Source organism: Amborella trichopoda, chromosome 3 (assembly GCF_054954075.1).
Source record: "Amborella trichopoda isolate Santa Cruz 75 chromosome 3, AtrichopodaSantaCruz75HAP2 v2.0, whole genome shotgun sequence".
Lineage (NCBI taxonomy): Eukaryota > Viridiplantae > Streptophyta > Magnoliopsida > Amborellales > Amborellaceae > Amborella > Amborella trichopoda.
The window spans coordinates 55,164,718-55,221,355 of record NC_142338.1 but is presented as its reverse complement, the minus strand read 5'-3'; the positions used below and the strand labels follow the sequence as shown (position 1 = coordinate 55,221,355).

Here is a 56,638-nt window from a genome sequence, read left to right as displayed (position 1 = left end):
GCAGGAAAGCAATAAAGCTACGCTATCATGCAAAACAAAGCAGTTTGAGGTGGCTGAGGGCCAATGGAGAGGGCAAGTATGTCAACGACAGTAACAATGGCGCCAATGTCAGGACTACTGGAAGCCAGAATGCCCTTCTGCCACTTCAGACGAAATGGAAACATGGAACAAGGGAGAAAAGGGCTGGCGACAGTGCCACTAGGTCAGCTGACCATGTGTTGCGTATATCTAATACAACACCTGTTGAAGGTGAGAGTTAGTTCAAATGGAAAGCTAAAAAAGGACATGAGGTAGACCCAAAAAGACAATTGGATGTTTGAGAGCTTTTAAAAACCATATTATCCCCACCGTCCATCCCACCAAAATAAAATTGGTAGTGGAAATTAAAAAATCTCACAAATAGGAGGTTACAATTGCTCCTAGCCATTAGCTATTAGACTTTTAGTAAAAATATCAACTATTGCATTTTCAATTACTTATTTTGGGTATGGTATACTATGAGACGATCTATCTTTGTTACAAGGAGGTTACAATTGCCCCTAACCATTAGACTTCAATTAACATGGTTTGGGTTGTGTCACAAAGTTTGAGATTATTATTTTTGAAGTTCAAGTCTGGTCCATGAGACACTCACAATCGCTCAACTTAAAATCGCATGGACAAAGGTGATTGCGACATGTTAGTCTTTTTTTCTTTTAAAAAAAAAGCTAAAATAATTTTACAAATTTAAGAATTAATTAAAAATTTAACTAGTCTACAAATTAAACCTCATCCGAGTTTACCTTAGACCTCGGGTCCTGGTTGAGGACGAACAATTTGACCAATCTCAAGGTCAAAGAATTTGAACATTTCTAAATGGGTGCGGTTTGCATACATATGCATCCGTGGGTGTAGAGCTACGGTGCACCTTCAAATTTCATTATGGCATATAGTTTTGATGTAAAATGTTATTAGGATCATCTTAAAATATATTTTTATACCGAATTATAAAATTTTAAATTTAACAAATAGTTAAAATCAAGTAGAACTATAAACATATGAAAATTTTGAAAATGAGCGGTGTAGATAATATGTTATAAAATATACTATTTTTGAGACTTAAAATATTTTTTTTTTTCATGGTCATATATCTCGATGTCGAGATGATCAATCAAAGAGTTTTTCAACATTAAAACTACTTTTTCCGATGGATTTTTGAGGTGATTCGTAGCTCTACAGTATGAAGTTACAGCCGTATATAAACTTTTTTCTTTCTAAATTGTGCAGCAATTCTTAGGTGACTCTCTCTCTCTCTCTCTCTCTCTCAAAAACAAAGGATTCCAAACCCTTAAACCAGCAGCTTCTTTGCAAGTTCACAGAATAACAATGAGAACACTACACGAGCCATTTGCCGCCTTCAAGAGGAATCTTAACCCAAATAGGATTTCTTCCTCGCTGGCGCTTGGCACATACGCAATAGGAGTCAACTTTTAAAATAGTCAATTATAAAACAACATTCAAGAAAGGTTTGAATTAAAAAATAGGATCGTATACCATAATACTAATAATTACTTATAGGAAGAAGTTTACATATGGGTGGGGCCCTAAACAATCAAATTATGGCTGTGCTTCAAAAATTTTATTAAAAAAGGTTATTCAATGTTGACCTCAATATGCATGGACAAGAGAAAAATTGAATTTCAAGCTTTGAAAATAGTGCATCTTGTAATGTATTTTCGGACCGTTAATTTTTAAAATTTTAAAATATTCATAGATATATTCAATTTATACTATTTTTAAAATTTTAAATTTTATAATTAAAAAAAGATAAATTTTCAAGTCATCACAAAAATTTTCAATATTGAAACATCTTTCAATACTATTTGAAGGAAGGTGCACTTATTACTTTGATTGTTTAGGGCCTCGCCTTATGCAAGTATTTGAATCGTCTTCGGATACTATTTGAAGGTGCGGTCGTACTTTAATTGTTTAGGGCCTCGGCCTTATACAAGCCACAACCGTACTTATAACTATACGACGTTATCACAAAGGTTGAAAAAATTCCTTTTAAAGTTTTAGCTAAAATGATCTATTATTTTTTTTAAAAGATTTAAAGTAGTAAAATGTATGTAAATTGTAGTATAAAACGAGGACAAGCTTTCTATGTTTCCCCTGCTGCATGGAAGTTCTATCTTCTCCCTTATCCAACCGTCCATTTAAATGGAGGGCTAAGATTGTCTCAATTACAATGTCACGTCTCTATATTATTTTATTTTTATTTTTTTCTATAAACTATTTTGACACCAAATTTTGGTTTGGTTGTCCATTCCTCTATTAAACTCATACCAGCTAAAATATAAAAAAATTATTTTTAATAAAATAAAATGGCTAAAATACCTTTAAAAATTTCAAATGGTATTTTGATCATTATATTTTATCGAAAAATTATTTTTAATATTTTTTATAGGTGCGTCTAATGAGAAGATTGCACGTACCAAATTTTATATTCATACAATTTGTATAAAAACAATTAAAAAAAATATTTTGAAAGTAAGATCTAATATCAAATAGTGATCGGCTCTCGTGGTCACAATTGGATAGCTCAAACAGTGATCGGCTCTCGTTATCAAAATTGGATGGCAGGATGTGGTTTGGGGGAGGATAGAACTTTTATGCACCGGGGGAAGCATAGAAACCTTTCCCATAAAACGGGCCAATCCAACTTAGATTGGTTTTACAAGAGGGGCTTATAGAGCATTAGCACCAGGCATTCTCAGAACTTCGCACTGTTCATTGCCCCCCTCTCTCTCTCTCTCTCACACACACACACACACAACACAAAAGAGCCGATCCAACTTAGATAGGGGCTTATAGAGCAATAGCACCAGGCATTCTCAGACCGTCGTACTGTTCATTGCCCCTCTCTCTCTCTCACACACACACACAACACAAAAGAGACAAAAGAATGGGTGTGTTTTTCTCATCAAGCCGTGCCCCTGCCGAAGAAGAAGGCACGTCTCTTGTTCTCACCTTCCACAATTCCTCAGACTGGAGATCCCATTTCGAGGCTAACAAGTCATCTAAACAACTGGTACTCTCTCTCTCTCTCTCTCTCTCGATGAATCACTATCTGAATCACAGAATCTGATTTCATTTTCTAATTTTTTGTGTGGATTTCTAAACTCCTATGATGCCCCTAATCTTCTGATAACCAAGGGCCAAAGACCCATATATCATAGCAAACAATACGTTGTTTGAGAGAGAGAGGAATTTTTTGTTGGTCTTTCTCGATTTTTTACTTTTTATTTTTCTGGTTATATTAGAGAAGGCTGTGAATTTGTCATTTAAGCTCGTTCACACAAATCAAGAGATTCACCTCTGCACAAAGATGGATTCAGCTTTTGTGCTTTTTACTGTGAATCAATTGGGTGTTTCCATATATTTTGCTTGCAAGAGACCCAATAAAGGGTATCAATTCTAAATGAAAGCTACAGTTCCTATCTCCATGCTGCTCTGTGATTCACTTTTGCTGATGGGCTTGAGTTTCTGAATTTTTTTTTTCGTATAGTTTACATGTATTTGTAGATAAATTATGATTCGCTTTTGGGTACTCTGAAGTTCTGAACATTTGAAAATGGGTGGGGGTGTCTATACGTTTTCAACTTGAAACAATCCAACAATCCAATTAAGGGCGTACCATGGAAGTTTTGTTGGATTTGGTGCTATCCAAAATCACCCACATAAATCCAGATAAATCCCCTATTATGTTTGTTGGATTTGGTGCTATCCAAAATCACCCACATAAATCACATAAATCCCATATTATGTTTGTTATTTGTTGTTTGTTGGATTTGGTGCTATCCAAAATCACCCACATAAATCCCTATCCAACTATCCAATTAAGGCGCACCATAGAAGTTTTGTTCGATTTGTTGGATTTGGTGCCATCCAAAATCACCCACGCGCACCATAGAAGTTTTGTTGGATTTGTTGGATTTGGTGCCATCCAAAATCACCCACATAAATCCCATAGTATGTTTGTTTGTTAGATTGGTGCTATCCAAAATCACCCACATAAATCCCAATCCAACAATCCAATTAAGTTACACCAGGGAAGTTTTGTTGGATTTGTTGGATTTGGTGCCATCCAAAATCACCCACATAAATCCCATATTCATAAATCCCATATTATGTTTGTTGGATTTGGTGCTATCCAAAATTACCCACATAAATCCCATATTATATTTGTTGGATTTGGTTGGATTTGGTGCTATCCAAAATCACCCACATACGGAAATATGGGGGATTGAGATATTCCTATATTACGTGGAATTATGATGTTTAGGTGGGATTGAGATATTCCTATATGATGTGGGATTGAGATATTTACTTATTATGTGAGATTGATATTGATAAGTTTCCAAAAGTAAATAGAAATTAAAAAAGATTAGGACTCTGATATATCTCTTGGTCTTTTGAGATATATGTGTCTTTTCAGATATATGTAACATCAGTAAGAAGTTTCCTATTTAGTGTGGATTCCTAACTTTATATATATGGGATGAAAGTATAGAGAATTTTGTTTCCTATTTGGGTCACTATATGGAAATTGTGGTTCTTCTAGGGAGAGAGGGGACAAAGCCTCCATTGCATGACATGCCAGGTTTCCTCTTAGAGAGAAGAGAGCTTCCTATGGATAGAAACTTTGCGCATAGTTTCTCCTCCAAAAATGACCTCCCCTGTTGGGAAACGCATTAGATATTTACTTAAACTGGTGGGTCATTGAACAAATCCTACGTTTGCCCCAAGACGTCTCTAATTAGAAAAGGAAACGCTTGAGCTTTACTTAAATCGGTCGGTCCTTGAGTAAATCCTACGTTAGCCCCAAGACGTTGGTCTCTAACTAGAAAAGTAAATGCTTGAGCTTGAGAAGCTTCTGGTCCTGTAGGACCGTAAAACTCACTAGGATAAGCCGTATTATTGAACCAGGCGAAACAACAAGCAATGAAACCAAAGACAGATACAGCCCCCAAACTATAAGACAAGTACGCTTCTCCAAACCATACAAATGCGTGGCGAGCCCACGCAAAATGTTAGTTAAGATATGCCAGATTCCACCAAGTATACAATGAAACTTAACCATACATGTGCATCAAGTATACAAATGAAACCTAACCATACATGAGCATCTCTATCTGGTGTTGTTGGAAATAGTTGCCAAAAGTAAAGAAAAAGAAAGGAGAGTAGGTGTTAAATGGTATGCTCGACTTGCTTTTTGTCGAGGTTAGAGAGGTAACTCTGTGTCCCAAAATCTATGATGTAACTATCATTGGTATAGTGGATTTCAGTTTATCGTGCCCGTGGTTGTACCCCTTCTGATATATGCTTTATAACTCGTACTTTATTTTCCAAAATTCAACCCATCAGGTTTAGAGCTTCCATACATAACAATTTTATCATAACATGTAATTTTGGTGTAAAACATTCTTAGGATTATCTCAAATCAATTTTTATCTCTAATTATAAAATTTTAAACTCAAAAAATGGTTAAAATTAAGTAGATCTATAAACATATGAAAATCTTGAGAATGGACAGTCTAGATAATGTATTGCGAGATGCAGTATTTTTGAGACTCAAATTTTTTATTTATTTATTCATATTCATACGTCTTCATGTCGAGATGATCAATTAGAGGGTGCATCATAAAATAACCTTTTCCAATGGATTTTTTAGGTGCTTCTTTAATTCTACAGTTTAAGACCTTATGTAATATTTTTCCTTATTGCTGTTATAGTTTATAATAGATACATATATGGGTTAATCTGAATTCTCTTATCTTGGATTTGGATACTCTGGACTTGTGCAGATAGTGGTTGATTTTAGCGCCTCATGGTGTGGGCCTTGCCGCATCATAGAGCCCTTTGTCAAAGAGCTTGCTAACAAATTCTCTGATGTTAAATTTCTGAAGATCGACGTCGATGAACTTCCAGTATGCCCCCACAATGCTAATTCTTGAAATTAAGTTTTTGATTTTGAAAGTCTCCATTGAAAATTTCCAGAAATAACTTCCACTGCAACCAAATTGATCATGCCTTTGAATTGGCTTTCCACAGGATGTTTCTCAAGAATGGGGTGTACAGGCAATGCCCACATTTGTTCTGATCAAAGAAGGGAAGTTGGTTGACAAGGTGGTGGGTCCGGATAAACGCGAACTCGAAAAGAAGGTCGAAAAGAATAGAGTGTAGGAATTATGTTACAAAAGTGGCTTTCTAATGATCTTAGCTTGAATGTTCATGGAGGTCTGAATAAGGTGGATTCATCTCCATTAGAAAATTGCAAACTTGTTTCTTCTCTTGTGCAAATTGGCTCGAATGGAGGTTGTGAGTTTGTTGTCACATTATGTATGTTGGATTTTCATGAACTGTGAGGAATGCAGAATTTCATCAGGTGGAGTTTCAGTTCTCCCATTGTTGAAATTGTTTTTGTTTATGGCAAATGCATTGATTGGTCTTTTCTCAAGAAAAAATTCTGTCGACACAAATTGTAGGCTCCCCCTGTGAATGAGTGTGTTTGTGACCTATCACTCGACTAATCCTCCGCTGACAGGATTCTTCAACCCCTTTTTCTTTTATATACATTCCTCCTCGTTCTTTAAAGATAAGAATCGTGACTAATCCTCCACAGACGGATTCTTCAATTCCATTTGCTGTTTTATATATATTCCCCCTAGTTCTTTAAAAATAGAAATCTCCCCACTATAGATATGTACCAAATATTGTTGGCACAAACTTTTTGCACTCCATGCAAATGAGTTTAGTTGTGGTCCATCACTCACTGATCCTCCATTGACATGATTCTTCAACTCCATTTGCTTCTACATATATTCTACATACTTCTCCTAAGTCTTAAAGAAAAAAAGAAAATAAAGAAAAGCAAGTATGTGCCCTCTAAAGATATCCCATATGTATTTATTTAGCTTAGGACCTATTAGGAATGGAATTTAAGACATCATCTTGTGGTATCCTACTCAATTGAGCACTTTTGTAGTTGGATTCCTATGTGTAGTTGGATTCCTATGATTCAATATCCGTCTAAAGATGTCCCGTATGTATTTAATTTAGGACCGATTAGGAATGGAATCCAAGACATCATCATGTGGCACTCCTCCCAATTGACCACTTTTGTAGTTGGATTCCTATGATTCAATAGGAACCACCTTTGAAAACACTGGCATATTGCATGTCAAGCTTAGTTTCATCGTTTATTCTTCGCACCGAGCTCTCAGCATTTGTTTCTTTCTAGATATGCACAAGAGGGATATTTTAGCTATTTGTGATGCTATACAAGCTTGTAAATGTTACTTATACCCTAGCAAACATAGACGTCATTCTTCCAACAATAGGGACATCTTATGTAACTCGTTTGCTGTTCTTCTGATTATAATTACCTACTGGATTTATATGATTTAAATGAGAAGGTTATTTGATATATTCATGGCAGTTGTTCCTCACCATGGTTTTCAAATGCAAAGCACATTTTAGATTCTTAATTTCGGGACCCCGAGGTTTGATTGTTGTATTTATCTTCTTATCACACGTAGATCGTATTAAATACCTACCATTGTTGCATGCCTAATTTGAAACACCAGATAAAGACCTAGTTGGATAAGAAACTAGACCAGACATTCTAGTGTTTTCCAATTCAATCCCAACTAGGTTCCGAGAAATCTACTAAAGGACTACCGTAATTGGGACTAAGGCACAAAAGTGGTTTGAAATGGTTCAAAGCAGCCAGCGGTGGCAGGTGTATCCAAAAAATGCAACTTATCTAATTTCTTCTACCGATAAAAACAGCAGAAACAGTTTCATTGGGCTGGTGTACCAAAAATGATATGCAACTTCAAACAATTCTTTTTATTTCTCGTAATGGTAAAACGCAGCTGAAACCATTTCATTTGGTTAAGGCAATTTCTTGAATGGATTTTCTCAAACAAGTCACTATCCAACAATTTTACAGGAACAGCAGGACCTGGACACATACACACGCTAGCGTGCAAGGAGGAATGGAAACGTCATCGCCAAAGATTAACACAACCCGCACTATATTCATCCTGCATGGCTTTTTATAAGAACTCAAAACAACCAACATGCCTAGTAAAAGTACATCTGCAAATACGTACAGCTACTGGCATTAACTGAATCAAAGGAATGCAAGAATCAAACAATTTAATGAAACAACTGATTTGTGGATTGAGCGCTTCTACTCTCAATACTATAAAGAATTAGTGTAGGACACAAAACAACATGTGTTTCAAAAGGCATTGTAGAGGTACACGAAAGAAAATTCAGAAAAGGACACGGTTTCTATGCGACCAGCCTGCATATTGTAGAAATACGGGCTTGACAATAAATATATATTTTAAATATAATTTGATCCTAATTTTTATAGAATATATAATATTTGACATGGAGATCATATATATGAATTTTGTTTTTTTGAAAAGTGGAAATAACATATATTAAAAAAACATTTGGACCATTAGTTGCACTTGTTTTTAAATAGACCACCTATTTGCATCCATCTTTAAGATGGATGTTGTATAATGTAGTCCAGCTCGTATGAAACAATTTTTTTTCACAAAAAAATGACTGTGAAAGTAATAAGAAAAGATAAGAGACTTATGACCTCACTAACAATATGACCCCTAATAGAACAGAATGACAAGCTTACATTTATATTTCCGACCCCAATTACTTGAGAAAAGGCACTAACAATGATGATGAAGCATAATATCCATATTTCTTGGATGATCCTAAGAGTTAATCTAAAAGAATATCACAACCGGCTATCCTTCACTAAGCTTGAAGGACACATAGCGAGCAATACAAGTCATCAAACAATAGTACTGATTTGATGTTCCGATTGTGAATATGACGATCGTTTAATACAAAATCACATACAAAATTTACCAAGCAAATAAATGTAATGGTTTCTATATAGCTAAAAAAACACATAGATCCTCAGGTAAATGCTAAGCAAGATCATTCTTTAATGGGTTCAGTTTGCGCTCTAAACAATCAAAATAAGGCACACTTTCAAATAGTGTCGAAAAATGTGGTTTCAATATTGGAAAGATTTAATATTTATTTTCATCTTTAAAAGCTTAAAAAATAGTGGAGATCCTCTAAACTCAAGATTTAAATAATACATCTCAATTGAAATCAATATCCAGCTTTGCTATTGATATCGCCCACTACACATGCCTGATATCCCTAATCTTGAATGTACATGTTACCCAAGGATGAGTTTGGCTTCAACAGCTGTGTGCAACAAAATATTACGAAACTTGCTGCATGAACATTCAATTAGATAACGAAAGGTTTTTCTCTTATTGTTAAAGGTAATACATGAACATATAATAGATCTAATTGAAGGTCTTCTATAAGGGACATAAAATTCCAAAACCCCTCCTGTATCTCTTCTAATCCCTGTATTGGCGGATTGGTGTGCCATTTTGCTTCTCTAAGAAAATGACAAAATCCAAAATAACCTCCACGCAATTACATCTTTTCCTCTGATTCATCTTATGAGCAACACGAGTTTAGCAGGACTGTGAAGCTTTTCTTGAATTTCTCAAGGGAAAAAACAAAAGGCCTAACCTCCATGTACTTGCAGCTTCACCTCTGAGCAGGACTGCATTGGTTTCAGCTCGAGTCAAACCCTTTATACTCAATGACTTGAGCCACCTGAAGGATTTTCTCTTACTTCACAAGTGATCAAGAAGACAGGAGATCAACCACTCAAATTCTTTTGACGCTCACGAATAAAAGAAAAGGAACTCATTATGTCCAACATAAGCGCATGAACTACGGAGTTTTACAATCCCACTTTTCACATGGGACGATTTTCCAAACAAAAGGGAAGTGTAAGCATATAACAGCACCCAGACAAGGACACCCGCATTAACAATTAGGAAACGGTTTCAGGCATCTATTTCTTCGGATATTTTGGCTCTTCCCATGTACACATATTGCATCTCTTCTTTCCATATCTGCCAAAAATGAAACCACAAATTGATATATGAGTCATCCAATGAACACCATTAGGATTCAAGGTTAGGGTTTGTCATAGATGATACCTGGTGGCGGAAAGCAACTCTCATGAGTGGAACATTTGTCTTTTGGATATCATTTCCTGCAGGTCCTCTCTTGTAATATTTGTTTCCAAGCCAATGAAGCTGCAGTAAATCCAGAATTTGCAGATCAATACAAGATTTGGTAAATGGATTTATTGTGTTCTCTAAATCCTTTTTAAAGTTAAATCTTTCAAGCAATTGATTATCGTTTTGGCAATTTGCACAGATAGAAGCAGGAAGTAATGGCTGATTCATAGTTGATGATGGAATAAACACATAATTTAGTTGATACATGGTCATATAAATAAGACTTTATGACAAATTTGCTTATGCTTAACACCTTTGTTGCATGGCTAAAACCAGACTGATAGACTGAATTCCTTGCAATCTCACAGAGATCACACGAACCGAGCTTCCATACCTGAGAAAAACATATGATATTAGGTGTACATGCAGAGAACAAGAAGAACAACAATAACAACGACAATAATAATACGAAAAGCAAAGTTCCAAACCTGTGCTGCAACACTGTATTCCTCTACAAGAGGTTCTTTGGTTAGATGGATCTGGAGAGGATCATCTGTTGAAAGGGACACATTAAGTCCACGAGCAAAAAACATTGGGAATGGGTTTCGACGATAATCCAAAAATAAGGAATTATTGCTCAAAGGAGACATGGCCAACCCAATCTGCAAAAGGAATTACCATTGTAAGCATTCCCCTCAAATAACAATTTACCTAAAAGAAAGCAATCTAGGACATCCAAGACAATAAACACTTCTAGGAAAAACTTCACACATTCACCTGGGAAAGATAATATAAATACTGTAATGGAGTTGATTTTCTGAGATTATTTCCATGTGCAATGTTGTGTGCTGCAAGGAATGCGGCAGCCAAGTGATCGATATCACCAGCCTATTGAATACATTACTCAGTTACTAACTACTAAACAAAGCAACCAATCAAACAAATGCAAAATGGGAAAGCAAAGTACAGAAAGTATTAAACAGATACCTCTCCGCAGTGAGGTCGAAATTTGATCAGAGACATTCCTTTCGATTCACGAAGCTGTGGGCAAGAAAAGAAACAAACTCTATGAAGCTTACACATAGATCCCACTAACAAGATAGCATTTAGCACCCATGCCCCTTGGACAGTGTTTAGAGGTGTAAAAGACGCTTTGCTTAATACCTTTAACCCATATAAACTATCTAATGATCACACCAAATCAGGCTATGCCTTGTTGATACAAATACAAAGACATGGCAATTACAACTGCACAACTACATTTTCCCTCTTATGTGTCCCTTTTCATGTTGGGACATGTGAGGTCACCAGTAGTAATTTGGAGGGAGCAGTTTGCCTTCACAAGCATTCATCGTGTGGTAGGATAAACACAATCCACGCCAAATCCTTAGTTACGTCGGGTAATAGATACCAACCTTATTAAGAGTATACAGATTTGCATAGCAATAATATGCATAGTATGAAAAGGCAGGATTAAAATTATTGGTCCACTGAGCAGGTGTTGGCATGTGCTTCGTTGGACGCCTCTCAGGTTTGCTTTCATCATCGACAATGTCAAAACCCACAACCTACAACAAAATAAAAGAAAGGTCTCAAACTCGTCTACATGTTCTTCCCACTGTAAATTTATAGAAAAAGATTATGCAAGTCATTGGATGACATGGATAACTAACAAATCAAACACCAATATCTAGTGTGGATAGAGTGATGGACACAAGAAATACGGTCGCCAAAGCAATTTTCTACAATAGTAAATTCTATTGCTCCATAACAATAGAAACAAAGCACAAATTTTGCATCACGATCTTTTCAACACAAATAAGGTCCTTACTGGGTAGAAGATACATGAAAATTCTGGAAGCAGAAATTCAAGCAGATATCAAAATCAAGAATCAGCCAGAATAGTAAACCACAAAGCCAGAATGAGATCATTCCCTAGTCCATATACTTGAAACTAAAAAGCAATAATTCTCCAAGACGACAAAAGATAAATTCAACAGCAAGAAGCTACAGAAGTTGATGCTTGGATATCATAGTGATTGAAACTTGTTATTTTGAATTTACTGTTACCAACATGCATCCAAATAGTTAAATATGATAATCATAACAGCAAGCGAGCGTATCAATTAAGCAAACATGATGGAAATTGGGAGATAGAATGCTTTAAAAGGGCAATGCTGTTGGTGTCGACTTGGAAATGAAGTAACCATCCTCCATATTATAATCCATTGTTGCTGATTGTCCATGCACACATCGTCTCCTTGAGCTACCTCCAAATCCTTGATGTCCATGACCCTAATTTTGTCATGAAAATTCCTAGTGAAATTTTGGTCTGCTGCTAAAGATCCATACACTTCCTTAAGTCGTTTTCAGTAGTGAAGGTGTGAATACTTTCTCTCTCTCTCTCAAAGATATGGGAAAGCGTAAATTGTTGATTTTACACAATTGTACATGTTAGGATCATATTGTCCTTCAACGTTATATCATGCGGATATATGGAATTATGCATTCACATATGAATTTTGGTTCATATGCATAGTTGTAAGATAACTATTAGCAATTTTCCTGAGACACAAGGATATACACATTAATGGCTCCAATATGTGGTTACATGAGAATGAATCCATCTCAATCCATTGATGTTTCTAGACGCGATATCAGAACCCTAATAACAGACCAAGAAAAGGGGATCTGTATTAATCTCTGTCGCACGTGCATGCAAGCACACAACCAAATGTACTTTTGTATGTATGTATGGATGGATGGTGGATGAATGGATGTATATAAACCTTGTTCTTGCTAAGGTTTTGAAATCGTGGAGAACCTATATTGGATAGGTTAACTATACTATTAATTTAATAGGTGGGTCACTGCCCTTCTTTACGATGTCATTTTTACTGAAAGAGAAGAAATTTTGCTCACGAGGGCTGTCATGGTGGGGAGCAAGGGCTTTTCATGTTGCTTTATTGGCTGCATTCTCTTCATTTTACTGATCATAGAATAGAACCTAGTGCCACACAACATCAAGAAAATGTTTGTCCATTTTCATGTAATTTCATGCATAAGAGTGCTTTGCTCATTTTCACACAATTGAGTACTCAAATCTAAACTACATCTAGACATAAAAGAATGTTCACACATTTCTCATGCAATACATAGTAAACATGATATAAAATGACATAAAACTGAGAAGTACATCATCTGATGAACCAACCTGCCTCAAGAACACATGAAGCTCTGGATGCGAGCTGGGATTAACTGTAACTTCAAAAAGAGGGATAAAAACGTTGTCTAAAATATTCTGGAATGATGTTACAATTCCCATGTCCTTGTACACATTATACAAGCGGGGCAGCTGGCAAATGATAAGAGGTCAGCAGATATATCTGGATCGTAACTAGAATGAGGCAAATGCCAACTATTTAATGATACTATAAAATTATGAAAACACAAAGGACACGCAATTCCAAATGAAGAATAACGAATATTCAAATAAGAAAATTGATTAATATTAACTATGAGGAGCAAATGAAGAAAATGGCAACAATGCTTGGACTTCATTAATAGCATAGCATTTTCAAAATAGCCATGCTCCAAACTACCAGTGTGCAAACAATCACCAGGCCTTGGCCCGGATCTGGAGTTGCAGGCCCGGAAAACCCTGCAATTGCCCAGGTCTCCAAAAATTTCATAATTTTTATATTTTGCTTATTAAAAACTGCCCAGTCCACTTGGACTCGCCCATGTATGAACGGACCGTCTCAGGCTTGGACCCTTGGTGAGTAGGATACCAAGTGTGACTTTTGAAACACGGCAAACAGCTAATGCTTAAAACTCAATTTGCTCAACCATGTCCACACAAGGAAAAACATGCACCATTCTTAATCTACAAGTACCTCACACAGACATCAAATAATATGACACCCAACAATCACCCAAAATTCTTTGTGTGACAGATCAAGAACGTTATGAAATCATTGATATAGCCCCAACTGCCAACAATTCCCTTAGCAGCCTTTCATCTATGCTAGCATGAGAAGTCCAACCTGAATTAACCAAATCGCATTTTCACTATAAATTTCATTGTTAACAAACCAGCTGGCCAACTGGTCCCATTCACTTTGTTTCCTTCCATAGATGGATATCCTGTACTCAGCCACCTGCAACATAGAAGGATAGTCCTTTTCAAGTATATGATGAAGACCAGTACATAGCATAGGACTCAAAACCAGGACATATGCAGCAATATAAAGTCACGATCTCTTTTAATTCAGGAATCAGGTATGTCATAAGAAAATGAAAATGGGAAAAATATATTAATATTGGAATTCAATTATAATGTTATATATATGTGAATAGTTCACAATGGATGTAAAATTAAACCTAAAAATATGAAATGCAAGACAAAGACCTGGTAAGAATATAGAAAATTCCTAGACTGGACGTGTCTACAGTAACCCTGATATATTCCTGAGTAGCAAAAATTGGTGTGAATAAATTGCAGCTCAAAATCTCAAGAATGATGGGTCAACAGAAACACCCGAGCATTTCATAGACTCAAAAACATAATGTCTCAGTATGAATCAAGAGTAATCAATATTGTCAATGCCAAATATGCACATAGTGTGAGAATGCCTACTCAAATGAAGAGAGAGAGAGAGAGAGAGAGAGAGAGAGAGAGAGAGAGGACCAATTCTCACAAAGACCCTGGATGTATCATTGACATTCTGGTAAGTTTCATAGCAAAACTCTCCGAGTCACATTAGAAATCAATGAGTCTTATAAAATATGTGAGTTTCATCACATACTAGCCCAAGTCATCCAAGACCCTGGGAGACCTTGGATATCTTAGGTTCCATTTTCATGGTTAACGTTTTAATCTTATTTCTAGGTGCTCAATGGAGCCTGCGCTTTTTCTTTATGCTCTCTTTTCTTAAAGATGTTTCTTAACTACCCAAAAAACAAAAAAAAATATGTTTCTTAATTTTTATGCTGTTTCCCATTTTATTTTTGGAATAAGCTCTTTCAACTTTGTTACAACTTGCCAAGTCCGAGGCTGAATCAGACTGCCAAATGACTTGGCCAAGTACTGAGCAGAATCTAAGAGATTCAATTTGTTTGTTCAAAGTCATTTTTTAGTAATCTACAACTTTGTTTGGTCAAAGCCATTTTTTAGTAATATACAATATTGCCACATATCAACAAGTCAGCATCATCGCAAAAAAGGATTCTGACAACATGACATTCATTTGGAATGCATTTTAGTTCCTTCCAAATAGGAATATCAGTTAAAATAAGATGGACATAATTCTTAAAACCAAGATATTGGCTAACCTGGAATTTACTTGTCTCAAGATCAGATAGAACTTCTTTTGTAACTTCTGCTATAAAGCGACCTGAATCACCATTCAACAATGGTTAACTCAGGAATCCATATCGTAATCACCTCTCTCTCTCTCACATACATATACACACAGAAAGAGAGGGGGGTTGAGATAGAGAGAGAGAGAGAGAGAGAGAGAGAGAGAGAGAGGCAAACCTAACAAAATTTACATCCAATATGCAGAAAAGTACCTTGAATAAGATTATCTTGCTTTAAAAAAATTTCTCTGAGTCTGCTCTGGCCACAAGGGTTGTATTTAAGATTGAATTTGTCAAATCGATGGAAGGTACTCTTGTCTGCATGCACATCTAAGAGATCAACACTAAGGTCGTACCTGCCAATACCACAACTAAATTGGTACCGTCTCCATCAAGGAAGTGAATACAAATGGATATTGCAAAAGATGTTTCCGAAACTTACCCAGTCAAATCCAAACTCTCAAATACTTCACTGAGAGTAAGATATTTTCCATCCCGAAATATGACAACCTAATAATTATGGTGGAAAAAGTAGAGAGTAGAGTAAGAGAAAAATTTCAAACGTTGGAAAAATAAAAATACTGCACCAGATTTCTCATAATGTTGACTGGAGACAGACTGGAATAAATTATGCCAATAATATTGGGCTTTGGGCTAAAACAAGAAAAAAAGAAGTTGCAAAATCAGGATATTTACCTCATCAGGCTCTTTCCTAAGTTTTGACTTAATGAAACGCAAAAGATGTTTCTGGTTCATGCATGCAGAGTGATGCACATGTGTATCAACCTTTCTGACATTGTAAAAATCACGGTGTGGTGCACTCTTTTGAGCTAGAAATTCACGATCAGCATTCAGCAACAGATGGAGCCTGAACTTCTGAAAATATATTCAAGTTATATATAAACAAGAAACCAGGATGGAAATAGAATTCAAAAATAGAATATAAGAACGTAAAATCCACAATTGACAAAAACCCACATATTCTAAAAGGTCTAGCCGATATTTGCATGCTGTCTGCAGACTTCCAGTACTCATAATTTTCAGAATATGGTGCATGTCAGTAAAAAATGTTGTTGAATCAGCAACCGGGAAAAGCTCTCTGCTCACTGAAAGATAAACCTCAAAAAACAATAAAAACATTAGAGACTCCGAAAAGAACCTCACAAATAGCATGGAGCTAGGGAAAAGCTCTCTGCTCACTGAAAGATAATCCTCAAAAAACAATAAAAACATTAGAGACTCCAAAAAGAACCTCACAAATAGCATGGAGCTAGACTAAGATAACTTACCTAAAACAAGCACAATAGAAAGGAAAAAACACCAACTTGGACAATGAAAGCATATATACTCACTTTCTTTGTCAGAATAGACATGCACTACTCCGTCTTCCATCCAAAAATAATGCTTTCAGCAACATCGGATCATAGAATTACAATCAGATTAGGCCCGAAATAGGTCATTCTAACCAAATTCTTTTAAATGCCATATTAGAGTTTCACATACTGCACTATAGCATCCCCTTTACTAAAAGTTAATACATTTGAAAAGAAAGTTGATGTATTATCCTTTTTTAATGATCAGAAGTAAATAAATTATCAGTGAGCAACCAAAAATGCTTTCACCTACCTCACTTGGCCGCTCAGATTTATAACAAAAAGGATCAATAACTGGCTTCCGGGTACTTGGGTCGGACATCATTTCCTTCTCCCACATAACAATCTTTTCTCGAAAGACATATTTGTTCCTAAGGGAAAGGCACTCTTGAAGCATCAAGCGTACTTCCTTATCCTCTCCACTAAGTGCCTCTGTAAACAGTATAAAAGTCATCAACAAGTGGAAAATAAACATAACAACAAGTTGTCGTTTGAAAAATAAATGCTACAATAACTAGTGCTGAGTTGTAATGTAAAACAAATAATGATGCCTAAGCTCAGATTGAATCAACTAAAGAATTTTGATAAGATGTAACTCGGAATAAAAGCACATGACGCATATGAAAGCAAACTTACCACAGGAATAGCACAATAAGTACACTGGTGCAAGATGAACAAAGCAAAGGACACCTATAAGGAGTCTTGAGTGAAAAAACAATTAACCATAAACAATGTGTTATTCATGATGCTACGGTTCCCTGCGGTCTGAACCCAGTGCCACATTAGGTTAGGGAGCAGGGCAACAATAGCTCTTCTGCATCCCAAAGTGCACTGCCCTCCTAGGCGCACAACACTAAGTAATCCAAGCCAACCCACATTACTGACTTATGGCAGATAATCATCTTTCTTAGAGGTACTAAATACAACTCCTGAGCAAAATGAAGGTTGCGTTAATAATAAAGATCTATGGGAAACTGCTAAAAAAAGATTGAACATGTGGGAGGGGGGAGGGATCCTAAAAAATTCAGCTTTCACTTCCCTGTCTGGGTGGAATCTAGACTTTATCATGCCCTATATCATATAAGAACACACTGTTCATGTCCAGGGCATTTTAGAATATTTCACTGATGAATGATGGGGGAAAGGGAAGGAATTAAATAAAGGAAAGCCATTGAATGGACTCAGAGATGTGGGATGACACTCTTGGAACTATATGCTTATCCAATTACTAGAGGTGGATTTCAACATTCATCAAATAGTGCCTAAAGATCAAAAAAGAACTGTTTTCGAAAATGGACATAAAATATTGAACAACGGTTAGAAGTTTTTTCTTTTTTAAAATGGGGATTACCATTAAGTGCCATTTCCAGTGGAATCCCTTCCTTCTCAGGTTCCTTTCTTAAAATATCTGCTGCAACTGGGGTCGGCGTGTGCATGCAATGATCTCCATTAATATTATTTGAATTACTTACAACTGTCCCAAAAATGTTGCTCTTATAAGAATTACCACCAAAATCTATAGATGAAATACGTGATAAATCCTCGTCATTTGTGTCCACGTCCTGCAACCAAACCCAAAATTTCCACAAATTACAATTATAACTGACTTATTGTCAGTGTTAAAATTTAAAATTGAGATACAAAAAAGGTCGCATACTATTCAAAAACAGAGATCTGATCACTTACATATGTGCCCATAGTGCCAAGTAAAGAAGGATCACCATTTCCATTCATGTATCTGTAACTCTCATTTTCCCGAGTTTCATTTGGAATTTCTTCATTATCACATACCTCCACATCTTGAAATGCAGAAGCAACTTGGGATTTTGGGGTTGATGACCTTAAAAGAGATGAGAAACTCATATGCGGACTTGAATGATTAAGAGATTGATTGTTTCCTGTAATAATAACAAAATAATTCATTGGACACTTATGGAGCTCATAGAGATCATAACATAAATTTATGGCAAGATAAACCAAGATATATAATTATATACATGCTTTAAGAAAATTAACAGTTCTATCTTGTTCAGGACATCTGCATTGAGAGAATCCATAAGATCAGAAACATTGTTTAAAGTCTAAAAGAAATTCAAAGCACAAAGAATGCAAAAGAAAAAATGCAATCCAAAGATTTTCTCAGGTAAGTTTCATGTAGCAAACCACTAGAAACTAGAAATATGATGCAAGAGATAAGTTTTTTTTTTCCTTTTCGTTTTTATTTTCATTGTCGCTAAATTTGATGATGGGCACAAATAGCACTCACTAGAAAAAGATAGTTAAGGAAACCACATATTTCTGGAAACTGAGTTACATAACACTTTGTTTACCACGGTATGCATATACTGATTTGCAAATAACCCCAAGTCATTAACTTCATTCTAGCATTTTTGCATAAGAGAAAGGAAAAAAGCATTACTCATGCTGCGCATTTGAGAGTTGGGGTTTAGGGAGAGACAAGTTAAAGCCGTGAATCCAAATAAGCGCAAAGTCTGTATATGTGTGTGTGTGTGAGGCGAGAGAGAGAGAGAGAGAGAGAGAGAGAGAGAGAGAGAGTAGGGTTTAGGTAAAGAGAAATTCAATGCAATTGTGGATCCATATAAACACAGTGCATGTGTAAGAGAGTAAAAACAAGCCTAAAAATCAACATAAACAAACATCCACTTCAATACATAAAGGAAACCCTACCTTCTCCTTGAGTTTGAAGGCTAGTAATCCCATCAGGAATACAATCGAGTCTACCAGAAGATGAGCAACCATTGGCGATCGACATATTTCTTCTCCTCTGTTCTTCTCCCTTAACCAACTCAGACGGCTTTCTCCCTCTCCATCGAAGAAGCTTCTCATCGGGCATTGAACTCGAAACCCTGTAACACATGGCTTCTCTCTCACCACCACGCAAAACATTACTCCCCCATGCCCCTCCTATAAACCCTATTCCTCCATCGTAATCCTCGTCTTCCTCCTCTCCCTCTTCGTCTTCCTTTTCCATTTCTTCTTCTTCTCGTTCTCTCTGAGCTTCATCAATGGCGGACCTCGAACGTACAGCTTTGCGACGAAAATGCAAAGCTCGCTCGAGAATGTGGTTCACTGCGCGTTTGTGGAAGTAAAAGGAGGAGATCGCCATGACTGAAGCTCCAAATAAAGCAGCCATGAAAATTTGCAGAGAAGATGAAGGAAAGGGATTGTGATTCTCCATTTTCGGGTCGAGAAAACAAAAACACAGAAATGAAATCTTGAAGCTCTAATAAGACATTGGCACTTGATAAGACACAGGAGCCTTTATATAGACAGACATTTGCATAAAAATTGGCGAGAAAAAGGAAAGGGATGTGTTTGTTTTGGTACTAGGATTTCAGAAGGGTTTTGGTGTTCTTGCGTGTGCAGGATCCTGATTACTCTTTAAGAACAATCGACTCATGTGGGCTCCACCGCACTTCAGGGTCCAGAGGTGTAAAGCATCCAGGTGGTCCATTCAAAAACAATCGTAACTAATCGTTCAAATGTTTTTTTTAATATAATAGTTGATTTTAAATTTTAAAATTTTATTTACTTTTTTTATAGTCTTAAAAAAATATATTTATTATCGAATATACATTTCATATGCAGGCTGCCCACAGGCTAATATGCAGGCTGCCCGCATGCTCACTGCGTTCCTTACTCTGAAGACCCTCATATTTTGTTGAAATGCCATTCGACTCAATTACAGTTGACCATTTAATGCTTTTCGGAAACTATTATTGCATTAAGTGGTGTTTTTTGAAGGATTAATGCATTTAGTGGTTTTTAAGTTATCGTGGCCTTCTTTAGCGGTATTTACTAACGATTCTTACGATGAAATCTTCAACTCCATTCTCATCAAGAGAGTATGGCCCAAATCTTTACTGACTTACTCTTTCTCACTTACCTAATAAAATTGTTGAAAATTTTTTAAAATATACGTTTTAGACACTTTACCCCCACCTTAAACTTTTCCCACTTCTTTTTTTCAAAAACCAATCTTTTCTAACTAATACCCCCAACCTAAAAAAAAATAAAAATAAAACAAAATTACCCCCTTTTTTAACTTCTATGTACTTTTCTCACTTCTTTTTCTCAAAAACCAATCTTTTTTAACTGATACCCCCTACCTAAAAAAAAATAAAAGTAAAGACAAAATTACCTTTTTTTTTTAACTTCTATGTTAAAAAGGGTATTTGCGTAGGCAGTCCGGCGTTTGCGTAGGCAGTCCGTCCATCTGACGTTTGTGTAGGCAGTCCGGCATTTTGTAGGTGTGATCCGGCGTTTTGCGTACTGTAATAAAATCACTCTAGTGTTTTGATGCAGTTGTCCAGCAGTGTATGTGCGCGGTCTGGCAATATGTTTACTGTAATGTAGGCAGTCCGGCGATTTGAAGTAGTGCTCTGGCAATTGCTTACTGGAATGGGGTCAGTCCGGCGTTTGCAATGTACGGTCCGGTATGTGTTTCTGGAATGATGTTAAGCCCATCGTTTCACCGCTTCGCTCTAGCGTTATGGTCGATCTATCCGCCACTGGAAGGATGCAGTCTGGCAATATCTTACTCGCGGTCGAACATTACAGAACTTTGCTCCGGTGATTTTACTACTGGAGACGTAAGTCTGGCATTTCATGGTCTCAATACGGCGTTTTAGATATATGAGTAGGGTGGTCCGGCGTATCATTGTCTAAATAAGCAATCCAGTATTGTAGCAATGCAGTCCGACATATGTAGTAAGTCCAACAAATAACAACCGCGGTCCAGCGAAAGGATTATTGGGATCCGTCCAAATGATTTGTTCGTACGGTGAAAGTACGAGAATGGGTATTTTCATCAAAAAAGATATCACTTTTTGAGTTGAGGGCAATGTTTTAAAAAACGCCGAGTCGAACCGGACTCGCCCGGTTCGACTCGGAAATCGCAAAAAGTGGATCGTATCGGCTAAAAATCGGAAATCGTCCGGTTCTCGAGAGAACCGGACGATTCTGTACAGTGACTCGCGCGATTCACTGCACGGAATCGGCGAGTCCCGTACGGATTTTTTTTTTTTTTTTTTTTTTTGTAATCCATGATTGATTTTTTTGTAATACTTGATCGATTTTTTTGTAATCCATGATCGAATTGTTTTTTTTTTTTTGTAATCCACGATCGAATTTTTTGTTTTTTTGTAACCCATGATAGAATTTTTTGTAATCCATGATCGAATTTTTTGTTTTTTTTTTTTGTTTTGTAACCCAAGATAGAATTTTTTGTAATCCATGATCGAATGTTTTGTAATACATTATCGAAATGTTTGTTTTTTTTTTGTAATCCATGATCGAAATGTTTGTTTTTTTTTTGTAATCCATGATTGAATTTTTTGTTTTTTGCTTTTTTTGTAACCCATGTTAGAGTTTTTTGTAATCCATGATTGAATTTTTTGTAATCCATGATCGAATTGTTTTTTTCTTTTTTTGTAATCCATGATTGAATTTTTTGTTTTTTTTTGTTTGTTTTTTTTTGTAATCCATGATCGAATTTTATGTAATCCATGATCGAATTTTATGTAATCCATGATCGAATTTTTTGTAATCCATGATTGAATTTTTTGAAAATTTGTGATTTTTTTTTTTGAATCCATGATCGAATTTTTTTTTGTAATCCTTGATAGAATTTTTGGAAAATTTGTGATTTTTTTTTTTAATCCATGATCAAATTTTTTTTTGTAATCCATGATAGAATTTTTTGAAAATTTGTGATTTTTTTTTTTAATCCATGATCGATTTTTTTGAAAATTTGTGATTTTTTTTTTAATCCATGATCGATTTTTTTGAAAATTTGTTATTTTTTTTTTTAATCCATATTATTCAAAAAGAAAATGAGAGAGATGATGATTCTGAGGCCACCCTATCCCGGCCATATTATTCACATATCGAGTCCCAACAGCAACAGTGTAGGGATGAGCACGACAGTACAAGTGAGCATGAAGGATGGACAATCTTCGGGGATTTTAGATTGGGAACACAACAAAACACTAACACTCAGGGATTTGAGAATAGTCAGACGCCTGCTAATATCGATGATTCGTTTTTAGATCGAATCAATGAATTGTTAAACGAATTCAATCAATGGCATCAGCGTGACCAAGAAGAACAATAACGTCGTCTATCATTTTATTTTTAGATCATATGTTACTAATTTTATGCTTTATTGTAGTCCATGTATGTTGATATACTTATTCCATGATAATTATATGTTTATCCTTTTGTGTGATGTAAATTAAATGCTGAATGGCGGTTCATGCAGGGAAAGAACATATCAATATTCACATATTCATTCAAAAACATGAAAATTCTTAATGGAGTACCCTCATTTCTTATTGAATTCCTAAAAAACAATATTTATAATGAATTTTAATAATTTTTTCGGATTTTTTTTAAGCTTTATTCTGACCGATTCACCCGATTCCCGATCCGGATTGCCGATTCGCGGATCCGGATCGGTTTTTTGGAAGCCCGATCCGGGTCACCGATCCGTTTTTTAAACCATTGGTTGAGGGTATTAGTTAGAAAATATGGTTTTTGAGAAAAAGAAATGAGTAAAATTTATAGTTGGGGTAGAGTATGTAAAGAGTATATTTTAGGAGGTTTTCAGCAATTTTTTTAAAATAATAATCATTGTGCCCTTTAATTGATGGAAAAATTGCAACTAAAAGGAAGGTTGTAACATGCAACACTTTGCATTTGGACACGGTTTTTACGAGTCCACGGACTCACATGTAAAAATGCAGGCTCCTAAATAATTTATTTTTGAAATAAAAGTTGATCCTAATTTTTAGGGAATATGTAATTTTTAACACGAAAAATATTAATCAGTAAAAATAATAATTTTAAAAAATAAGAAATGATAATTTTTGGAGAAAATTTTGGAACCGTTGATTTTACTTTTTCCTTAGATGACTATTATTTATGGGAGCTGGTTTTGGTGGACGGTGTAGATCTACTAATTTTTAGTTGGACGACATAGATTTTGTATTGTTTAAAAAGTCAGATTTTAGCCGCTACCTTATTTTTACACATAAGTGATTGTGTGCATTCTTTCGTATGTGTAAGTGTAACTTATTGATATGAAATTAGGAATGGTATGAAATTAGGAATGGGAGCCTCGATTTCAATGTTCTATTCGGATTTCGATTGTTCCGACTTGGACCGAGAAGGACTACGCTAAGAATAACGAAGAAATCAAAAGAATTTAAAAGATTTGGTGAATTGGGGTGATCTTTGAGTTTCTCGAACCAAAATTGCCACCCTGCGATCTCGATCTTCTTAGCCATTTCTAATCGGATCCAAATCTTTTATATAGGTTTGAACTTGTAAAATTGTGCCTTTTTTTTTAAAAAAAAATTGTCTCTTTTACATCTATATCATGTTTGTTTGTTTGTTTGAAGGAAAATATCAATTAAAATAATAATATATCATGTTTGTTTGTTAGAGTGGCTATATTTAGTTTTGTTTTTCTTAGATACCTCCTTAAAGACTATATTAAAAGATGCCCAATTACTTTACTTTTGGTCAGGATTGTGGATCTTGAACAAATGAAGGCATTTTTTCAGTCCAGCTTAGCCATTAAAATCACAATAATGCTTGGTTTTTCAGGATTAGCAACTTGAAACAAAGGATTCTAATGACAAAAAAATGAGTCCCACGTTGCTAACCCTAAACCACCAAGGTTGTTATCATAAATAATTAGGTGAATTTCATGTTACTAGCCCTGAACAACCAAGAGTATTATCATCAATTAGCTCGTGCCACTAAGTCAAGGCAAAATACCAAAATGCTCCACTTTAGGATTTTTAATCCTGAATGAGGATAATTTAGTTAATTTGATGACATTTTTTGAGAAGGTACCTGAAATCGAATTTAAAAGGTAACTATTCCAGTGAGATAATTTCACCGCTACTTGATTACAAAATGTGGCTTTACAATGTAAGTGATAGTTTCCCAAACTTTCTTTTCTTTCTCAGAATATTTACGTAAAGACAAAGACGCAATATATTTCACTGAAAGTGGCATTACTGAAATCTAGGATCCCATGACTCTAAAGCAGTGTCTTAAACTCAAAATCGACCCAATGTATTTCACTGACAGTCAGCCGGGTGAATCAGCCATCTAGATCAACGAATCAGCTGATTTTCCAGGGTGAGAAGTGATCCAAAAAGATAAAAAATTTGAAAAAAAAAGAAATAAAAAAAATAAAAAAATGTAAGGTATGGAATCGGGTGATCTGGTTCCTTGCCAGACTCACCGAAGTGCCTGACATAAGCGGACGAGTCCCTTCCTGTCATGAAACTGGGCATGCCTCACAATTGTTTTGATTGAAATCACACCTAGGCTGTATCCTACCATGATATTTTCTTACTAATGGGGGCATAACTGTTTCCTACCACAATATTTTCCTGATAACGCATAACCAAAACATAGTGTCTATGAAAAGAATATATATTGTCTATCAGGTTAATATGGAATGTTTATATGTAATAAGTATATAGACGATATGGTAGGAAAGTGTATATTGTGTATTGGGTTAATATAGAAAGTATATATTGCAATATATACTTTCTATATTAACCCAGTACACAATATACAATTTCCTCTCACAGTGTCATGAATCTCACATTAAATGTAACAAAAAACAGTAGAGCATAAACTCAGAAATTGGTGACTAACACTAGACAAAGCAATTTGTGAAATTACCCAAAAATTGTGTCTTTCAATTCTCATTGGTAGTCACCAACTACTTACTGTATGTCCTATTGTGCAGCTTTCTTTTTGAGTTCAATGAAAAAGGCTCATGTGAAATTAAAAAAGAAGAAAAAAAAAGAGAGAAGTGTTGATGTGAGTCGCAGCAGATGAATGTTTCACACACGCATGCACGCACAGAGAGAGCATTTATGCTTTCTCATTGCAATGGACTACAATAACAATTTTTTATTTAAAAGAAACCAGAGTGAAAACCGCAGACTATGTTAAGAAATTTCCAAAAAGCAATAAAGGAAATGAAATGTATAGATAACTAGGAAAGAACAGAACAATTTAAGGCAGCTGTTCTCTAGTCTTTCAATGTATAGAATTTTACATAAGATTCCAACCTTACACTATAAAAGTCGGATGAACCACAAAAAACCCACCCAAAAATATCCTTAAATTTATCACCTCGACATTGAGATGTATGGACATGAAAAATAAAAGAGTTTCATGTACTAAAAAGAATGTATCTCGTAGCGCATTATCTGGATAGTCAATTTTAAAAAAAATTCAAGTGTTTTATAGATTTGTTGGTTTAGCATCATTTTTAAATTTTTTTGATATTTGAATTTCATATAGGGGTGAAAAATTGAAAATAGATGTTTAGACCATTGTAAGGGCATCTACTAGAACTGCATCTTCTAATAGGGTGCATCGAACCTTGATTGTTTAAGGTAGACACCTTATGTAAACCACACCATTTTAAGTTTGGAAAATGTTTATATAAGGTGTCAACCTTATACTATTGAAGTATTGTGCACCTCAAAAATCATCTAGAAGAGAGCCTTTCAATTTTGGAAGTCCCTCCAATTGGATCATCTTGAACTCAAGATGCATAGATGTGAAGAAATAAAGAGCTTTTAAGTCCTAAAAATATTATATTTTGGAACAAGTTACCTGGACCGTCTATTTTTCAAAAAAGAAATAGAAAAAAAGGCAGACAATGCAGGTGTAAACTTGTATAGTCATTATTTCAAATTATGATTATTAGAGTCGTACATGTTAATCCCTTATGGCCAACTAAATTATAGTAACTCAATTTATTGATGATTAAAATGGAAGCTGACGCAGGTGAACTAATGATTAGTTCACATCAACTGTTAAACCACCATGGCACAACATTAACAGGCCCTCATCCACACACACTTAACCCACCACGGTATTCCACATCTAAATATACTTGGTTATGAACAGATGCCCTGGTTTTCTAAACTTGAGTACCTAGCTTCCTTAACTTTGAGGAAATGAAGCTATTAATTTCAGGGTTCCTTTTTTGGCTACTTTTTTACCAACATTGAAAGCAGGGAACATAGATGAGGAGTTAGGAACTGTGTTTGAATCTTGAGGATGAAACAGTGAGTTTCTTCGCATTGGAGATATTGTTTTTGGCTCGCTCGCACATGAAGCAGCTGGTCTCTCAGATAAGGGAAGTGCATTATGGTGACGTGAAAGACAACGCCCCTGTCAGCAGAGTAATACACGTATCAGAGAGGGAGGATTCCCATGAAATAATGAAAATAACAGAGATAACATTTCAAGAAGAAGCATCATAAGCTATATATAAGAAGAATTAGAATTCAAACAAAACTCAAATTGATACTTCATTTTTAAGGAAATTTAGGAAATACGTGAGAATTCACATTTGAATAAGTTTTTAAATGATGATGAAAAAGCTTTCATGGTCCACATAATATAGGTGACATTGTAGTTGTGTATCAAATTCCTTTTTCCTATAACTCGTGACTTTGGCAAACAATACCATATTTCTAATATTTTGTACAGTTTAGGAGTAGACATGCTTTGTTTGATTAGTCAAAATGAGATGGGCCTGCTGTAAATATGAATGAATGACTGAGAAAAAATTGATGGAAGGCACTTCTTTGACATAATTTAGGGCCCATCTAGCATTTGAAATAAAGCCTAAAGATAGGCTTGTTATTCTATTCTGGGGCACATTGAATTTGACTGTCATTTCATAAGTGAGGGTTACCGCAAGAGAGATGCATATATTATGTGTCCACAAAACCACCTAGATACACATCCTTACCAAAACATTACTCAGACACTGAAGGGAATGACTCACTCCAACCTTAGGTTATGCTGCACCAGTTTCATGACCAAAATTAATGCTTCAAAGTATTTCTATTATTAACAAATGGCCCAAATTCATAAATATTTTGTCATTGTATTGTTGTTATTAAATCTCTCAGGAACAAATTAACGGAGAAAGAAAGAGCCGATTATTGCTGGATAATACTTTGCAATAGACCTCCAACAAATATATCAATCTTGGATTCTAGAAATACAAGAGACAACCACAATGGAAGCAAAGTATGCTATAGCTGTAAAACCATTTTATAAAAAGGAAAGAATAAAGAACATGGCCAGAGAAAAAGTAAGTACCCGTGAATTTTGACAAGAAGAAGAATCATAAGGAGTTCCAAAATATGTATACCCTGCATATAATACAAAGAACGAACCATTGCAAAATTATAGAGCCCCTATTCGCATAACAATATCAATATTCAAAAAGAAAAATAAGCTACATTCACGAGAATTTACAGTGCTGGAAATGATATGAAAGGACAAATTGTATCACCTTTCCTCCTTGAAATGCATTGTGCACCAAAAGCTTTCTTAGGCCATGGATCATAGCTCCGAGACAAACTCAGCTGAGGATGAAAAGACTTTGATTCCCCTTGATGAAAAAGATACTCATCTCTTTTGTACTTACTAAAATTGGTTTCAGATGAAGAGAGAAAACATGCCCCTCCTAACCCGACAATTTTTTCTTGCGGAGTGGGGTGTGAACGCAAAGTGCTTTGATCCATTTCAAAATTCGAATTCTCTGTTCTTTCAGTGTTAGAGCGAAAATCTAAGATTTCATTTCTTTTTGTGAGTAAAGAGTTATTGCAGTTCTTTACAAAAGGCAAGCCTTTCGGAGCTAAAGGTTGAAAGAAGGATGAAACACCATGGCAGACAAGGCCACTCTGTTCAACTTGCTTTCCATTTCTCTTAGAGCAAAAATCTGAACCCATCCCCTTTCCTCTTTCTGAGAGCCCCCATTCCAAAATAGGTCTCTTAACACCAGTTGATTCATTAACCCTGGGTGAGAACTTAACCTGAATTTTACTCTCTAAATTACCCTTCCTTATATCATCACTTACACAATTGTTCCGATTAAACAGTGGTTCTTCACCCACACAACCATCACCATGACCTCCATTTCCAAGCTCTGCAGCATCTTCATGGATTCTCTCATGACAACCAGGATTTTCTCTCACTTGATCGGCCAATCTCTTAACCCAAACATGAAATTTTCGCTGACTCAAAAGATCAGAAGAACACAAAGGCCGATCATTGGGTCTCGATGAATTGCGGTTCCTAGGCCTAACCTGAAAAGGCCCAAAATCAGTAACAAAATCCCCATTTGAAAGGGCTCTTTCTTTTTCAGGCCAACTATGAAAAACCCTAAAATGATGGCCAAATCCTACACCTGATTGGGCTCGAGATTCAATTGTTGATGCAGTTGTTCTCTGAGCTAAGATGGTCTTTGATCCTCCACAACCAGTATTTGATAAGTTTTTGGTGGCTTGAAAGGAATTACAGGGAGAATACAGGTCTTGGCCACTACCAACTATTGCCATGGGGTCCAAGTCGCCATCAATGAGCGTGAAGCTTGGTTTTAACCTTCTTATCCATGGAGACTGAACCCACTGAGACTCCTCGAGTAAATCACTTGAGCAATTGGGTTTCTCATAATTGGGATCGAGGTTCTTTTCAGTGCTCTTACTGCCTACTGAGCTGCTCTTGGAGAGCATGAGGGCCATGAGTTGGGTTTTCTAGAGTTGATTTCTCAGAGAGAGAGAGAGAGAGAGAGAGAGAGAGAGAAAATATCAGGCACTGTTATATTGCTCGTTTTTCCATGAATGGTTATTGCGAAGCTTGCCAGGTGTAGTTCTAGGACCAAGCAAAACTAAGAAAGTAGTGGTGAAAAAGAAAAAGGATAAGAGTGAAGAAGAAATGAAGGGAATCTAGTTCTGGCCGTATCTATGAGCCCTGGAACTAAGTTTATTGTCCTACAAGCTCAATTTGTGGAGGTGGGTCTGGAATTCATATTATGGTATCTATAGATAGGGACAATTCACATGATTGGCTGAGCAATTCAGTAGAGAGAGAGAGAGAGAGAGAGAGAGAGAGAGAGAGAATTCATTTGGTAAAGAGACACCATTCACCATTGAGAGAGAAAAAGAGATGGAGATTTCAATTGAAAGAGAGAATCTATTAGCACTGATCCAGGTGTTTTTCAATACATACAGGTGGGACCAAAGAGCACGTGGTCTTTACAAAGTGACGAAAAAGCCTTATGGATACTATAATCCTCATGACTGTAGGAAATTAGTAGTTATGACTTATCAAAGTCATCACCGTTCGGATGAATGAATGGTTGGCTTTGATGATGAGTGTGGGACCTCAAGAAATGAGATTTGAGTCTAAATAAGTCCTTTCCCCTTCTCTACCGCACCGATTGGATGGTCAATGGTGATGAACCTCAAAACTAGTTTTCTCGTAGCCATAAGGATTATAATATATTTTTCTATTTTATGAAGAGGGTGCGATTTTATACAAGGTGTCCGCTTTAAACAATTCAAATAAGGTGCACCTTCAAAGGCTGTTAGTAGATGTAGTTGCACCGGTTCATAATGAAAATTGATTTCCACGGTTAATTATGAAATTTAAAGGTTAAAAAATGATGTAGATCGAGTAGATGTATAAATTCAAAATAGATGGTCTAGATTTTGTGTTATAACATAAAATCCTTTTTGCCTCGTATCTATATTTTTTTTGGAGTTGAGATGATGAATTGAAGTATTTTCTGTGGATTTTTTAGCTAGTAATTACTTTTTTTTATTATAAAGTTGACACCTAACATAAATTTGAGAAAATTATAGACACCTCCAGATTATACTTTCTTGGAATGTCCCACCATGGAACAGATACCACTTGATTGCATTTGCAGAGTCTCCCTCCATGATGATGCAAGCATGATCTTCCTGAAGCTTAAGAACACCTTCTTTAACTGCCCTCAATTTTGCCTCTTAATATCACAAAAGTTAACCTGGCGGTTATAGGTAAAGATAATGTTCCTTTGTGAGTCCCTGAGGGTGCCTCCGTAATCAGCTTTATGAGCTTTTGGGCAAACACTGCAGTCAAAATGCAGTTTGAAGGAGGTGGTATCCACTTGGTAGATCTAACAGGTTTCTTCTTTTGAATGTTCAGGAGATCAGCAAAGTTCGTAGGGGTAACTTTCACATTTAACTAAGCTTGTACCCAATGAACCACTAGCCTCAAGTCTGTTGGGGTAATATCTGTTGGTGCTCTGGAAAGTCACTCATTGACTCTTGAATTCCTCTCCTTCCATAAAGTCGAATGAAAGCAAAAAATTGGTGTATATTCTCGGGTATCACCCATTGCCACTTGGGTATACTTACCACCCAATTCCATAAAGATTTAGCAAAAGAACAGCATAGGACAAGGTGATTGATGTATTTTGATTGCACATCTCTACTATTCTATCATTGTTGATCCTGTTGTACTATGATTTAACCGAAAATGTACCGCTAGGTGTGAGCTCCTAGATTTTGGAATCCTATCTACTCGGATAGTGAAAGAAGGGATAAAATTTGGCACATTTTATGCGAAACTGGCTTAGAAAGCAAAAGTCGGAGCATGGTAAGAAAAAGTAACGTGGTGGTTAAAATGAAGGTATTTTAGTAAAAAAAAAAAAAAAAAAAAGACCAACTTACCTATTTTGAGCATGATGCGGTAGGCCTGCCCGTTGTCTATTTTAAAATCATAAAAATGTAGGTCCACTTGGATATCCATTCCTTCTCTCTCCAACAGCCAACAACATACTTCAACCCGTCTAAAACACTCCGATTCAAGTATTTCAAATACCAGAGAGAGAGAGAGAGAGAGAGAGATCTTTTGTATTGGGTCTTATAATGCACGAGAACCGTATCAGATCGACAATTTTAGAGAGATAGACAGAGGGTGTTCTTTTGTATCAGGTCTTATAAAGCATGAGAACGGTGGGTAGATTCCGAACTGGATCAACAATTTTAATTTAGTCGTTTATAAGGTATGTACAGGAACTATGGAACATTGGAACTATTCTATGACATGAATGCCAAAGGAATTAGAACTCAAGGTCCAAGTCTCATACAGATGTTTCTTTCAATTCAGTAAAATCCGTGGCCACCTCGTGGTTCCCCTCCCCCTTATACACATACCATCTTGCACAAGCTAAGAAATAAACCAAATTAACCAACACCATAACCCCAATAGTGTAATAAAAATAATCTAGCCTCCCATGATCAAGATCGTCAGGTAACCAATTGGCCCCATGGCCACCCCCACTGGCGCTGTGCACCACAGCCACCATGAGCGCACTCAGATAGTTCGCGCCGGCCATGCCTAAGAAGAAGAGTGAGCCCGCCACACTTCTCATGTTCTCAGGAAACTGCTTGTAGTAGAGCTCGATTTGCCCTATCACGCCCAAGGCCTCTGATAGCCCTGTTAAGCAAAATTGAGGGACTAGCCAGAACGCAGACATCGCTTGTTGGTCTGTAATTGCCAAGACCCTTCTCTTGCTTTCCACAAGTCCTGCAACGACCATGGCAAGAATAGCGATCACCATGCCTGTTCCCATCCTTTGGAGCAGTGTTATGCCCTCCTCTTTGCCTGTTGCCCTACGCGCCCATGGCATGACTAGGCGGTCATATACAGGAAGCCACAGGGTTAGCATGAGCATGGAGAACACATTGAATGAACCTGGAGGGATCTCAAAGCGACCCAAATGTCGGTTCATTTTCATAGCTTGAAGGATCGCGTAGGTTGTCTGCTGTACTACAGCGACGTTGTATATGATCCCAGAAGCCCAAATTGGCACAACTCTTAGCAAACACTTCACCTCTTCTACTTGTTGCACGTTACACAGCCTCCATCGATCAACTGCCGAGTCTGAAGAGGTCTGAATTGCTGCCTTGGTCAGAAAACTGAACTGATTCGTTAACTGCAGCTTCACATTAAGTACATTAGTGCCGGGGGGATCGAATAGCATCGGTTTCAATTCATCTGGCAGGGTGAGGTTTCTTTTTCTAAATGCTGCAACGATAACTTGAGCGATTCCAGTGAAAGCACTGCCTTCTGGGGCTATCTTAACATAGATCGATGATCCAATGAAGAAGAAAGCACAGGAGAAGAGCATCATTAGGGTTGGGATGCCGAGCCCTAGAGCCCAGCTCACTTTGTCCTGGATGTAGACCACGACGGTTAAGGAGATCATCATGGCAAAGGTGAAGGTGAAGTAGTACCAGTTGAAAAAACTATTGATCCCCCGCCTTCCAGATTCAGTTTCAGGGTTGAATTGGTCGGCACCGAAGGCCAGGTTGCAAGGCCTGATGCCGCCGGCTCCTACCACGAGTAAACTAAACCCGAAGAGGAGGAAGGCTAGTTGTGAAGTCGTCGGCCCTGTGCACATCTCTGAGCCCAACTGTGCGCAGTGGTGCGGGTGCAGTGTCGGCACAGCTGCTGTGAGAGTCATCGCAAACATGCCCTGTGTAGGGATGAATTGCAAAAAAAATAAGAAAATACATAAACAAATTTTAGCCAATTCTAACTGAATTACTACACATTCCTACGAATTTGTGTAGATTTCATAAATGATGGAAAGAGCTCATGAACTTGTGTAGATTTTATGACAATGGTATTATACCACTTCTAGCTGATTATATTAATAAATTATTTATAAATTAATTCAGCAATATTAGCTGCGATTGTATGGTGATGCTGGTTTACTGAACTTTAGAAACATTTATCCTGATTAAAAGTCATAGTCACCATACACATAATTAATTTTAATTAATCATTCAGGTGCATCACGTGCCAAAACCATCCTCAGACTGTTGAAATACCCAAAGGGCACCAAAAACCAATTTTTTATAGAGAAGGCTTTACCCTACCGCATAAGACTCATATACTTTCCCCGTATCCGACCGTCTATTATGAATGAACAGCTGAGATAGCTCCAATCATAATGTCACGTCTCTATATTATTTTATTTTTATTTTTTTTTTTACAAATTATTTTGACACCAAATTTTGGATGTTCACTCCTCACTTAAGCTCGCACTTGTAAAAAATATAGCTAATAAAATAAAATAACTAAAACACTCCTGAAAGATTTAAGGGGCATTTTGGTTATTATATTTTATCAAAAAATTCTTTTTAATATTTTTTTAACTGACGCATCATTGAGTAGATGGCACGCACCAGTTCATACAATTATATATATAAAAAAATTAAAATAAAATACTCTGAGGCATCATATTTATATCCAACAGTTAGTGGCTCACTTGATCTAAGTTGGACGGCTGGATGGGGGGGGGGGGGGGGGGGGGGCCGAGCGGTTCAGAGTCGAAGCACTGATTTTAGAAAAAACTAATGCAGACTAATTTACTATTTGATAGAGCAAAATGGCAGATCAAAATTCATGTGGCCGATCACAAATAGTTGGAAAAAGGATATGATGATGATAGTCAATACTAATTTACATTTGAACATATTCATTTAGTAGAGAAAAATCCATATGTTGGTTTCTCATTTGTTTTGTAAGATATATCAAATTACATCTAAACTTCTTTTCAATTTACTTACCATCAATTTCATTTACCGGGTAGAGTTAGTAACTCACCGTAAAAGAAGCTATACAAGCAAAGCCATGGGTTTTGTAGCGACCATAGCAAGCATCACTTAGGAAGGCTCCCAACAAAGGTGAGAAATTAGTGGTTCCGGACCACACGTTAAGGAGTAGGATGGCCGAGACGTGCTTCATGTTGAAGACGGTTGTGAGGTATACTACGAGATTTGAAGTCAGTCCTACGGTCCCCAGCTTCTCAAACGTTTCATTGCCTGAAAAACCAATATCAAAGAAGAAGATGAGCACCATTTTGATATATATATATATATATTCTAGCTCTAATACAAGCAGCAGTTAAGACTTAATAATAAACTGGCTTTTCTCGCCATTGTTTATGAATTATAAAATCCATAAAATAACTGAACATGAAAATCATGAGGTTGAGATTGTTAATATACCAATGATGTATGGCATGGCCTTCCATCCTCTATGAAGAATCTTTGGGGCCTCTTTTCCCTCCTCCATCTTCATACTTCTCTAACAACCACACACCCTCTCTCTCTCCCATACATATAATGGAGCACAGGAGGCAGCCGCGTTGAAGTCAAGACTCAAGTGAGAAGAGTAAAGACAAGCCCGCCACTTTCCTCTTTTTCTCTTGGCATGCAGTAATGAAAAGAAAGTTACGAAAGGCACCTCAAACTTTTATGGTGCAGTTTGTATATAGCCTAGCCGACTCTTTAAACATTCAAAGTAGAGCTTATCTTCAAATAGTGTCGAGAAATGTGGTTTCAATATTTGAAATCTTTGTAATAGCCTTAAAATATATTTTCATCTTTTATTAAACCTTCGAAATAGTGTAGATCGAGTAGATCTATGAAAACTTGAAAATCTTGAAAATTGACGGTCCAAAAATGCATTATAAGATGCACTATTTCCAAAACTTAAAATCTATTTTTTTCTCATGTACATGCATCTTGATGTCTAGATGATCAATTTGAGGATATTTGGGCATCAAAATATCCTTTTCTAGTGAAATTTTGAGGTAGGCTCTAATCTGATTGTTTAGAACCTCGGCTCTTTTTCCAACTTTTTATTTATCCAAGTCAATGTCTGCACAGAACAAATAATATTAAGGATCTCACAATAACAATGACAATGAAAACCAAAGAAAACCTAGAGATTCTCATTACAAAAATGCCATCAAATTATTAAAAGTAATCCCACTTGGAGAAGCCACTTTGTGACGGTAATGGCTGGAGAAACTGGCACGCAACATGAACTAAGAATGTAGACAATGGAAAGTTGTCTTCTCTGTTTTTGAACCAGTTAAGGAATTTCCATTAAAAAGGTGGAAAGCTACAGGCTGAGAAAGCCTCAAGGAGAAGTTGTTTTGTTTCATTTTATGGAGAACAAGCGGTGGGCTGTTCTGGAACGGAAAAGAAGTGGGGTTAGCTAAAATAGTAGATCCTTTCCTCTTATGTGCCATGAATTATTGTTGGACATTTGGAAGTTAAAATTAAAGATATAGAAGTAAAAAATATAAACTTATTATTTTCAAAAAAATTAAACTATGAAAAAGTACACATAATATTATTTATCTTTAGTACAAGGTGAAATTGAATGGCTGAATTTATTCTATTGATCAAGCTCAAACTTCAAAATAAATTTTTCAAACTTTATGACAAACACAAGCCATCAGATTTTACAATCGGATAGTTACAAGTAATTGTCACGTCCTAATATCAACAATCGGATAGTTACAAGTAATTGTCACGTCCTAATATCAAAAGTAAATATTCTTATTGCATACAATCCCGAAAAGAATACCCTCTTTAATATTGAGTTTTGGATGACACCCGGGTTTTGCTACTAGTTTGTTTGATACTTTTGTTTGGGAATTATTCGAGTTAGTGCAAACCTTCCAAATTTAGAAGCTAAAATATGCTGACGTGAGGTTTTGGCTTTTGAATTTTTTTTTTTTAATGTACGAGGAGGTCCAAGTTTCAAATTCCAACTAATGAGCCCAATAAACAAAATAAAATGAAGGAAAATAAATAAATCGTTACCTCATAATTTTTCAAAAATTGTAATTCAAGCATTGGAAGACTTTCACATCTATCATCTCGGCTTGAATATTATGGTTATGAAAAGAAAAAAAAGATTTCAAGCTCTAAAAATAGTGTATATTGCACAAAATTATCTAGACCGTTCATTTCACCTTAAAACTAAGTGTTCATAGACCCACAAGATTTGTAGTGTTTATTGTGATTCAAATTTTATTGTGACTGTTGGAAATTGATTTTAGAGCTATCATGGGGATTGCCGTTATCGAAAGTGCTTTCTAGACAAGGATTTGAGGGGAGGCTTTATTTTATTTTTTTTATGCGAATTGGACGGCATTTCTACAATATGCGGTCCCAAGGCATAAAAAAGACACGGTTTCTACGAGTCCTTGTAGAAATGAGTCGACTCTTAAAAATCTATTTTTTAGATGGGTTTTCGGACCTAATTTTTTAGGACGTGTGACTTCTAACATGGACATCGTGAATATATAAAAAAAAAAGAAAAAATTAAGAACTAAAAATAAAAATTTTGTGAAGAAAAACATTGATTTAGATGGACCCCAAGATGGGCATGTAGCGAAATATTTAATCCTTGACCAAACAACCATATCCTTTCATATGTGTTATGTATCCATTATGTGTTTGTCTACTCCAATGTGAAGCCACATGAGCATGTTGTGGCTAGGTGTTGTGCCCTCGCGTTAACTAACATCCAATCATGTATGCATCTTTTTCAACCACCAAATGCAATCAAGCCACAACCTAGATCTTGACAATCAAATGGATTTTGGAAATCAGAGCTCCAGGGTAGGGGTGGCAAGCGGGTCGGTCCTGGCATTGACCTGATGAGTGGATTCAACTCTGGACTCTAGTATTGGACCCAACAAGTCGGTTGGGTTGGGTTGGGTTGATCTAGATCCAGTCAGGGTGAGGCTAGGATCTAGGCTTATCTTGGACATTATCTGGTCAGGTCTGGGTTCAGTGACTAGATCCGACTGGTTTTGGGTCGGGTCCAGGTCAGGGTCGACTAGGACCCAACTTGACCATTTACTCCCCTAGCTAGAAATTACATTGTCTCGTAAGGTTTCCATGAAAGATGGTCGTTTGTCGGATGGACTGGTCCCTCGCAGGCAAGGGATAGAGCCTTAGAAATCGCTTGAACCCAAAACAATAGAAAAATCTATATGAAAAAGCGGGTAAGGGCCCATCTTTCTTACTGAATTACCCAGCAAAATAGAACCCGCAAGTTCTACTTCTCCTTTGGCTTTCCCACAACGCCAATTTTCTTTTATAGAGAGTTGGTGACTTTGTTAGCCCCGGATCTAAACCCTATCGCCCTGAACCCCAAACGTGACATTAAGTAAACAACCTAACATTCGTGATCTGGTTGGTTCATCTCCTATAGTCATTTGGTTGATGAACATTGGTATTGCTCTACATCTAGATTTAGCATGAGGAATACCACCAACTCAGGAAGCAAAATACTGCAAATGTCAAATACATTTCTAATAAGGGCAAGCTTTCTATGTTTTCCCTACAACGTAAAACTTATATACTTCCCCTTATCCAACCGTCTATTCTGAATGAAGGGCTAAGATGACCCCAATCACAATATCACATCTCTATACTATTTTATTTTTAATTTTTCTATAAAATATTTTGATATCAAATTTTGGGCATCCAATCATCTATTAAATTTGCAATTCTATAAAATATTAAAAATATTCTCAATAAAATAAAATAACTAAAATACCCCTGAAAATTAAAAAGGTATTTTGATCATTATATTTTTTCAAAAAATTAGTTTTAATTTTTTTTTTTTTTAGGTGCGCCCCAATGAGAAGATAACACATACCTAATTTTATATTCATATAATTTGCATAATAAAAATATTCTGAATTGTCAGATCTAAGATCACACGGTAAGTAGCTCACTTGATCAAAATTGGACAGCTGGATAATAGGGTAAGCATAGATCTTCTATGCTATAGGGGAAGTATAGATAAACCTTTCCCTTCTAATAAACCTCAAGAGAAGATGGTGCAAGTTGCCCATTTCAAGTTCCTTGGATGATTACCATTTGAACTAATCCTCGTGGTGTTTTCGTTATGGTTGATTTCGTTGGTCACAAATTCAAATAAAAAAAGAGATTGTCTACAAAGAGACCGTTTATTTTTATAGGCAAGCTTTTTATGCTTCCCCTACAACATAAAACTTTTTTATTTCCTCTTATCCAACCGTCCATTTTGAATGGCGGGTTAAGATTGCCCCAATCACAATGTCATGTTCCTATACTATTTTATTTTTAATTTTTTTTATAAACTATTTTGACATCAAATTTTGTACGTCCAATCTTCTATTAAACTCGCACTAGCAAAAAGTATAAAAAATATTTCTAATAAAATAAAATGACTAATATGCTCTTGAAAGTTTTAAGGGGTATTTTGGATATTATATTTTATCGAAAAATTATTTTTAATATTTTTTATAGGTGCGCCCCAATGAGAAGATGATACGTACCAAATTTCATATTCATACAATTTGTATAAAAAAACTAAAAATAAAATACTTTGAGATGTCGAATCTAAGATCAAACGGTGAGTTGCTCTCTTGATCAAAATTGGACGGCTGGATGGTAGGGGAAGCATAGATCTTCTATACTGTAAGGAAAGTATAGAAACTTTTCCCTATTTTTAACAATTATTCCCACTCTTTTGATATCAAATTGCGATCGAGAATCCTGGCTTGGAAATGTACCTTAAAGCTTGGCCCAAAAAGGATCTATTGGGCTGGGCTTGGGCAAGCTCATTAAGGAGCACCTTTTTTTTTTAGTTTTTTTTTTTTATATATCATTCTTCAAACTTTTATTATTTGTCATAAGCTTTAAAAAAACACATATGTTATATTATCTTTTAGAAAATTTAATATTTCAATATAATTTAATAGTTTTTTTAGAAAGAGAGAATGAATTTTTAGAGAGAGAAACAAAGATTGGTTTCCTAGAGAAAGAGAAAATGGGTTTTAAGAGAGAAAGAGAGATTGAATTCCTAGAGAGAGAGAATGTGTTTTAAAGAGAGAGAGAGAGCAAGAGAGATTCTGTTTCTAAAAAGAGAGAATTGGTATTGAGAGAGACATAGATTGGGTTTCTAGAGAGAGAATGAGTTTCTATAGAGAGCAAGAGAGAGTAGGTTTTTAGAGAGAGAATTAGGTTTCTACAATCAAGAAAAGTTTGAAGAATTGATATTCTTTTTTTTGTTTTTTGAAAAACGACTGCTAAATGGGCCAGGCCGAGATTTTATTTGGTCGACCAAAATATTTTGGGCTTATCGGGCCAGCCCGGCCCAGTGACAAGTTCGGGCCTTTTGGGCCATTTCGGCCTGGCCAGGCCTGGTGAATAGTGCCTTATCTGGTGGCCCGGCTCCACCGAAGCCCAAAAACGGCCTGGATTAGGCTCGAAAATGGCCCAGTATCCCGGCCCGGACCATTTGCAGCCCTAATGAGAACGGTTCCTAAGCGGATCAACAATTTTAGTTTAATTGTTTATAACGTATGGCTAAGAACTATGGAGCTATTCTTTGACATCAATGCCAAAGGAATTAGAACCGAGAGATCTAAGTCTCATTCAGTTGTTTCTTTCACGTCAGTAACCTGCATGGCTATGTCAGGGTCCCCCTCCCCCTCATGCACATACCATCTTGCACAAACTAAGAAATTAACCAACCCCATAGCCCCAATAGTGTAGTAAAAATAATCTAGCTTCCCATGATCAAGATCCTCAGGCAACCAGTTGGCCCCATGGCCACGCCCACTGGCCATGTGCAGCACAGCCACCATGAGCCCACTCAGACTGTTCGTGCCCGCAATGCCTAAGAAGAAGAGTGAGCCCGCCACGCTTCTTATGTTCTCAGGAAACTGCTTGTAGTAGAACTCGATTTGCCCTATCGCACCGAAGGCTTCTAACAGCCCCGTTAACCAAAATTGAGGGACTGGCCAGAACCCAGACATGGCTTGTTGGTCTGTAATTGCCAAGACCCTTGTCTTGCTTTCCACGAGTCCTGCGACGACCATGGCAAGAATAGCAATCACCATGCCCTCTGGAGTGCCCTCCTCTTTGCCTGTTGCCATACGCACCCATGGCACGACTAAGCGGTTGTATACAGGGAACCACAGGGTTAGCATGAGCATGGTGAACACATTAAATGAACCTGAGGGGATCTCGAAATGGCACATATGTCGGTTCATTTTCATGGCTTGAAGGATCGCGTAAGTAGTCTGCTGTAATACGGCGACATAGTATATGATCCCGGAAGCCCAGATTGGCACAACTCTTAGCAAGCACTTCACCTCTTCCACTTGTTGCATACTATCCAGCCTCCGTGGATCGATTGTCAAATCTGAAGGGGTCTGAATTGCTACCTTGGCCAGAAAACTGAACTGATTTGTTAACTGGAGCTTCACATCAAGTGAATTTGTGTTAGGGGGATGGACTAGCACCGGTTTCAAGTCATCTGGCAGGGTGAGGTCTCTGTTTCTAAAGGCTGCGACAAGAACTTGAGCAATTCCAGTGAAAGCACCGCCCCAGGGCCTATCTTAACATAGATGGATGATCCTATGAAGAAGAAAGCACAGGACAAGAGCATCATTAGGGTCGGGATGCCAAACCCTAGAGCCCAGCTCACTCTGTCCTGGATGCTGACCACGACGGTTAAGGAGATCATCACAGCGAAGGTGAAGTAGTACCAGTTGAAAAAACTATTGATCCCTAGTCTTCCAGATTCAGTATCAGGTTGAATTGGTCGGCACCGAAGGCCAGGTTGCAAGGCTTGATTCTGCCGGTTCCTACCACGAGTAAACTAAACCCGAAGATGAGGAAGGCTAGTTGTGCAGTTGTTGGCACTGTGCACTACTCTGAGGCCAACTGTGCACGGTGGTGCGGGTGCAGTGTCCGCGCAGCTTCTGTGAGAGTCATCATAAACATACCCCGTGTAGGGATGAAGCATGACGAAAATAAGAAAATATGTAAAAAAATTTAGCCATTCTAATTGAATTACTACAAATCCCTACGAATTTGTGTAGATTTCATAAATGATGGAAAGAGCTCATGAAGTTTGTAGATTTCATATTTTTAGGGTGAGTGGCCCTCCCCTTTTTGTAGATTTCATGACAATGGTATTATTCCACTTCTAGCAATAATACAGTTAATATTATTAATAAGTTATCTATAAATCATTTCAGCAATATTAGCTGTGATTGTATGGTGATGCTCATTTATTGAACTTTAGAAACATTTATCACGATTAAAAGTCATAGTCACCATACACATAAATAATTTTGATCAATCAATTAGTCAATTACTAACTTCACTTGCATCACGTGCCCAAACCATCCTCAGGCCGTTGAAATACCAAAGGGCGCCACAACAAAATTTTCTAAAAACCAGCTCGAATGTTATGTATCGTACCAATGTTTTAAAAATCAGAGTGATTGAATTGATTCCCCACTAGTTTCGGTTTAGTGTTTCAGAGTCGAAGTCCGATTTTTGAAACAATGGTGTAGCCTAATTTACTCTTGACAGAAAAAAATGGCAGACCAAGATTTCTGTAGCCTACTCCGAATCATTGAAAAAAATGGGCTGATGATGATAATAGTGTAGACTAATTTGCATTTGAACAGATTCATTAAGTCAAGAAACCCATATGTTTGGTTTCTCCTTGCTTTTGTAAGATACATCAAATTTTATCTAACCTTCATTCAATTTATTTAGCCCTTGAAACAAATATCATTTTCATTTATTGGCTAGAGTTAGTATCTCACCATGACAGAAGCTACACAAGCAAAGCCAAGGGTTTTGTAGCGAGCATCACTTAGGAATGCCCCCAACAAAGGTGAGAAATTAGTGGAGCCGGACCACACGTTCAGGAGTAGGGCGGCCAAGACGTGGTTCATGTTGAAGACGGTTGTGATGCTAGTCCTATGGTCCCCAGCTTCTCAAACCAATATTAGTGCAAGAAGATGAGTACCCTTTTGAGAGAGAGAAAGTAGAAAAAGATGAGTACCCTAGAGAAGAGTATAAAAAGATGATTACCCTGGAGAAGAGAGAGAGTATGAATGATTTACGTACGGATCTCAAAACTTTACTTAAAATATGAAATGGGGTAATTTTGGGTAAAAATTACGAGAAAAGTCGGTCAACCAGTATTTTTTCTAAATCTTCTCTCGTTTCAAAGATGCCTAGGATCACAATTTGATTTCTTTTTTATTTTAGTTTTTTTGTTAGAAGGGCAGTGCCCCAAGTTTTAGGAGTTGTACCCAGAAGGTCCGAGGTTAAAACTTTGGACCGCCCTTTGGACTGAGCAGGCCTCTGTTTTGAGCAGTCCAAAGTCCATATCATCGGACCATGTTTTATTTTTTATTTTTTGAGAAAAACAATGATTCGAGGATGGAGACTTCGGACCGCTCTCGGAGCTGAGCAAAACTCAGTTCTAAGGCGGTCTGAGGTCCCCATCCTCAGACCGCGCTTTATTTCTTATATTTTGAGAAAAACAATTGTCCAAATATGGGAACCTTGGACCAATCTAAAGGGGTTTTGTTGTGTTTGCAAAGCGCTTCGTGGATATTAACCTTGGACCGCCTGAGCACTGGCCCTAAAGCTTGGGGCACTACCCTACTAATGAAAAAACTAAAAAAAAAAACACATTTATAGGATTGAACGACCTTCTTTGCATTTCTGCCTATATTGGAACAGATGGGGACCCGTAAAGCTTGGGGCACTGCCCTACTAAAGAAAAAACTAAAAAAGAAACATTTAGAGGATTGACCGACCTTCCTTGTATTTCTGACTATAATAAAATAATATCGTATTTTAAGTAATGTTCTAGCTCTAATACAATCAGCAATTAAGACTTAATATTCAATTGGCTTTTCTCTTCCTTGGTTATGAATTATAAAATCCATAAAATAACTGAACATTGAAAATAATGAGGTTGAGATTGTTTCAAATTTATATTTAGAGGATTTCGATCAAACACTATACCAATGATGTATGGCATGGCCTTCCATCCTCTATGAAGAATCTTTGGAGCCTCTTTTCCCTTCACAATAACAATGGCAACGAAAACCAAAGAAAACCTAAAGGTTCTCATTAGGAAACTGGAATCAAATTAAAGGTAATCCTACTTGGAATAGCCAGTGCAGTTTACAACAGCTGGAGAAACTAGCACGCAACATGAACTAAGAATTTTGAAAAGGGTAAAGGATATAGGCCATGGTGGTATTAGTACCCCACCTTAGTCATTCATGAACTAAGAATTTTGAAAAGGGTAAAGGATATAGGCCGTGGTGGTATTAGTACCCCACTTTAGTCATTACGTTGTGATTTTTATTCTTAATGACATTTTTATTCTTAATGATACCACCGACACTAACACATTAACAAAATTAAATCCTAAATTATTTGAAAAAACTAATATAGGGTGTCTTCCCACTGAATTACCCAAAAAAAAATAATATAAAAAATACAAAATTGTACTCTTTCTTTTAAGTTTTTTTTTTCCTTTCTTGGAGCCACTTAAGGAAGTTTCATAATAAAGGTGGAAAGTTACAAGGAGAGGCTGAGAAATCCTTAAAGAGAAAAAGAGTTGTTGTTTTGTTTTATTTAATGGAGATCAAGAGGTGGGCCGTTCTGGCACGGAAAAGGAGTGGGGTTACTTACAATCGTAGAGCCTTTCCTCTCATGTGCCATGCATTATTGTTGGAATGGTAGAGAGAGCAAGGGTCGAAGTAGGGGCAGCAATGGGTTGGGTCCGCCTGGACCCCGACTCAGACCTGAATAGATTTGGATTCGGGTTTTGGACCCGGACACGATCTATCGGGTCCAAGAATTGGACCCATATTTGTACCCATTGGGTCCCAAGAATTGGGTCCATTGTCACTCTCACTATAAGCTTCTTCTTCTTCTTTTTTTTTGCCCCATTGTTTACCATCATATATCTCGATTATTGACAACAAGGTCACAATCGCCGACTATTAGATTTCAAGCCATGTGATTTGTGGTTTAATAGCTAGAGTACTAGTTTTAATTATATATGATCCTTAATATAATCAAATGAATAGGGCTTAAAGTAAAGTAATTTATCTATAACAATTTACGGGTACAGGTAAGGTCCAGACCCAGACTCGGACCAGCCCCGCTAAGACCAAATGCTAGACCCATAACCGACTTGTGTCGGATATACCAGGTCCCGAGTCGGGTCTATGTCCATGGCCACCCCTAGGTCGAAATGATGCAGTAGTGAGAGAATAAGTACATGGAAAGATAAAATAAAATGATCTTCTTCTCCCTCGTGAGGATACTGTCTATTGGAACCCAAGCAAGGAGGATTTATAAGAATGTATTTTTCGGAGATGCAACCTCTTGAGTTCATAGAACAACCTCAAAGAAGATAAAATATAAAGGGAGGTTTCTATAAGGTTGCAACCTTAAACAATCCAATTAAGGCGTACCACTAAATTTTATCATAGCATGTAATTTTGTTGTACAAAATTCTTAGGATTATCTTAAAATCTATTTTCATATCTAATTAGAAAAGCTTAAACTACAAAAATGGTTAAAATCAAAGAGCTCTATAAACATATGAAAATCTTCAAAATGGACAGTCTAGATAATGTATTGCAAGATGCATTATTTCTGATACTCAAAATTTTTTTTTTTATATATTCATACATCTCGATATCGAGATAATCAAATAGAGGGTTTTTCAACGTTAAAACAACTTTTCCGATAGATTTTTGAAGTACATATGTAATTCTACATTTTAAAGGTGCAACCTTACATAAACTGTTCCCTTATTTGCAATAACCATGTGCCTGAAAAAAAATAAAATCCCAAGATTGAACAACGACCCTCCAATATTTAAACAAAGAAAAAAGCATTGCAAAACTCAAAATCCAACTTTCGTTCTCAAATAATTTTTTGGTGATTCTTAAATAGACCCAAAAATTTCAGATAAAAAGTCCTCTATTGCACGAGGGAGTAAGTGTACCTCATGGGAGCATGGAGCATGCTGCACGCGCTGCAAAAACAAGAGAGCAAGTGTATGCCCGCCGCCTTACGCATCTGATTACTCTACTCCATTCCATTGCCAACCCGGATTCAAATGGATTGAAAGATCAATTTATTTGGAACAATCAAATTAAAGAGGTTTTCTTATTTATATTTTATTTTGAAATGATCTCCCCCGATATGCATGTTACATACACTAGATCGGGTCATCATCTTGAAATGAATACGGTTAATTTTTATTTAGAATTATGCACGTACGGACACAAAAACAAAAGGGAGAATACAAAAAGCTCCATTTTTGTCGATACTGCATGAAGGCCAGTCGACTCACATCTTTTTTATTTTCCATGTTACCAACATCGTTTTTACTTTTATTTTTTTTCTCACTTTGGTGCTGGTCCAATATCCCAAACCTTAGACGGTTAGTCCAGTAAGCGGTCAGAGGTCTAAGAACACGAACAACAGGCACTAGGGATTAAAACTACCTGTCTAAAGTCCAGAACCTCAAACAACTTAAACCTAGCAAGGTCCGATATTTTGAAACATTAGACTGGCCAAAACCTCAAGAAAAAAAAAAAGAAAAACCTTCCAATTAATTAACTTGTCCTTGAGATACATTGATGTGAATAAAAAAAGATTTTAAGTCTTAAAATTAGTGCATCTTGTAATGTATTATCCAAACAATCCATTTTAAAAATTTTCAAATGTTTATAAACCTATTTAATCTGTACCATTTTTGACATTATAACTTTCATGACTATGGGTAGAAATAAATTTTCAGAGTTAACATAAGAATATCTAGTACCATAACTACATCTTTTGGTAGGGTTCAAAAATGCGACTTACTTTGATTGTTTAAGTTTGACACCTTATGGTAAATAAAAAAAAGTTGATTACATACAGCACACGTACAGCTCTTATTAGAAGGTGCGTCGGTTCAAGCTGAAAGCTAAAAAAGAGCAATGGTGAGCCCTATCGGACATAGTTCGAAATTGTGAGAAAAAATATGACGACTTATAATGTCAATAAGGACTTGACACTCGATAGAAATAAATAACAAACCAGGATTCATGTAGCCAACTCTAAATAATCGGAAAAAAACTCTAATCAAATATTACATACTCAACAGCCAACACAAATACTTGTAGGTCAAAAGACTTGAGAATAATGGAATCCTATCAAAACCAGCACAACTCAGCCTTACCACGCAACTTATGTTTCGATTTTTACCAAAAAAAAAATCAAGTGGAGAAGACCCAGCTGGCCGAGTTTGTCGAATTTCCTAGTTCAAACCTAGTATCTGTAGGGCACATGCTCAATCTCAAATCTGCTCTCTCTCTCTCTCTCTTCTCTCTTTCTCTCTTCTCTCGCTCTATTTTTGGGGTTCCTTCTCTTGTCTATTGTTTTGTCTTCTTTTTCTTCATTGGGCAACTCAGAAGCTTACCCCAAATCATAATGCTAGATACTGATTTGGCTGTACAGTGGGGAATATCCTCTTATGTATGAGGTGAAATCAAGAGGAAGCAACAATATCTCAGATTAACAAGCAGGTAAGATTTTTTGCAAAAACACTTGAAAATCTTCATTCCCCGTTTATGGTTTTAATGGGGTCCATTGGTTTGAACTACAATGATGTCCGGGCATTTTCATAGGCCGGAGTGCCTCCATGTGCTAAAGTTTCCCATTAGTCGTTTTTATAGAAAGAAAAAGGAGGGGAGATATAAGAAGGATCAATGGAAACACAATCGTCGCAGACTAAATGGCAAGAGTTCTTGTCCGGTCATGCTTCATAGAACATGGCAACATAGGCCAAAGTCTTGCACATTTGACAGAGTGACACACTACAAATGTGTATAGAATGGACAAAGATGAAACCAAAGGCATGGAAACCCGATCACTCAATGTTGGCTGTGTAAATTCTGGGTGCGGTGCGGTCTAATGAAGCCCATAGTTTCAATAAAAATGGAATTAAGTAGATATGAGTATAAAAAAGACGTCAATTTGCTTGTCCTGAGTATACAATACATAATTTAGCCAAACAATGTTTGTCGAGCCAATGTTTCTAACCTCACAAGCTCAAACACATGAACAATGATTCGAGAGCCAAAATGGGAGCTATCAATGGAGAGAAATACATGGCCATGAAGAACAACCATGTTACAATAGAGGATTCAGCAATAAATCATCCCACAAGAGGCACTTTTTTTTTACCAAATGTGATTGAGAGAAAAATCTCATCCCGGTAACAAGTTGCTGGGGTTTGGCTTTAGAGAAATTGCAAATGGCAGAGGACCAACGCTCTGTCCTCCATCGCAAAATCCATAAGAATACCACTGCACACACCAATGTCAGTTCTAGATTGCCAATAGAAGCTGTTGAATTTTAGTTTACATTGTACTTGACGCTGGCCCATTTCATCAAATTTAAAGTCTACCATTGGACATATTCATTGCATGCATCTAAACCTACAATTCCTTACAAGATCTACTGCCCCAGTGACCTTAAATACCTCAATAGCTAACCTCGGACAATGATGAGCTAGAGCACTTAACCTCCAAAGGAAAAAACTTTCAGATCGGAGAAAACTGAGACCAGCTTAGTAACAATGTGTCGGACATCTCAAGCAACATGCATCTGCAGTTCTGAACTAATTGAGTCCAACTCTACAATAAGATTGATCAGAAAACTCTGGCAACCTTGACTCACTGTAGCAGAATCTCCCAATAAATGATGGGCATGTTAGAGATCTAGCACCTCAATTGTGTAAATGACCCATAGGTAAAGCCGAGGACTCTCCATACCAAACGTGCTAGTGACAAAAGCCCAGGAAATCCCAAGTGAGAAATTTCCATGTCGAACCTAGTACAAAATTTACTCATCCATGCCTGCCCTTTGCAATGAAGGGAACATCTAGATAACCTGTCATGCACCTGAACTCCTTGATATTCATGCCTTTGAGATTCATAAAAGACATAGGCTCCAACCTACTATGCCTTTGAGCCACTCAAAACCATCGGCAATGCTAGCACTAGGTCTCCCATTACTAAGCCCACTAAGAACCTGATACCATCCTTTCACACACCGCCAATGCTGCTCTTGGTTTTAAATTCTGCGTTAAACCTTCTCGATCTTAAACACACTAAAAATCAATCAAGACCGCAATTGATAGCTGATAGCAGAACACCTCATTCCAAACACAATCCAAATCCTCCCTAAACTTAAAATGCAATATGCTTTATAAGGCCGTTTCAGATTCCTCGGTTTTCTAATATAAAAACCACCACCTTCAGTATATGCACATCTGACCACTACCTTCAGTATATGCACATCTGACCACCTGCCCAGATGGAATTTGGGCTCCACGCTGCTCACCTGGTGCAAGAACTTGATCTAGATCTACTCACTGCTACTCATCCAGAAGAACAATCTTCTCTTACACCTACTGACAAATGGGTCCAAAAAATTTTCTCCAGGCTTTCCAATAAAGGGAAAGACCAAATTCCACAGAAGAGACTGAAACCATTCTACTTGTACTTACAAGCCAATCAATCCAACTCAAGCCTCACTACTGCAACCACTACTAGATCACTCTTCCTCATATAGATTGTAATACCCAAAGTCACATCAGAGGATTGAAAACACAGTACAACCCCCTTCAACCAAACTTACATCAAACGCTTAAACTAATCAGACAGGGAAGTAATTCTCTAGAAACAGAAGTAGCATCATTACACAATGCAGTGTTATCTAGACCAACACTTTTCATACCATTTTTAGCCAAAAGGCAAATGGAATTACTGGATTCTTCATTCATTCCTAAATTAACAAGGCAAACTCAAAATGCCATTCATCATGCCAATCAATGCACATTAAAATGAGATGATACACTTTTGTCAAATTCCTTTGCCCAGCAAGCAACCAAGAGTTAAAGTTTCAAGAAGAACTCTAAACGGAATTAAACAATCCATGCATCATCGTCTCATTTCCATGACCTCCAATAAGCATCTAGACTAAACAGAAGTACACAATTCATGGATGAATATCTCACAGCATTCTGTTGATGGTGAAAATTGAAAAAGCTCTACAGTCTCAACACTTTTTCCAATCCATGAAGGACCAATGTCAGACATATGATATATTCCTTTGGTATGCTTACTGAATTACACCATTCTTATGGGGGATATTAAAAGCAAAAAAAACAATGCAGCAGACATGTCCAGGCACACAATCACAGTAATGTTCAATTCCAATCATGAAATGAACATCTGAAGACCATGAAGGAATATAAATTGAATTTTAAATTATCACCTCCAACTACATAACAGGATAAACTCTGCAGCTTATTACTCGTACAAAGCTCATCATTCCCGTGCTAGTTCACCCCCACAGAGCCACTATAACTTCCCTCCCATCTGTCATCCCAGACAACTATAGAAATTAGAATAGCTACTACACACTGATTGTTTAAAAAGGAAGATCCTCAAACCTCCCACTAGACATCACACAAAAAAGAACATTAACTAAATTATCATTCTGTATCTCAAAATAAAGAAGGGTACCCGACCCAGCCCACCCAAAATAAAACAATGAAAACAGAAACAAAATCCCAAATCAAAACACGATCTAAATGGAAATGTGAAAAAGGAGATGTGACCCAGCACATAATTTAAACAAAGATCAAAATGAAACCTTCACCGATTTGAATTCAGGATGGAGCAAACCAAGCTCATCTTTGACCTCAAGAGGATCACTCGTATCATTTCGAATCCTCCTGACTGCCCTGCTCGAAAGGCTCTTGTGCATAAACCCATACATTTGAAGGATCTGATTATCCCCAAAATTGAAGGCCCTGTCCATTTGTTTCAGGCACTTTTCAACTGAGTAATCCCCAAATTTCCCACAAGGCTTGCACCCCACAAAGTGGGTAACCAAAGGCCATCGATGATCACCCAAACCTGGATGATAATTCTCTATCATCTCCTCATACCTATCAACCAAAATTCCCCAATACCCGTGAAGATAATAAGCACTCTCCAAATAAACCTTGTCACCCCATTTCTCTCTCTGCGTAATCAGAAGATAAACCATGGCCGACTGGTCATCAGCTTCAAATTCTGGCCTTCCTCGAAGGGTTCGAGTCAAAAGTTTACCAGCGTCCATTCTGATCTTGCCCTTTGGCCCCATCGGTGCCCAAGCATCAAGCAAATCAAGCGCCCATTGCCCATTTCTTAACAGGAAGCTCCCTGTGTTCAAACCAATCCAGTTCTTTTGATCATAAACCATTTCATTCCATCCATGCATAACCAAATTATGGTCTTTGTACCTCTCCCATGGCACCTCGAATGCCATATCAGTGAACATGGCATCACTATCCATCCACCATAGGAACTCAACCTCTGGGTGGGTGAGTAAAAGCTTTCGAATCAATGGAAGTTTTGCCCAAAAACCAGCCATCTCAGCATCAAGAAGAGCCATGTTATAGAATATCTCGATCCCATGAAGCCTACAATAATCAATCTTGTTCTTGATCGATTTCAACAAATAATGATCACCTACTGGATTTTCGCAAGCTTTAGGGGCGGACCCTGTAACAAGTAGAACCCTAGGTTTGTTGGGTGTAATGAAATTGGGAAAAGATGGGTTTTCTTCGAGCCATTGAGCTCTCTGAGAATCCCAATCTGAGATCTTGGGTCCGAGAGAATAGGGCTTGTTTGGATCAGGGATCTCTTCTGGTTCATTGTCAATTAAGAGGCTCTGCAACTTCTCTGAATCAGGCTTGGCCTCAACCAAAACCCTGTGAGGCTGAGATCGCTTAGAAAATGAAAGATGGCTTCGAATCTCATTGAAGTCTTGCTCAGGTGTTCCAAACTTTCCAGCTCCAATGGTGCCCCGAAGAACCAGAACAGTTATAAAGAGACATAGTAAAGTTACCTTGCCATGACGAAGAGCTCTCTGGATCTGGCGCATTCGCCGAGCTCCAATGCAACACTCCAGCATCTTTAAAGCTGAAATCTGCGTTCTGATCCGCCTAAGAGGAAGATGATTCCAGGGTTAAGGTTTGCAGAGACATTGCAGAGACCAAAGGAAATGAGATGATTCGATAATACTAGGTTTAGGATTTTGCAGAGAAACGGAAAGATGCTACAAGGGAAAACCCCAGACTTCAGCTGAAACAATGCTACTATGGTTTGCGATAGCTCGTGCTGTGAAATGATTTTGCAGATGAGGTTTACAAGGGAAATGCCCGAGATACAGATGAGATACCATGAATTTAAGCAATTGCAATGCACGACGATTCCAGTCCTAGGATTTGCAGAGAAATGGCTCGAATTTATAGATAAAAACGCTAGATTTCACTAGAACGGCTCAAATGAGAGATGATTTTAGGGTTAGAGTTTGAGGGGGGAGATAGATCGCGTTTGCAGAGAAGAAAACCCCTGATATTCAGCAACGGCCACCATTTTTAGGAGGTATAAAATTGACAGGAGAAAGGGTTCATTTACACTGAAATTAGGGTTTTTAATATTTGAATTTTTTGAGCATCAGACCCGAATTTTAGGGGAAGAAGAGAAGCTTGCCCGAACATGGCACATGGAAAATGCTGGATTTTTTTCGATATAATAGTATTTCATAAAGATTGGGTTAATGACGTCATCCGCATGTGATTATTTGGTGTTTGTTATAGAGAGGAGGACGAAAACGCCCTTTATCATTTTCCTAAATGCCCTCAATAACCTACACGTAATCTAACACATAGTAAGTAGTGACCCTTATGTTCGCATGTGGGGTACCATTGGACCGGACTCAAATCGGGACTTGTTGGGTACATCCGATGCAGGTCCGGATATAGGTTTAAAAATCTGATCCGACAGGTCAGATCTTGGTTTAAGAATACTATTTAATTTTGGGTTCAGTTTCGGTGGGATCCGACTTGTATCTGTAAATGTTTGGGAGTAAAAAATACTTCAACTCTTAATTGTTTGGATGTATTAAAGATGATATGCAATAAGAACTCGCAGTTATCTCTAGCTATTAAATAATTTAGAAAGTTTGAAATTTAATGACGGGTGATGGTGATTTTATTGTTAATAATATATGTATTTTATTGTAAAAAAAATAACCTAAAAAAAAAGAATATGAAGCTCAAAGTGAGGGTGGGCTCGGTGGCAAGGGATATGATTAGACCCGGGACTTAATGGGTACCAATATGAGTCCAACTTTTGAACATGAAGGATCGGATCCGAATCCAAAATTCGAACCCAAGTGCTATTCAAGTCTGGATCCAAATCCAGCCAAACCCGACCCATTGCTACCCCTTTGGGACATAAATAAAAAGCTGAGAATTATTTGAAAAATGGGGGAGCCAATTCGAAATCTTTAATAGACTTGCATGGTATGCCTACTTCAAATTGAGGATAACTTGTATTGCCTGGTGTTTTAAAATCAGGATTAGTGGGGTATTACCCACAAATTTGTATCTCATCTGTGGAGTGGTTCAGATTTCATCAACGCCGGTTCAAATCAATGATCCAAAAATATTGAAAAAAATATAAAATATTTGATGAGTGGGATATACGTTAAGAAAATTACGTAATTCAAATCGACATAGAAGTGTCTTTTAACACAAAGATGAGGTTACTGTTTGTTATATTATTATGTCGGTTCATTACGTGTTACGCGTCTATTGCACGCATACAAATAAAAGGCCGACGTAGAAAAGAGGCGCTTCAATGACTCTCAGCCTTTGGATCAAATCCATGAAAAATCGGTCTTTTGAATCGTACCGTCCGTTCGGAGATACAGAATCCAGCTGTGAAGTTGAAGGTTGTGGACGACATGATCTTCGCTTTTCATTCTCATTTGGGTTTGGGACTGGTAATAGAGGACTTAAGAGAAATTTACAGTCTAATTATAGATTTATGTTGCGAATCACTGAACGTCAGATTGGTAGATAGACGGTCTAACACGGTCCAATGTCTCCGATGGTACCTCGAGGTAGCGAAATTACTGCATCTTTGATGTACTGGGATGATTCATCGTTTCTATAGAATTAATCCTAATAATTAAGCATTGTTGTTTGTTAGTGGCTATAATAAAGTTATTTGAGAAAACTTCATAGGTAGAAAAACTTAAAAACGGAAAATTTCATATGAACTCCCCAAAAAAATTACTTTTTTTTCAAAAATAAATCTCAATGTTTTTTTTAAAAAAATCTCAATTTTTTTTAGGGTGCAGTTTTTATAAGGTTGCAATCTTATTTATAGAAATAAAGTTGTGATACTCAGTACCATCCATTTTATTTAGATGGTGTAGATTTGATACATTTTTAAGATTTCGTCAATATATGACATATCTTTTAAGATAGTGTTCAATTCATAATATCCAAATAAAATGGACCTGTATATAATACTGCAACTTTATTTTTACAAATAAGATTGCAACTTTATATAAACTTTCTCCTCTGTGCGACGTTCGTTTTTAGAAGTATAGGCCATCCAACCCCTCCGGACTTTCCTCCTCTTTGTTTGCTATCTTTACCGCAACAACTTTTTTTTGGGTGAGTTTTAAATTTTTTGGGTTAAGTAAAAACTTTTTTAAACAAAAAATGCAATTTTTTCTCAAGCATCTCTCTTGTTTCAAAAATATTTTTTCAAGGATTATCTATAAAGAGACCATTTACCTTTTGTATAAGGAGGGTCACGTCTACTCCTACTCATTAAATATCAAATTACATGGCTTGAGGTGAATATGATAAATTTTTTTTTGAAACTTTGTGTCTAATCAATGATACTCTTATAACCACTTATTTTGAAATCTAATAGACAAAAATTATTAAGACCTCATTGTACAAAAAGTAAATAGTTTCCTTACAGACAATCCAAATTCTTTAAGGCAATTAGTGAGGTAAAAATAAAGAAGATGAAAGGTATGAAGAGGGGGTGCGATGATATATATCATAAAAATTAATGCCCCATGATAGGAAAAATAAGGTAGGAGTTATCATGAAACTAAATAATTTTTTTTAAGGGCCCATTTGAAATTTTTCCCAAAACCAACTAAAAATTGCTGAAAATATTAAATAACTAGATAATATATCATGCATAACATAAGATATGTAAAGAAAAACTACCAAAATAATATTATCTATATTAGTTTTGGATAAAAGAGTCTATTCTGCATTAAATAAATCATCATTTAAACAAACCCTTAAAATTCATTTCCATAGCACTTCAAAGACCATCCAAAATAGCATACTATTGACTTGTGGCCCATAGATAATATCATGCATAATGTAAGATATGTTAAAAAGACTACCAAAATAATACTATCTATATTAATTTTGGATAACAGAATTTATTCTACATAAAATAAATCATCATATGAATAAACTTAGAGTTCATTTCCATAGCAATTCAGAGACCATCCAAAATAGCATACTATTGATTTGTGGCTCATGTCGAATCTTCTCAACTTTTGAGGTAAGGGACTCCTTTTAATCCACCACTGTTATGCAAAACTTATCGCATTCATGGCTTGAGGAAAGATGCGCTCCGCTCTAAATGTGGTTTTGCTCGTGATTATCTTGTGACTCGTTTAAATATGGGAAAAGTTTAAATCAATTATTAATTTTATAGCATAAAAATAAAACATATTTTAAAAAAAGTAATGATCCTATGATACCCTCCCTCACCCATGTGTGTAGGACTCCAAATGATTACTATTAAATTTGGTCAGATCTTTAATCTCAAAAGATTACCATTAAATTTTACAAAGATCTCTAAAAAAGTTATTACATGGGCGTGAGACTTGACTTTTTTTAGATATATCTATCAAATTTAATGGTGATCTTTTGGAGTCCTACACACATGAGTGTGAGAGGGTCTCACAAAGTCATTTCCCTTTTAAAAATCCAACAAAAAAATTGTCTTTGGAAAACCTCCTAATGATTTGGATCAGCCACGAGATGTACAGAACAAAAAAATATTCCAAGTTTGATAAATAATGTATTTTAGAACACATTATCTAAAACATCCATTTTTTAGATTTTCAAACACCAGTAGATCGGTTCGATCTGCACCACTTTCAAAGCTTTAAGTTTCACAGGCGAAATAGATTTTTAGTGCACCATAGAGATGCGAAATAGATTTTTAGTGCACCATAGAGATTCCTCGGATACTAAATTTTACATTAGGGTATGACGGTGTCCTATTGTTTAAAATTGACACCTTATGTACCACACCCAATAGATATTCAAAAAAATAATGGTGCGGTTTGTATAGAGCTTAGGCTCTAAACAATCAAATTAGAGCCTACCTTCAAATAATATTGAAAAATATGGTTTCAATACTGGAAATCTTTTTGGTAGCCTTAAACTATATTTTTATCTTTATTTATAAAGTTTAAAACTCAAAAAATAGTGTAGATTGAGAGATCTATGAAAACTTGAAAATCTTAAAAATTGACGGTCCAAAAATGCGCTACAAAAGTTGAAATCTATTTTTTTTTTCATGTCTATGCATCTTGATGTCGAGATGATCAATTTGAGGATATTTGAGCATCGAAACAACATCTTCTGGTGAAATTTTTGAGGTAGGCTCGAATTTGATTGTTTAGAACCTCAGCTCTATATAAACTTTTCTCAAAAAAGAAACATTAAAAAAAATAGATATTCAAAAAAATAGGAGCGCATATATTATGCACCTACGGGAGCACATTGTGAGCAGATTGTACATCTATTTCCTCGCTCAAACCTATTTAGAAGGATTTTTTAGTCAAAAATTTTAGGAACCACATAAATTACTAGAAGACATTTTTCAAAAGAAAAAATTTAATTTTAATTTTTGTGTCACTTATATCTAACCCTTCAAAACTTGGACGGTTTCTATTCAATCTCGATGCATTAGTTTTTTTTTTAACATAGAGAGTTTATTTTGGACTTATTTTTTCTAAGATTATTGTATGGGTCGTAGAAATTACATCGCTAAATTTTAAGAACTGAATGATATCTGTGGCACATATTTTACTCAATGGAATAAATGGATAGTATACTCCCAAGGGAGTAGGAAATCTTTTGCCAAAAAATAAAACAAATCCTTCCCATGTTATAAGGGGAAACCCGGTTGGAACGCCCATTTTGAACAAGTTACTTAAAAAA

The 56,638-nt window shown here is 36.5% G+C and overlaps 5 protein-coding genes and 1 pseudogene across 10 annotated transcripts; 1 reads left to right on the top strand and 5 right to left on the bottom strand.

The window, feature by feature from the left end:
- Positions 1 to 2,715: 2,715 nt before the first annotated feature.
- LOC105420256 (thioredoxin H2-like) lies at positions 2,716 to 6,456 on the top strand. Its single transcript, XM_011623279.3, has 3 exons — positions 2,716 to 3,070; positions 5,847 to 5,969; positions 6,094 to 6,456. The coding sequence occupies exons 1-3, from the start codon at positions 2,945 to 2,947 to the stop codon at positions 6,223 to 6,225; spliced, it is 381 nt and encodes a 126-aa protein (XP_011621581.1). The 5' UTR covers positions 2,716 to 2,944; the 3' UTR covers positions 6,226 to 6,456.
- A 2,861-nt stretch (positions 6,457 to 9,317) lies between these two features.
- LOC18429443 (AMP deaminase) lies at positions 9,318 to 20,136 on the bottom strand. Of its 5 annotated transcripts, none has more exons than XM_020664276.2 (19): positions 19,565 to 20,136; positions 18,563 to 18,774; positions 18,228 to 18,438; positions 17,130 to 17,308; positions 16,856 to 16,907; positions 16,482 to 16,702; positions 16,200 to 16,379; positions 15,946 to 16,013; positions 15,717 to 15,859; positions 15,477 to 15,538; positions 14,189 to 14,302; positions 13,357 to 13,497; positions 11,558 to 11,710; positions 11,130 to 11,183; positions 10,920 to 11,030; positions 10,631 to 10,804; positions 10,456 to 10,536; positions 10,119 to 10,217; positions 9,318 to 10,031 (listed from the first exon to the last, which is right to left on the bottom strand). In XM_020664276.2, the coding sequence occupies exons 1-19, from the start codon at positions 20,073 to 20,075 to the stop codon at positions 9,963 to 9,965; spliced, it is 2,835 nt and encodes a 944-aa protein (XP_020519935.1). In that variant the 5' UTR covers positions 20,076 to 20,136; the 3' UTR covers positions 9,318 to 9,962. The 5 variants fall into 5 exon arrangements, with proteins under 5 accessions (XP_020519935.1, XP_088717584.1, XP_088717586.1 ...); XM_088861458.1 differs by having other exon boundaries at positions 16,482 to 16,622; XM_088861460.1 differs by having other exon boundaries at positions 16,200 to 16,371; positions 16,482 to 16,622.
- Positions 20,137 to 26,682: 6,546 nt separating this feature from the next.
- LOC18429442 (uncharacterized) lies at positions 26,683 to 29,607 on the bottom strand. 2 transcript variants are annotated; one of them, XM_006838728.4, is made up of 3 exons: positions 28,257 to 29,607; positions 28,061 to 28,113; positions 26,683 to 27,118 (listed from the first exon to the last, which is right to left on the bottom strand). In XM_006838728.4, exons 1-3 carry the CDS (start codon positions 29,485 to 29,487, stop codon positions 26,888 to 26,890), a joined length of 1,515 nt encoding a protein of 504 aa, XP_006838791.1. In that variant the 5' UTR covers positions 29,488 to 29,607; the 3' UTR covers positions 26,683 to 26,887. The 2 variants fall into 2 exon arrangements, with proteins under 2 accessions (XP_006838791.1, XP_011621580.1); XM_011623278.3 differs by lacking the exon at positions 28,061 to 28,113.
- A 2,149-nt stretch (positions 29,608 to 31,756) lies between these two features.
- Positions 31,757 to 34,899, bottom strand: LOC18429441 (protein NRT1/ PTR FAMILY 2.9). The gene is made up of 3 exons (XM_006838727.3): positions 34,816 to 34,899; positions 34,412 to 34,629; positions 31,757 to 33,275 (listed from the first exon to the last, which is right to left on the bottom strand). Exons 1-3 carry the CDS (start codon positions 34,886 to 34,888, stop codon positions 31,878 to 31,880), a joined length of 1,689 nt encoding a protein of 562 aa, XP_006838790.2. The 5' UTR covers positions 34,889 to 34,899; the 3' UTR covers positions 31,757 to 31,877.
- A 5,141-nt stretch (positions 34,900 to 40,040) lies between these two features.
- LOC110006841 (protein NRT1/ PTR FAMILY 2.9-like) lies at positions 40,041 to 47,639 on the bottom strand (annotated as a pseudogene).
- A 2,124-nt stretch (positions 47,640 to 49,763) lies between these two features.
- LOC18429439 (xyloglucan 6-xylosyltransferase 2) lies at positions 49,764 to 52,033 on the bottom strand. Its single transcript, XM_006838725.4, has 2 exons — positions 50,173 to 52,033; positions 49,764 to 49,895 (listed from the first exon to the last, which is right to left on the bottom strand). The coding sequence occupies exons 1-2, from the start codon at positions 51,478 to 51,480 to the stop codon at positions 49,878 to 49,880; spliced, it is 1,326 nt and encodes a 441-aa protein (XP_006838788.2). The 5' UTR covers positions 51,481 to 52,033; the 3' UTR covers positions 49,764 to 49,877.
- Positions 52,034 to 56,638: the final 4,605 nt, after the last annotated feature.

What these genes read in the sequence shown, in the direction of transcription:
- LOC18429441 (XM_006838727.3), bottom strand. Translation starts at nt 34,888, where the DNA reads ATGAAGATGGAGGAGGGAAAAGAGGCCCCAAAGATTCTTCATAGAGGA. An exon ending in GGCCATGCCATACATCATTG is followed by an intron (nt 34,630 to 34,815) that starts GTATATTAACAA and finishes TTGGTTTTTCAG; the next exon opens with GCAATGAAACGTTTGAGAAG. An exon ending in CTTGTATAGCTTCTTTTACG is followed by an intron (nt 33,276 to 34,411) that starts GTGAGTTACTAA and finishes ATCCCTACACAG; the next exon opens with GGCATGTTTGCGATGACTCT.
- LOC18429443 (XM_020664276.2), bottom strand. Translation starts at nt 20,075, where the DNA reads ATGGAGAATCACAATCCCTTTCCTTCATCTTCTCTGCAAATTTTCATG. An exon ending in CCTTCAAACTCAAGGAGAAG is followed by an intron (nt 18,775 to 19,564) that starts GTAGGGTTTCCT and finishes TTATTATTACAG; the next exon opens with GAAACAATCAATCTCTTAAT. An exon ending in ACTGGAAATGGCACTTAATG is followed by an intron (nt 17,309 to 18,227) that starts GTAATCCCCATT and finishes TACTGTTTACAG; the next exon opens with AGGCACTTAGTGGAGAGGAT.
- LOC105420256 (XM_011623279.3), top strand. Translation starts at nt 2,945, where the DNA reads ATGGGTGTGTTTTTCTCATCAAGCCGTGCCCCTGCCGAAGAAGAAGGC. An exon ending in ACAAGTCATCTAAACAACTG is followed by an intron (nt 3,071 to 5,846) that starts GTACTCTCTCTC and finishes GGACTTGTGCAG; the next exon opens with ATAGTGGTTGATTTTAGCGC. An exon ending in TCGACGTCGATGAACTTCCA is followed by an intron (nt 5,970 to 6,093) that starts GTATGCCCCCAC and finishes GGCTTTCCACAG; the next exon opens with GATGTTTCTCAAGAATGGGG.
- LOC18429439 (XM_006838725.4), bottom strand. Translation starts at nt 51,480, where the DNA reads ATGCTGGAGTGTTGCATTGGAGCTCGGCGAATGCGCCAGATCCAGAGA.
- LOC18429442 (XM_006838728.4), bottom strand. Translation starts at nt 29,487, where the DNA reads ATGGCCCTCATGCTCTCCAAGAGCAGCTCAGTAGGCAGTAAGAGCACT. An exon ending in ATGCATTTCAAGGAGGAAAG is followed by an intron (nt 28,114 to 28,256) that starts GTGATACAATTT and finishes TATTATATGCAG; the next exon opens with GGTATACATATTTTGGAACT. An exon ending in CTTCTTGTCAAAATTCACGG is followed by an intron (nt 27,119 to 28,060) that starts GTACTTACTTTT and finishes CTCTGCTGACAG; the next exon opens with GGGCGTTGTCTTTCACGTCA.